The 72089-nt window shown below is 36.6% G+C and overlaps 1 protein-coding gene across 5 annotated transcripts; it reads left to right on the plus strand.

Moving 5' to 3' along the window:
• The first annotated feature begins 5905 nt into the window (after positions 1-5905).
• On the plus strand, positions 5906-37831 carry PDK1 (pyruvate dehydrogenase kinase 1). Of its 5 annotated transcripts, XM_039855926.1 has the most exons (12): positions 5913-6192; positions 8003-8144; positions 10596-10667; positions 12742-12926; positions 13217-13312; positions 14290-14367; positions 15553-15654; positions 15827-15903; positions 17661-17759; positions 27220-27330; positions 30596-30709; positions 32734-37831. In XM_039855926.1, exons 1-12 carry the CDS (start codon positions 5997-5999, stop codon positions 32872-32874), a joined length of 1413 nt encoding a protein of 470 aa, XP_039711860.1. In that variant the 5' UTR covers positions 5913-5996; the 3' UTR covers positions 32875-37831. The 5 variants fall into 5 exon arrangements, with proteins under 5 accessions (XP_039711865.1, XP_039711863.1, XP_039711862.1 ...); XM_039855929.1 differs by lacking the exon at positions 30596-30709 and having other exon boundaries at positions 5907-6192; XM_039855928.1 differs by lacking the exon at positions 27220-27330 and having other exon boundaries at positions 5910-6192.
• The last annotated feature ends 34258 nt before the right edge of the window (positions 37832-72089 follow it).

The following is a 72089-nucleotide window of genomic DNA, read 5'->3' on the forward strand; positions in this document are numbered from 1 at the left end:
TTACTAGATGGTAAGAATTTTTCAGCTCCATCATAATCTTATGGGACCACTGTCGTATATGCTGTCCATTGACTGAAACAGAACATCGTTATTCAGTGCATGACCAAAATCCTTTCTTTTGCTAACTTCTTTGCCATAGCCTTCTTCCTATGAAAACCGTTTTTATACAACCCCTTGAAGCACCCTTCTAGTTGCTAGATTGGATGCTTCCTGATTAATGAATCAATAAAGGCAAGTAGATCTTTAAATTTACTTGGTTGAATTTTGTTCTTTAACACACTTAATTATGAATAAATGAAGGCCAACAAGTTTAGGGATTTTGTTTTGTTTCTTGGAGGAGTGAAGGTTGTTTTTTTGAAGATCATGGTGGGAGGGGGCACAGTAACACCTTTTTCTCCGGCCTGTGCTGACCATCTCTAGCTTCTACACAAAACACATACATTATCACTCTGTTTTATTATCTTGATAGACTTAGCACTCTCTAAAATAATCCATATATTTACTTATCATCTGTTTCTTCTCCTTAGAAGTCCATGAGAGCAGAGACCTGGATATCTTGTTCACTGCTGTAACCCCAAAACCTAAAAGGTGCCTGTGCAGCACATTGCACGTTCTAAAAAGACACTTATTGAATGAATGAACCCCAGAAATAGGCAGCTAAGAACCTAATAAGCAATGAAATGGAATAAGTTAAGGGAAATTGGTGGTGAAAGTAGAAATTTATACTTCCCCACCCCAACAAAATTTTAAAAAGCACAACTCTGCCAATGGCATATATAATTCAGACATCAGTAGTAGTCTTCTCGACCCTCAGAGACCTAGGCTCAAATTGCTAATTCCAGTTTGTCTTAAGTTTAAAGTTCTCCCAGACCCAGTCTGTAAATTCGCAGGGGTTTGCACCCTCAGAGTGCCCCTCAGCCCTCCCTCCGCTTAAGCTCCACTTATACAATTGCTGTCCCCATTGGCTCCAATTCTCGTGCAAAATTCATTCTTTTCACCAATTTGCATAAAGGCATAAAAGATCCAGTCTCAACACTCTTTTTTTAGTAAACTTTAGTGAAGGTTACAGGAAGAGCTCCCATTGTGAAATAGCCTTTGCAATTTTCCCACACCTCCCCTTCTCCTTTGCTTTGCAAAGTGAATTCCTCCCTGGCTTCCTGCAGAGCTGTTCTGAGAGCTTTCCCTGGGGATTGGTCTCTTAACTCCGGCAGCATATCAAAAGTACTTACTCCAGATAAATACTGTGTTTTCCCTAAAACAAATCCTGGTGAATAGGATGGCCTCCACATCATTGCACGAGTAATAACTCAAATGGCAGTACTCCTTAAAGAAAGAAGGCAAATGTATGCAGGAGAAAATCTTCCTTCAGTGAAATATAATGCATTGTTTAAAGCTCAACTTTCCAGGGTATCTGATTCTGATTCATTGTCTTTGAGCTATCTATATCTCTAAATTGTAGATTATTGTGTTGTGACCGAAATAACCAGGCCCAACTCGAGTGCTCTAATCCAAGAGACAGTTTATTAGCCGGCGGCTGTCCTTGCCAAGGAGCAGCTCCGAGGCGCAGGGGCACAAAGGTTTTAAGCCCTCCGATTCCATCCCCCACATCCTTAATTTTTACACAAAAGACTATATCTCCTCCATTCATTAACTGATAACTAAGAGGTGGGTAAGCAAGCAGGGGTACAGAAGCAGAATGCGTCATTGTTAAAATATTTTGTACCTATAGGCAGTGATCCGGCCAGTAAATCCCTCTAGTTAATAAATTTTTAGCAGATAACTAACTAGAAGTGAGACATGGCGGTTAGCACTACCATGTCTTATCCTTAACCTATTGTTTCTAAAGGTGAGGTCACTACAATTGATAATGCAAATAATTTATGCCTATATCTATGCAAATTCTGTCAGGACGTTCCTGATTCCTAAGAGGAAAAAGCCAGTTTTACAGCTTTTTGAAAGACATTGCTGTACTCCTATTTTTTGACTTCTCCTTTGAATGGGTTGTAACATTGGTTCTGGTTTCCTCATTTAATTAATGTGTTAATTAAATTTTTGGTGTGTTCATTTAAATTTTTTTCAGCTTTACTGAGATATAATTGACATAAGTATAAGACACTTAAAGTGTACAATGCGATGATGTATTCATTTTATAGCTGCATGACAGTCATGATTGTACCACTTTTAAAAATTATATTTCTAATGTATCAGGGTTCTGGGACAGGAGATGGTAGCACAATTAAATGAAAAATTGAAGAGTGTTTGAAGGGACTATTTACAGAGATGTGGGCAGAGGTAAGCAGCCAGGGATGGTAAAGGACCCTAGTTAACAACAGAGAGAAACTGGTATCATCTCTAAGGCTCACTGGGCACAGGGAGGGAGCTGTGGTCACAATTAAAAGGGACACAGATCATGGCATGGCAGGAAGAGATCAGGGGAGTAAACATCACGACTTTCCTCTCCTTTGTCCTGAGCCCCAGGAAGCCAGGAGGTAATGGAGCCGGGGTGATAGTCTAGCTTGTTTTCCATTGTTTTTTCCATTTTTCAGTCAAATCAGCCCAACATGAATTATAAATTCTCAGTGAATTGAGAGGATCTGGCCCAAGTATGCAATATATAAAGATTTTTAATGAGCCTTGGAATATCATTATATTTTATAGCTACATAGTTAAATACTATAGCCCTTTAGTAAAGTTTATATAAAAGAGATACCACCCTTTGATTATTCTCTCTACATATCTCGTCTTATGTCCATATTTGCTCCCTATACGATATTTTTACCATTGTCTTAATAACCACTATGTTAACAGCTGAAAAAATCTAATGTTTCTCCAACTTCTGGGCTCTACGCCTTTGACCAACAAGCAAAAAGTTGCTGCCATTTATATGTGTTCTCATATATTCATTCTCTGTACATTGAGGGAAAGCTTGGTGAATATACTTTGTCTGGAGAAAAGAAAAAAACACATTATAAAACAGTTGGATTAGTTTCTGGGAGAATGAACCTCACTAAAATAAATCTCAAGGTTTCTGCTGAGCTTTTGTGATTCCACACAAGTTAGTGTTTAGCTGAGCACCTCAACAAGGTTAGTTGGAAAGCAGCAGAGTTGTAAAGAGATGTTGAAGGAGCTGAATAATCCTGTGCATGAGCAGGTGAGAATTTGGAGCTCTTTTGGAGTGAAAGGAAGAAGAAAAGGAGGAAGGCAACATGATAGGAGGTTGGAAAAGAGTTGTGAAAATGGTTGAAGGACTATTTTAAGGATGCCTAATATTTAATTTCGAATCGTTTTCCCCCAAATATTTGGTAAAGTTGGTTTCAGGACAAACATGGGTGAGTGGTTCTGATAAAATCCTAATAGGGAAATGATTTAAAAAAAAACAAAAACCCAGCAATAATGATAAAAAATAGATGCCATTTATTGAGTAGGTCTAGTATATGCAGGGCATTGTGCTAACACAGCTATACTACCTATGTCACAGTCCCTCAGTGAGACAGATATTATCCTCCCTTTTTAGGTAAGGAGACTGAGGCTCAGAGAGGTTAAGTAGCTCACTTCAGGCCACATAGTTGGTACTTGGCGGAGGCAGAATTTGAAACCAGAACTCAGGCTCTTTTCATTACACTACCCTGCTTTCCCATTCTCTTCTCTGCACACCATCCTTATTCAGCTGTTGTTTAGACTCTAATGATCATTGACAAGAATCCCCTCCTTCTCTAACGCTGCCCATCTCACAGTCCAATGGTTGTAACTGTCGAAAGTTTCCATCTGTGAGTCAGATCTGTCTCCCCAGTTTCCACTCACAAGTCCTCTCTATCTGCTGCCTGGGCCACTAAGAACTAACCTAATCATTCTTTCACAGAGCAGGCTCTCTAATATTTGAAGATAAGGTATCAAGTACTACCATGTCAGACTCTACAGTATATGCTTTGTGAGAACAAGCATATCTGAAAGGGATCCTATTGCATGTGGCTTTATTCTCAACCACATAGGCCATTACTTAGTATTTACTTAGTGCATTAGTCAGCATTTGACACATATTCATAGGATGGATGAAGGCCAGTCCAACTGGGAAGGTAGAGAGTATGGTTGGTGAGGCTGCAAACATATAAGAGACACTCCCCCCTCTTTCTCTACATATCATGGTCTTATGTTCATACTGCTTCCTCTAAGATATTTTATCTAAGTCTTAACAACCACTATGTTAACAGATCCCTAAAAAAAGTTAGAGACACCATTGTCAGAGACTATATTAAGTTCGCTTCCACCCCATCCCCCAACCACCTACCCTTGTTTCCACGTGGCCAATGTTCTCCTTCAAGCTAAACTTGTGGGGCTAATACATACTAAAAAGAGACTCTATCTCATTCTTTATACACAACCCAAGACCTGATCACCATAGAGGAATGAACTGTCATTCTATACCAGTAACTGCTGGATCTATCTATCTATATCTATATCTATCTATATCTATCAACAGGCATAAGTGGAGCTATTTTAAAATGGAGTCACAGAAGCCATTCTGGAGGACTGCATTGTCTTACTCCTTAGACCTTAGGCATGTTTGAAAAATATTCAAAATAACCTCTGGACTGGGCCAGAACAGCACTGTTTTCCAGATAACTGTTTGCAAAGATAACAGGAAAGCTACAGACCTCCTGACTATAAGGACTGATAAAGATATTCTTTAGAATCAGTGAAGAGCCATGTACGGCTAAAAAAATAACTTATAAGCACCAACAGAAATTCCTTCTATTCATGTATTTTCCTTACTTTTTTTTTTTTTCATAAACACCCCTTGCCATCACCCCATAATCAGAATGCTATTTGGGTTTCTGCCTGAATCAGTGCTTCACTAATAGCTATCTTTGTGATCTCAAATAAAAGCGTGTTGCCTCTCTGGCTTTTTTAGGTTAAAAAAATTATATATATATATATATATATATATATATATATATATGATAAATTTCACACCTAAGTAAGTCTGTTGCATCCAAGACATAACAAAGCACTGGGAGTGGATACATGTGGAAGTGCTAGTGGAGAAGGGACAGCAGTGATTTTCACTGTAGACTGCATCCTTCACAGCTCTGTCTAGGCGATTAAACCAGTATTAGAAATTGTCTAGTCTTATATTTACTGTTTATAAGTCTAGAAAGGGTGGAGCAGCTAAACTGTGACCCTAAGATCAGTTACAGAGATGGGCAGTAGGAACACAGGGACCCTTTAGATACATTGCTGACTATGCCAAAATACCTGCAGATAATGCTTCAAGTTGCCTGCCAATTATCTTCTCCTGGCACTGCTGTCACTGATATTACTTAGGGTCACACGCCTCAGTGTTCGCTATTCGTATTTAGGTGCCACTGTTTGGCAAGCGTGGGTTCCTGAAGCTCCCTGGGTCTCAGTTTCTTCACCTGTAAATGTGGGGCTTGCATTGCAGAGAAGAGTTTCTGAAACGCGCTCGCAGAAGGACACTGCGTTGTTTGGAAGCGGAACGCAGGCCCGTGATGCCTTTTGGCTGAGGCTGGGAGGGCAGAGGAAGCAGAAAGGTGGGATTCGTTCCAAAAGGGCGTGGGAAGGGGGATGCGCCACCCTGCCAGCGCGACCTCGCGGCCCGGAACGCCGCGGCCCCCTCGGGCTTTCCGGCCGGCGGCTGGGACCGGCCTGGGACTGGGGAGGTGGCCCCGCGGCCTGGCCGCCTCGCGCGCCCGGCGGCTTCCTGCCCGCGCGTCCGCCCGGCGTTCGCCCGGTTCCGCCCCTCCGCGCCGGGACCGACTTGGGCACCGCGGCCGCCCCCGCGCTCCCCGCCTCCCTTCCTCCCTCGATCCCGCCCTGCGGCGCCGGGGGCGGGCTCCCGCGACAGGGGCGGCGGCTACAGCGGTGACAGCCGCTGACGGATCCCCGCCCCGCGGCTCGCCACGTCCCTCACGTACTGCCCGGCCGCGCGCGGAGCGGCCACCTGGCGCGCGGGGCTCGGGCTCCTCGGCGGGCTCGGCATGAGGCTGGCACGACTGCTGCGCGGAGCCGCCTCGGCCGGCCCAGGACCGCGCACCTTCCGCTCCAGCGCCAGCAGAAGCCTCACCTCGGACTCTGGCTCCGGCCCGGCGCCTGAACGGGGCGTTCCGGGCCAAGTGGACTTCTATGCGCGCTTCTCGCCGTCCCCGCTCTCCATGAAGCAGTTCCTGGACTTCGGTGAGTGCGGCCCGGGCCTCGGGCCTTTGTGCGCCGCCCCTCTCGCCTCTGCGCACCCCTCTTCCTCAACGTTCTCCCTCCCCCTCCCCCAGCCTCTTGGGTGCTTCTTTTCTCCCTCGCAGGCAGATCCCTATGCTCAGGTGCAGGAGCCGGCAGGCCGGGTCAGTAACGGGATGTGTGTTGTTTTACTGTGTATTGTTGAAAACGAACCAGGTGGGCCTCGAGCGAAACGACTGCCTGCCTTGCAGCGCACGTGTGCGGATCCTCGCTGGCGGCCAGGCCCCCTCTGAACAACAGCGCCCCGGGGAGAGGCAGTGTGTGCACCCCTCCGGGAGTCTTGTTCAGATTGTGCAGAGTAATGATAAATGCCCCTTTTCGTATGATAATTGCATAAAATTGGCATGGAGATAGGGGAAGCAGGTTGTAACTGGCCTGATGTTTCATAGAATGTTTTTGTTGTCACTGGCTGGAGTGTTTCCACCAATAGCACACTCATTTCATCATCAGCAAATGTCTTGAGCACGTGTTAAGTGCATGAGTACAATATGCTGGGTTTTACCGCATTTCACCCCTGTAGAAGCGACTATCTACTTTCCTCATTCTTTAATGGATGCTAACTAGTTTTCTCTAGAAAGGATGCAACAAATTGCAGAGAAATTGCAAAGTTAGGCTTTTAAGTTTGACTTCTTATATGGGGGCGCTGAGGGGGAAAGGGAAGACTAATAGACTATAACAAAATCATAAACTTTGAGTGGAAGAAGTAATCCTTTGCACTGTGAGTGCTGTTAGGTCACTAACGGATGACTAGTGGGCTTAAGACATACCAGCATGGTTGGCAACTTTATCTTAAAATTGTGGTTTACAGTGCCAAATTTTTTTGGCTCAAAGCCCGCGGTTTTTGTTTTTACTTTAAAATAACTGGTGTGATTAAGGAGGGAATTCGGCCTTGTTCACAAGTATGACATTCAACTCTCACAAGAAAATGTTTTCCTTTATTACCGTAATTCCTGCTATTGATAGTCTAATTTTTACTAAAGTTGTCTTGTTGTAACAGCAAGATTAAATGAGTGAGTTTAAAATGCATTGCAGAAATAATATGACTCTTTAGTTTAACTTAAATGGAACTGCTTGCCAAAGAATGTTCTTCAATTATTCTGCTTAGCATCCTAAGGAGTGGAGGAAGGAGCAGGCTGATTTCCAGGAATCAGACAATTAAATAGGACCTCCTGGGGAAGACGCGGGAAGATGGTTGCTAAACAGGCATTGGTATTTTTTGTTTTCTGTTGCCTGAAAGCCTTTCTCTACATTTACTCTTTGCTTAACAGTAGTTAGTATACTGGTTCCTATGCACATGTTAAAATTTCTGTTTCTTAGACAAAGAACCTAGAGTTAGGAAACAAACCTAGAGTTAGGAAACAAATGTTCTAAATGATAATAGCAGCAACAGGTTGTATAGGTTTTACAGGTCGTACTGTTAAATAAACTCTGCACTTTGCTTAGATTTGCTCAGGTTGCCTTAGTTCTAAAACAGATCACAGTAAGGATGAAAGTAATGGAGACTACCGTAAAGTAGTTTTATTTCTCTGCAAAGCGATTGCAATGTCAGGAATTAGAAGGTCATTCAGGATGCCTCGCGGCCCTAAAGACTGGGTTATCTCATCCCTTTCCTCCTCTTCCTTACTTACCCTGTCATTATGGTGAAACTATCCCTCTGATGTTTCTGGCCAAATAACTCCTGTGTTTCTCCCTGCCTCTTGGCTTCTGCCTTATGGCTTCCACTTACTGCTGTTTCCACCGTGTCTGGTTTCAGGATCTGTGAATGCTTGTGAAAAGACCTCATTTATGTTTCTGCGGCAGGAGTTGCCTGTTAGATTGGCAAATATAATGAAAGAAATAAGTCTTCTTCCAGATAATCTTCTCAGGACACCATCAGTTCAATTGGTACAAAGCTGGTAAGATTCTCTTCTTGTGTTTGCAATTTTGATGGAGTTGTGGACTTTACTGAAGGTTAAAGCAAATACCTTTTTACTCTTTAGTGGAATCGTAAGGTAGTAGCAACATTCCTCCTCTCTTTTTGGGGTGTCTGGGTTTATCCTCTGAATCCTGGATTCTATAACTGCTTGGTTTTGGGGAAACAAACAAACAAACAACAACAACAACAACAAAAACCAACCAGAACTGCACAGAAATGCAGACACGAAATTTAAGATTTGTGTTATTAAAATCTGCAGATGTTATATTATAATAATATCTACCATTTGTTGAAGTGAGAGATTTATATATATTACCTTTAGTCCTTTCAACAGCCTTGCCCAATAGACATGATTATCTCTGTTTTACAGATGAGAAAACTGAGGTACCTACAGGTTAAGTTCTTTGCCTAAGGCAATACCACTCATAGTGGAATTAGGATTCAGACCTAGATTTGTTTGTTTCTACTATAGCATGCTGTAGTCAGAATGATGAAATGTTTTAAAGGCTGTATTTATTTTTATAAACTGAATTTATTTGAAGTAGATCTTTATGTCACAAAAGTTAAAATCTTTACCATTTTTTAAACAATTAGAAGTTATGGGAATCATGTAGAAACTGTGATCTCTCTTTCAAAAAGATGATAGTATAGGTATGAAGGGTATGTACACATATGTGGCCACCTACATACAGCCTTTCTTGTTAATTTAACAGTTATTCTCTTAATCACTATGCATTTCAAACAGAAGAGTTTGCCAGAGTTCAGTCTTAAATGGAAAAAATTTAGCTGCAAGACATTTCTCAGATATGATTCCTGGAGATACTTGCTTTCCTTTTGTAGGCATTATAATTTGTGCAAGAAGCTGATCAATTTTAAAAAGTAAGCGAAAGAAATATGACTGCTATATACAGTTGACCCTTGAACAGTGAGTGTCTAAACTGTGTGGGTCCACATACATGTGGATTTTTTTCAATAAATACAGTAGGTTATTTTCTCTTCCTTACGCTTTTCTTAATATTATTCTCTAGCAATAAACTTCCTTTATTGTAAGAATACAGCATAAAATGCATATAACATACAAAATATGTGTTAATCAACTGTCTATGTTATTGGTAAGGCTTCCAATCAACAGTGAGCTGTTAGTAGTTAAGTTTTTGGGGAATCATAAGTTACACGTGAATTTTTGACTGGGTTGGAGGGGCCGGGAGTCTGCGCCTCTAACCCGCGAGTTGTTCAAGAGCCAACTGTGTATGATAATCAGATGCTGTCTAGTCCAAGTATAGAACAATTGTAAATGAGGTTTAAGTAAGAGACATTTGTTTGGGAACTATGATGGAATATAAAGGAGAACATAGTTTTCTCTGGAGGCTTTTTCTTGTCGTTTTTAATACTTCATTAAAAATGACATATATTGCATTTTGAAACCTGATCTATTCCTAACACGTTATAAGTATTCATATCTCTCTTGGATAAAAGCATAGTTTTTCCTGCTAATGAAGAAAGAGTTAAGGGTTAAAGCAAAACAGCAAATATCAGAATCACTTGACTTTGGAACGCAAAGAGGCATATGGCTTATCAGGAATAGCTTTCCAAACCAGGGTATGGATTCACAGATTTTTTAAACACTTTCATTGCTCCTGGATGCCTGCTGAGTTAGGGCAGTTAAGCAGACCTTACACTCTTGAAGGTCAATAAATGGTAGCAAGATGTTTTTAGCTCTGGCCCTATAATACCATTGTGCTTGGTAGCATGACCTTGAGAAAGTCATTTGGCTTTCCTCGGTTTGATCCTTCCTTAACAGGTGATTTGCTACCTTAAATTGTTAGACAGATTTAAAAACCTACATTTTCATGACTGTTGTGTTTTCGTTCAGTTCTATTTAAAAGAACTATGTGGCATATTGTATGCTTTCAACGAATCTTTGTGGTTTGGACATAGACATTTAAAATTAAGGTTTTAAAGCACAGTCATTTAAGTTGGAATCTTAGACCAAGGTGGACTGGGCTCCACGTTTTACTAAGACAAGTTAAGTCACTTGCCCATGGTCACATAGTTACTGTTGACAGACTCAGTTCTTATGACAATCAGTTTTTATACTGAAATGTACAGTGGTAAATTTAAGGAATTTAAAAACTATTTTAGAGTATAGAAGTTTTAAAAAAATAAGGGCGGTAGGAAATCTTAAAATTCTTCAGTCAAATTTAACCTATGCTTTTAGGAGAAAATGTGCACTTTCTACTACTTTGTGTCAGGCACTGTGCTCAAATGTGAATGGGTATAAGAATCCTACTTCAACCATAATTTATAGCACTATTCTAAATTAAAAATTAAGAAGAGTTAGAAGTACCTTTTCAGCTTTTTCCCCGATATTGAGCTGTCAAAATGTAAAACAAACAAACAAACAAATTTACCCTGTTGATTTGCATTTTAGGTATATCCAGAGTCTTCAGGAGCTTCTTGATTTTAAGGACAAAAGTGCTGATGACGCTAAAACTATTTATGAGTAAGTATACTAGTTTGACCCTATTCTGAACACAATTTTGTGCCCTTTAAACATCATTTAAAAAATAGAAATGTATTGAACTTAAACCTGCTATTGAGTCACTTTAGGGAAATTAATTAAGTTATTATAAGTTTCCCACTACTCTAGAACATATGGTAGTATATTTATCTATATCAGCCCTTACAGGCAAGGCAGGTAGCATAAATCAATAAATTGGGCTGGGAATAAGAAACACTTCATGTTCCTCTGAACTCCAATGTAAGAAGGACATAGGTCTAATGTGATATCAGTGGAAATCTAGATGTGGCCTCAGTGCCACTGTGATGAAAGGGGACTGGTAAGGACTGTTCATTTGGAGAGTGCATGCATCTAAAGGACAGCCACCCTTAGCTCCAGCCAATCATTGCCATGCAGAAATGCGCCCAGATCAAATGATTATTTGGGTGTGTATTTAAAGAAAAGCTCAACTCCAGATTTTAAATGTAAAATCTCCCAATTTTGAATGATTGACAACTGATTAAAAAATTTTTTTAAATACTGAAGGTCTATAAAAACATGTAAAATCTTCCAAGTTCGAATGATTGACAACTAATTAAAATTTTTTTTAAATACTGAAGGTCTATAAAAGCATGTCTATGGGTCTCTAGTTTATAAGCTGTGGTCTGTAAGATAATGTAAGTAATACGATCAATTTAATAACCAGCATATCAGAACTGATAGACTCAAGTAGTACCCTCAGGCAGTTACCTGCTTATTCCAATGGATGTTGCTCAAAAGTTGAAGACTACCTCTTTTGTTGTCCTCAGTCTTTTATACATTTCGACTGTCTTTAAAGGTGATGGCAACACTTCATTTTTTAAACACGATTTTAGCCAGAAAAATAACATCACGAATTTACTCTGTGCCTAGGTATGGAGCACACTGTATACTAATGATGTTATTTAATTTTTAAAACAGCTCTATTGTGATAATGCTATCTGTGCACAAAGAAGTTAAGTAATTTAAGGACATAACTAGCAAATGGTAGGACCAGGATTCAAGCAGTCTTACTTAAAAGTAGACATTATGCTATAGAACCTCCTAGAAATGGTTAGTAATTCAGAGCTGTCAAGCAGAATAATGCTTTTTGGAGTTTTAAAAAAGAGAGAAAAGTGAAATAAACTAATAAAGGGGTAACTAGATATGATGAGTTGTTTGTTGTTTTTGAGGAGTTTTGTTGTTTGTACTTTGGATTAACAGTTTGATTTTGAAGCTAATCACAAACTAGGAATTCCAAAAATGTTTTTAGCAATGAGAGCATCATTGGAATAAGTCAATAATACTCAAGATGATGTCTTTGAATGGAAAAGCCTCATTTGAGAAAGTGTGAATTCTGATAGGTATGTTACATGTTGGATTTCCTCGCTTCATAATTGACTTATTTTCTCATTTATTTAGTTCTTTAAATTACTCATGCAAGAATATCTTCTAGATGACAGACATAGGAAGGCTGGAGGATTTGAAAATTTTTCTTTTAACACAACAGTTGACTTTTCCTTTCCCATTTTAAAACTTTTAGGATGAACAGAATTAGAATTCTTTCCCACTTTCCTGTTCTGAGTGGTTCTTGCTGTCTTCGAACCCTAGGCAATAATTCCAAAACAGACAGGCTTTATTGGCTCATTCATCTTCATTCCTTACGGAGCGGAGCCTGTGTTCCCTGCAAGCAAGTGCTCTGTCTTCTCTTATATTGAGTGTCCCTAGACTACCAAACTCATAGCAAGTGCTCAGATCTTAGCTGATAATGGATAAAGAAACTCGTTACATTCTTAGGATTTCGTTTTGTTGCAGCCTTTTAAGACTTCCAAGAAAATAATTAAATTTAAAAAGCTTTATTTTGGAGGTCCTTACAGCTTCACAGAGGTGATATATTTTATGATCCGAAATATATTTACGTAAGTGTAGGAAAACATGCGTTGATGCTCCTTTTGCTGAATTAGAGATTTCTTGCCTAGTATAGTTGATTAAACTTAGATTTTAGTGTTAAATTTACTTGTCAAAATATTTGGCTGTTTTGAGAGACAGGTTTCTTTAGCTTTACAGATACTGTGATACGGATCAGGAACCGACACAATGATGTAATTCCAACGATGGCTCAGGGTGTGATTGAATACAAGGAGAGCTTCGGGGTGGATCCTGTTACCAGCCAGAATGTTCAGTACTTTTTGGATCGTTTCTTCATGAGTCGCATTTCAATTAGAATGTTACTCAATCAGCACTGTAAGTGTCCGGAAGTCAAGAGAAGAAGCTAAATAAAACGTGTTGGTATATTTTATTTAAAAAACTTCCCTTTAAGGAGAACATTAATTTTACTTTTTTTGCATATTAAGAAAAGTAGTCTGCCATACAAAGGAAGTATTTATACTGAATGTTAAATACTATGTTTACATTTAAGGAAAACATTTGTTAATATGTTTGGTACCATATAGAGAAACAGTATTCAAATCTGGAAAAGGCATTGGATGTTTTAGCTAATTTTGTTTGTTTTTAAATATTTTATTTCTTGATAGCTTTATTGTTTGGTGGGAAAAACAAAGGAAGCCCATCTCATCGAAAACACATTGGAAGTATAAACCCAAATTGCAATGTAGTTGAAGTTATTCAAGGTAAAAACTTACGTTTTTCCTTTCAGAAAGGATGCAGAAATCATCGTGTTCTTGCTATTAAAATAACTATCATGAGATAAAAGGTTAGGAGCAAATGTATGGGTTTGCAAATAGCTTTATCATGTTAATTATTCCTTATGTATAGGGTGAATATTTTGTTGATACCACGCTTTATTAGGCAAAGTACAGTGATACTACACTTTTCTCTTCAAAAATTTCAAGTCCCGCCCCTTTCTAATTCCTTATACCAGGAGCCATAATTCATAATAGTTTTGTTTGCATCTTTTCACACTTTTCTGTTTCTACCATTCTCATACACATATACAATTATTGGTCTTAACGTTGTTTTTGAAAATGGGGTACTCTATGTTTATTTTAACACAAGTTTACAGACATTGTATGTTTTCAGTACCTTTGCTTATACTCCATGTTTTTGAATGGCTCTATGGATATATAAGAATGTATTAATTCATCCTCCTGTCGATGCATGTTTAGATTGTTTTAATTTTTTCTTTTATCAACAGTACTGCAGTGAACATCTTTAGATGGCTACTGACTTTTGCTAGTTTTTTAGAAGTCAAGGTTCCTAGAATTAAAGCATTTAATATACATTTAAAATTTTGCTACCCCCCAAAAAACATCAAATAATCAAACAATAACCCTTCACCAACTCTAAATGTTTGTTGTATATATTGTAAATAGTTTCCTTAGCCTGCTGTTTTTTCTTTCTTTTTCTTTTTAACTTTCTTTATGGTGTCTTTTTCTATACAGATGTTTTTAATTTTTGGTAATCATAGCTGTTATTTTTTTCTTTGTTGCTATTAGGCTTTGTCATGCCATACTTAAAAAGACCTTCCCTAAACTAAGATTGTTAAAGTGTATTTTCTTCTATAGAAAGTTTTAAAATCTCATTTGTCAATACTGCTGTCATCTTAATGCATGTAAACTTAATGCTTTTTTGTTTTGATTCATACTAGATGGCTATGAAAATGCTAGGCGTCTATGTGATTTGTATTATATTAACTCTCCCGAACTAGAACTCGAAGAACTAAATGGTAAGCCTGATGTTATCTTTTCCTCAATGATCAGTGTTATGATTACTTGAGAAAGAATTATAGAATTTAGACTTGTTTTAATATAAGAGGATTTTTCATCAACTACTTCATGAGATATGAAAGCTGAGGGAGAGCAATAATGTTAAAAAGTATGTGTGTGGGGGGAGGGTGGTGTGTATAGTTAGTTGGATTCTTTCTGAAAGACATTTTAGCTATTTCTTCCCCATTTCTCTTATTTTTAATTGACAATGTTGATTCCTTGCTTATCTTTGGTTTTCTAGTTAGTTATAGAAAAAAATGATGCCAAGAAAATTACATTTGACTTTTATATACACTTCAGTAATATAAGGTTTATCCTTTAAGATTTTTAATTCCTGAGTTGTAAATCACTTTTTATTGTTAAGGAAGTAAAAAGATTGGAGGCGTAAAGGAGAGAAGATGCTCATTTATTTAAGAATCCATTTATCTCTTATGGTTTTTTTCACCCTTGTTTAGTGCCTTTTGGACAAAAAAGGTTTAGATACCTTGGAAGATTGATGAGCCAGGGTAGTTTGGTGGAGGGAAAAAACATTTCCTAAGTTAACATGACCCTTTAATAAGAATAATATTAAACAGGCTTTAACTCAGTCATATTCTGGACCTTATAGTGAGAGAACAATGGAAGAAGTTACCCAGTTGAAAATAGATTTGCTTGGTGTTTTTTTAAAAGCTATATTAACTCTTTTGGTTCATAATGGCACCAGTCATTAAATAAGAATCACAGTGTATAAGCGATAGCTTGAGAACCTGAACTACTCTGGGCAGTTCCCAGATATCCCATCCATGTTCCCAAGGAACGGTTTATTCAGAGGAGAGTCCAATTTATTGGCTGCATTGGAATCCTAGGGTATGGTGAGTCTTAACTCCTTTGCTCTGCCAAAGGCTCTGTTTTACATACTATCTGCCCCCAAGCCCTACCGGGGCTCCTATTAAATGTTTGAGTGTAAAATTAGCATTCCTTGATAAATTGATACTAGCTTAAGTATCATGTTTTTCTAAAACAGAAGACGTTCTACCTGGGTGAAACATTTAAAGAATGGTTAAAAAAAAAAATGTATATGAGTTGACCCTTGGAATTTATAGACTGTAACACTTTTTTTTTTTGAAAGTAAAATTCTGACCTTAAGGTTCATGTCCTTTAAAAAGACCATCATAGAGAAGAATGTGAAGATGGGTTGGTTAGATTATTATGCAGGATTGCAAGAATGACTACGGGACTCATATTGTCACCATCAGTTATTAATCTAGGTGAGCATGGGGTTCAAACACTAATACAGTGAAGAACTGGTGTGGCAGTTCTCTCCCAAATGATACTATCCTCCATAGTAAATGTTTTCTTTTCATCGCTACACAGTATATTCTTTGAAATGCTTTAAGCACATCTCTCTGTACTTTTATATTTTTCTCTTCTGCTCTGTAGCAAAATCACCAGGACAGCCAATACAAGTGGTTTATGTACCATCCCATCTCTATCACATGGTGTTTGAACTTTTCAAGGTTTGTAAAATAGTATTACATAACCTTTATCAGTCCTTTCCTGAGGTTAGGAGTCTGTTCTGGAAGTTACATACTCTATTGTCGTTTCCTCAGTTTCATTAAAAGATGTCATTTCATGTTGAGTATCATGTCACATTGCAGGAGATCAGCCTTTTGTCAGCACTGATCGGAACCTCAGTGTGTTTGTAAGTTCAGACTTGGGAGTCAGAAAGACCTCGTTTGAATTCCAGTTCTGCCACTTAAAATGTGTGACCTTGGGCAAGTCATTCAACCTTTCTGAGCCTCAGTTTCCTCGTCTGTAAAATAAAGATAATATTATCCAGGTTATTATGACAATTGGGAATAATATACTTAATGTCCAGTACAATGGTAGCACATTATAGGTGCTTAATAAAGTTATGTTTATGTTTTTATGAAACAAAATATTTAGAAGAATGATTCTCAACTTTCTACCCTTAATGGACCACACTCCCACTGATGTATGCTTTTTTTTAGAAAGTCATTTATATTGACTTACAGGGCTTCTCATGTTACATTTACTCTTCACAACAATTTTTGAAAACTAAATTATGCTGGTAATGTTGAGAATACTTTTTTTCCCAACACACTTGCTGGTAGACAGGAAAGTGAGTGATGAGGAGTGGTATGATACTCTAAATCAAGCCCGTAGTCTCTCTTACTTTAGTTAACATGTCTTTACCCGGCAGCAAACTAGAAGAGGGAAGAGGTGGCTTTCAGCCTGATCACAAAAAAGAAAAACACACTGAAACAGAGAAAAACTGACTGAATGTCTTAGAACAGCAAGAGTTCAAGAATACTCTTTTGTTCTAAGATAGCAAGAACATATCTAATACCTTCCAAAAATCTAAAGTGGTTTAGCAATTGGCATGTAAATAATTAAAACTAATTTTTTCCTTGATATTTCAGTCACATAAAGTTCTTATTTTCCATGATACTCAATAAAAGAAACATTACCATATTACATAAGAGATTTTACATAATGTTGCTAATAATGGCTTCCATCTGGAACCTAGTCTTAAATGGCCTTTGGTAGAGAGGGTAGAATTTCCTCCTCAGGGATACTCGATTCTGATTGCTGTGCCAGGGCCACCGTTATTGCCAAATTCGGTCCTGTCTTTTGCCTTTTTAACTTCATCCAGTCTTATCAATTTCAACTCCAAAGCCACATGGCATGTTATCATTTAGTGCTTTTGATGTGTTGGCACGTATCCTTTGTCTTTTAGAAATTGATCACAACTGTTTTACAGTGTAATATCCTTAGTTTCAGACTAGTGGTAAATTGGATTCATTTCTACATAATTAGACCACTGCTGTTAATAATATATGAAAAAAATATTTTTTCTAAAAGCAATTTATGACAGTTAAAATGGGTCTTAAAAACAGATGAAATTTTCAAAAATAAGCTTGCCTGTTACCTACTAAATTATAAAGGTATTTGGATAGAATTTTCTGCTTTATTATAAACTAGTTAAAAATGTTGAGACATCTGGTTTTGCAAAATATGCAAAATTTGGTTGGAATCTTTAAATCAAAATATCTTACAAGTCCTCCAAAACCCCAAAACCGACTTAATTTTTTTTTTAAAGTAATTCTTTAAATATGGTTATAAGAATTATGATTCTTTGGCATATTTCCATCAAATTAAAATTTTTTAAATTAGTAGTGCATACATAGTTTAAAATTAGTTTCTCTTTTTTTTTAAGTTGTATTTTTAATGTATCCCTAATGTATTTCAGAATGCAATGAGAGCAACCATGGAATACCATGCTGACAAAGGTGTTTACCCACCTATTCAAGTCCATATCACACTGGGTAATGAGGATTTGACTGTGAAGGTAAATGTTCTTTGGGTTTTTTTAAATTGATGTGCAAGAATGCACATAATTTCTAGAAGACATAATCTTAGGAGAAAGAAATCTAATCCCTAATAGCTAATAAACACATTGTTTCATTTATCGGGCAGATGATGGAATTATCCTGAGTCTGTTTCTAGTCTGGTCCCTATTTCAGGTGATTCGAGTTAAAATAAAACCTGGACACAGACATTTTAGCAGTGATCATGAATAGCCACTTTGATATCTACTTTGATAAATAAAATCTAAAATATTTAGATATTTGCAGTGTTATGTAGATAGTACATAATTTTTCATTTTTAAACAGTGCTTTTCAATCTTTTAATTATTTTGATTCTCATAACTCTTTAGTTAGGAGCACAGGTAAGGAAACTAAGACAGTGATTAGGTCATGGTTACAAGGCGGATAAATGACCGCAGTGCCAGGCATTTTTCACTACATTGTCCAGATAGCCCAGTTTCTTAGAGTAGGTGATGTTTCTCTTTTTTAAATAATCATTTAAAATTTTGTTTTAAAGTAATAAGTGCAGAGGGCATAAAACGCTAATATGTCAGTTCCTGGCCGTTTGTGGGTTACTACTCAGTCCTTCAGTTATTTCTTCTTGGATTTATCGCTATATTTTTAAGTAGTATTTTGATATTGCTATTTCTGAAATTCAAAAATTTTAAATGGCAAATATTAGCTTTCTGTTACGGTAGCTGAGGAATTAGCTCTCTCAGAGCTAATTACCTTCTCTAATTACCTTCTCTCCCCGACCCAGCTTCAATTGCCATTTCTCAGTGTTTAAGTTCACACATGGAATTCTAGATTGAAAATAATTATCTTGCAGAATTTTAAAGTCATCTACTGTTCCTTTTTTATCTAAGTGTATAATTCAGTGTTTGTTTGTTTTTTTTTAGTCCATTCACAAGGTTGTGTGACCATACCACTGTCTAATTTCAGAACATTTTTGTCACTCCCAAGAAAAACCCCAGTACCCATTAGTAGTCACTCCCCATTTTCCCTTCTCCCCAGTCCTTGGTAATCAGTAATCTACTTTCTGTGTATGTATTTCTCTATTCAGCACATTTCAGAAAAATGCAGTCATACAGTATGTGGTCCTTTGTGACTAACTTCTTCCATTTAGTATAATGTTATAGCACGTATCCATACTTCATCTTTTTTATGGATGAAAAATACTCTCTTGTGTGGGTATAACACATTTCGTTTATCCATTCATCAAATTGATGGACATTGGGTTGTTTTCATTTTTCATTTATTATGAATAATGCTGCCATTCATGCAGAAATCTTTCTGTGAACATAGGTTTTCAATTCTCTTATTATGTACCTAGTTGTTGAATTGCTTATTGGTAACTATGTTTAACTTTTGAGGAACTGCCAAACTTTTCCAAAGTGACTGTACCATTTCACATTCCCACCAGCAATGTATGATGGTTCCAGTTTTTCCGCATCCTTTGCCAACACTTGTTATTATAAGTTTTTATAGCTGTTCTAGTGGGTATGAGTCATATCTCATTGTGGTTGACTTGCATTTCCCTGATGATGGATGACATGGAGCATCTTTTCATGTGCTAATTGGCCATTTGCGTAGCTAAAGAAATAATATCAATTAAGATCCTTTGCTCTGTTTTTAAATGGTATTTGTCTATTGTTGAGTTGCGAGAGTTCTATTTTCTGTTATAAATACTAGTCTTTGATGAGTTATATGATTTGCAGATATTCTATTCTGTGGCTTGATAGTGTCTTTTGAAACACAAAAGTTTTTAATTTTGAGGGATTTTAATTATTCTATTTTTTTCTTTTACTGCTTGCCCTTTCAGTGTCACATCTGATTCCAGTGTCACATGCTTAATCCAAAGTCATGAAAATTTGCACCTGTTTCCTTCTAAGAATTTTAGTTTTAGTTTTTACATTTAGGTCTTTGATCCATTTTGAGTTCATTTTTATAAAAAGTTTGAGATAGGTCTTTTTTTCTCATGTAGATATCCAGTTGTCCTAGTACCATTTGTGAAAAAACTATTCTCCATTGAATTTTCTTGTCAACCTTGTCAAAAATCAATTGCTCATAAATGTATGGGTTTATTTCTGAATTCTTAATTCTATTCCATTCTATTCTATATGTCTTATTTATGTCTGTCTTGATTACTAGAGTTTTGTTGTAAGTTTTGAACTTGACAAGTGTGAGTCTTCTAACTTTTTTCTTCTACTTGAAGATTGTGTTGTCTTATTTTGGGTTCCATGCATTTTTATAAGGAGTTTAGTATCAGTATGTCAATTTTTGCAAAAAACAGGAGGTTTTTTTTTGCAAAAAAAAAAAATAGTTTTGGTAGGGATTGCATGCAATGTGTATATCAATTAAGTCTTCTAATTGATGAACACAGGCTCTTTCCACTTATATCTTTAATTTCTTTCAACAATGTTTTGTGATTTTCAGTATATGTCTTGTACTTCTTTTGTTAAATTTTTTCCTAAATATTTTATTTTGGGGGCTATTATAAATGGAATTGTTCTTTTAATTTCATTTTTGGATGTATAATTATTGATCTATGCAGTTCATTGCTAGTGTATAGGCATATAACTGATTTTTTGTGTACTGATTTTGTATCCTGCAACCTTGCCAAACTCCTTTATTAGTTCTAATAATTTTTGTGGATTTCTTAGGATTTTCTATGTATAAGATCATGTCATCTGCAAATAGAGATAATTTTACTTCTTTCTTTCCATTCTGGGTTATTTGCCCTTGCTTAATTCGTATAGCTGGAACCTCCAGTACAATGCTGAATGGCAATGGAGACAGGAGACATCCTTGTCTTTTTCCTGATCTTGGGGAAGCAGTTAGTTTTTATCATTAAGTATAACGTTAGTTGATTTTTCATAGTATGTGTGTTGCTGAAGCAAGTACATTAGCTGATTTTTCATAGATACCATTTATTCGGTTGAGAAAGTTCCCTTTTACTCCTAGTTTGTTGAGTATTTTTATCATGAAAGGATTTGGATTTTGTCAGATTCTTTTTCTATATAAATCAAGGTGATCATGTAGTTTTTGTTCTTTATCCTGGACTTCACTTGGTATATTTTAGTGATTGATTTTTGTGTGTTGATCCAACCTTTTTTTTTTACCTTTTTTTTAGTTTATTGAGGATTTTTGCATTGATATTCAGAAAGAGTATTTATTGGTTTTAGCATCAGGGTAATGCTGTCCTTTTAGAATGCTCTGGGAACTGTTACCCTTTTCTATATTTTAGAAGTTTGTGAAGGATTGGTATTGATTCTTCTTTAAATATTTGCTAGAATCTACCATTGAAGCTATCTGGGCCCTAGCTTGTCATTGTGAGATTTTTGATTGCTAGTTCAATTGGTTTATTTGTTATGAGTCTATTCAAATTTTCTGTTTCTTACATTTATTGAGTCATGTATGATGGCCTAACATGTGGTCTATTCTGGAGAATGTTCCATGTTTGTTTGATAAGATGAGTGTGCTGCTATTCTTGCATGGAGTGTTCTATAGATAGATGTTAGGCTTCATTGGTTTATAGTGTTGCTCAAATCTTCTATTTCCTTGTTTGTCTGTCCAGTTGTCATATCCATTATTGAAAGTGGGGAATTGAAGTATCCAGCTATTCCTGTTGAGTTGTCTGTTTTCTTAATTGTTGTCCTTGGATTACAATTAATATCTTGATTTATAAAAATCTAGTTCAGATTAAACCAACTTAATTTCAATAGTATATACAGACTTTGTTCCTATATAGGTCCTTTTTCTTCCACTTCCCATCTTTTGTGCTGTTATCATCATAAAACATACATCTTTATATATTGTACGTTCATCTACACAGATTTATTATAATTATTGATCTATGCAGTTTTGTCTTTCAAACAAGATAGAAAAATATTACAAATAAAAAATACACTTATACTATCCTTTATATTTACTTATGTAGTTACATTTTCTGATGCTCTTTCTTTCTTCATGTGGATTTGATATATTGTCTAGTGTTCTTTCATTTCAGGCTGAAGGATCCCCTTTAATATTTCTTAATAGGACAGATCTACCAATGATGAACTCTTTCAATTTTTGCTTTTGAGAATGTCTTCATTTGTCCTTTGTTTTTGAAAAATTTTACTGGATATGGAATTCTTGATTGTTAGTCTTTGAGCCCTGTGAAAATGTTAATTCTATTTAACCTTTAGGCCCTGCTTATACAGAGCCTCAAGGTGAGTCAGAGGTGAAAACTTAGGACCCTCTCAGGTTTTTCTTAAACATGAGCATAGCACTGGGCATGAACATGATTTTCTGGATTCTCAGGATATCCCTGAGTTTTTCTAACCCCCTATAGACAACATCTCATTTCCCAGGCTTTTCCTATTAAGGTTTTTGGTTAGCCTATTGTTTGCCTTAGCTGTTGTATACTGCCTCAGGCAGCCCTCAGATTATACCTCCATTTTTGACAAATGTTTCTGATGATGGGGAGTAGATGCTGCAAGACGTTTTGCATTGGGAGCTCAGAATCAAGTCAGAAAAAAACAGCCTGCCTGTCCAGTGGTACCGGGCTGCAGATTTCACTCTGATTGCATATTATATATTGATGGAGATGGGAATAAACCAAGTTAAAACATCACAAATCTCACTGTTGTTTTTCTTGACTACGTGCTCCCAAGATTGCTGCAAGACTTCAGTTAATTTCCAGAGCTGAACAAAGTTGATTCTGACAGTTTTTGCTCTTTTTTGGTGCTTTGATGGAGGAGAGACTTTTTTGGAACTTTCGTAACTATTTTTGCTGACATCATTCCAGCTATTTCTTGTGAGAAGACTTATGCTTATTCCAATTCCCTTTCCTTTGTATGTGACCAGTTTTAATTGTGAAGTTTTGTTGTTTTCTTTGCTTTAACTGAAGCTTTTAATGTCTTCAGCTCTGTTCTGAAATTTCATAATGGTATAACTTTGCATGGGCCTTTTCTTACTCATTGGGCTAGGCCCATTAGAATTTAGAATTTCTACTGTTTCCTTGATACTTTCTTCCCTACTGTTTCTCTTTCTGGTAGTCATATTTGGAGGATGTTGGGCTTCATGAATTGATCCTCTATTTTTTTGTATCTTTTTTCTCCTGTCATCTCTAACTTTTTATTCTACTCTATGAGATTTCCTTGACTTTAAATTACTAGACCTTCTATTGAATTTTTAGGTTCTCTATCTTACAGACTTCCAAGAACTCCTTTTTTTTTCTTATCCTTTTTTTTTATGGTATTCTGCTCTAGTTTTATCTTATTTTTTGTTTTATCTTCTTTTATCACTGAGGATATTAATGACTGCTGTTTCTCAAAAATTAGTATATCTCTGCTATCTGCAGTGTTACCTCTGAATTTCTTTTTTCTGTTTATCTCTCTTGGCTGTTCGTTTAAAACAGTGAGGCACAAATAAATATATGGCAGTACCATCTGTTTGCTGAAAAAGTAATGTGATTGCATCACTTTTTTTAAGCCCAGATGCTAATGCGTGTCTATTTTTTGGTTAGTTATGTGTCAGCTACTTGCCCACTAAGTTTACTTGATTCAAAATAAGTCCCATATGTCTTCTGTTTTGGGGTTTAGTTATGCTACAGCATGATCTTTCTTGTACCTTTTTCTGCTTCTGTTCCTTGTGCTTAAGCATACTGATGCCAATGCTTTTCACTACTTGTGATCATCCATCTCTGCATGGGTCAGGGTTCACTGAGCTCCTAGACACTCAGCAGAGACTTGTTCTGTGCTCGTAGACAGGCTTTGCTCAGATAATTTGGTGTAAAGAAAGGTTCATAATGACCCAGCATTTCCACTTCTAGGTATGTATATACTCTAAAAACAGATTCAAGCAAAAACTTACATGTGGACGTTTATAACAGCATTATTCACAACAGCCAAAAACTGAAAACAGCCTAGATGTCCATCAGCTGATGAATAGATCACCAAAATGTGATGTATCCATCCAATGGAATGTTATTTGGCTATAAAAAAGAATGAAGTATTGGTCTATGCTACAACATGTACCATTACAAAAAGTCACGTATCATAAGATTCTATTTTTACGCAATATCCAGAATGGGCAAATATAAAGGAGCGAGAAGTAGATTAGTGATTGCTTAGGAGTGTAATCAATAAAGAATCCAAGAGTTTCTTTTTGAGGTCATGAAAATATGCTAAATTGACTGTGTAAATGATTGTACATGTCTGTGAATATATTAAAAAACATCGAGTTGTATACTTTAAATGGGTGAATTGTGTGATATGTGAATTGTATTTCAATAAAGCTGTTAAAGGTTCATAAGGATCTTGAACAGACTGTTCTGGAAGCCACTGTGAAACCCCTACCTACATATAGGGCTTTGCCTCTACCTATTGCTCTTCTTCCTCACATTCAAGATCACATGACTGCATCCGTTCTTGTTATGATGGGGTAAATGCTTGCTTTAACTATTTTCAGTAGAGCTTTCATCTCCATCACTTACCCTAGACATTCAAGATCAAGGCCTGGGTTTTTTCTCTGTTCTTTCAGTTCATATTATTGACATTTTTCACCTTGTATCTTTCTACTGAAAATCCTATGAAATATTTTAGAACTGTTTTAGAAGTCTAGCTGCTCTCAGATTTTGTTTGGTCTTTCTTCAGTAAATAATGTAAGTGTTGTAGCCACATGTCTTTTAAATTAAAATATGAATGTCTTGCTTGGTTTATTCTCTGTTGGTGATTTTATAAACTCGACATTGAAAAAGCTGTTGAGTAAGATACTTGAAGAGCTCTGGGTGAGTTAAGGGTTAGTAAATTTCCTGCCTTCAGAGCTGTCAACAGGTTAGCAGTAGTTCATTTCCCTTGGACCTGAAATTTACATAAATTAGCCCAGGGACCCCAGTGTTATGGGGCACAGGAAGTTAGGAATGGTAACTCTTGGTTAGATGACCAAGAGAAGTGGTAATTTCATGCATGGAAGAGAAAACTTTAAAAATAATTGGCAAAGTTCTCTTCTTTAGCCTTCCTGTTGACATTACTCCCCAACACCTACCTCTTTCAAAATCTCTTTCCTTTTCCTTGGCATAGGCTTATGTTCCCACGAGTCTAGATTTTTTTCTTCCCATTAACTTAATCAGAGATTTTTTGTTTAATTTTCATATCTCTTTCTCAATGTACTTATCATCAGAGTGCCATTCTTGTCTTAAATATATACAGACCAAATGTCTGTCTGTCTGTCTCCCTTCCTCCCTCCCTCCCATTATCTCCTTCCTCCTCCCTTTACCCAAAGAACTCAGATCCTCTGGTATAATATCTCATAACTCTCTTGGAAACTCTTTCGGCTACTTTGAAAATCTGGTGGTTCCAGTTTTTATTGTGTTTTTGGCTACAAAGCAAAGGAAGTTACTTTTTATCAGTTTTTAACTATATTCCTCTGGCTTAGTTTACCCTCTTCACCTGTAATAAGAAATCTCTCTGAGTCACCTCTGTCCTTCCTGCTCCACTCTCTGCTTTTCTCACACTAGCCTATGGCTAGAAATCGTTCTTGTTTTACACCTGCTGGATGCTATAGTATTTTTGGCCAGCAGGTTGAGGAAAACCAGAAAATATTTTTTAAATTCTACTATTTTATCTTAATATCTATTCCAATTTGTTGTCTACTTAGTTAATATTTACAGAACTCTAACACTTCTTACTCATGTTACCAGCGAATGTGCAGCAGAGCATTAAATTAAAGGATGAATAATTAACAAATTGATAGATCTCAGAAAATATCCAGAGCGCTTTATTCATCTTACTAAAATAAATCTCCGCACAGGGCTTTGAATTTATGGCCAAGAACAATTTCAAGCCTAATACTACACACAAGTTCTTAATAAGGTCCTTGTATATTTTTATACTGTAATTATCTAAATGTAGATATATCAGAGGCAAGTCTTCAAATGGTATTTCAAAGCAGATTTTTATTTTAAAAATTAAAATAGTTATGTAATTTCCATTATGAAAGTAATATACAGCAGGTCTTCGAATAACATTATTTAACATTGTTTAGTTATAATGTTGATGAGGTGCTGTAGGAACTTATGTCTTGTTTATATCAGTTAGCCTGCAGTAAAATTGGTTTCCTTATATGTCATTTCACCACAGTTCCAAGAACCTACTGACGACATTAAATGATGAGGATTTACTTTATATGCATTCTGTAAAGATTTTTGAAGACAATATAAAAATTCAACTATACGCCATCCAGCCTATTGACTTTTTAATGCATATCATTTCAGTACTGTTTTTTTTATCTCTGCATATCTATATGCCTATGTTAAAAACATACTTGTTTATATATAACAAGTCTGTTAATATTATAGATAGTTAGGAGAATCAATTCAGATTTTGTAACAAAGGAAAATGGCAATAATAGAGTAGAGTATAAGGTATACGATAACTAGGAAAATAAGTACGCGTTAACTGTGAAGGAAAACAAAATGAAGACAATCTCTAAATAAATTGTTAAATCTGGCCTACCATATGATTTGAGTTGGAAAATGATGTAAGAATAATAAGGTACATAAAAAACTTATGTACCTTTTAAACTCACCAAAAAGTTGTCTGGGAGTCTTTGCTGTAAAATGTCTGTGACTAAAACACAGTTAACTGGTTCTGTTTTTTTCTCCCTAGATATGAAAATTATACTTTTTTCCATAATAAAAGTAATTGTGAAAAAAATTCAGAAACCTAAAAATTCCAAAGAAAATCACTCATAATTCTGTAGACAATAAAATTATATATCACTAGACTTTTTAAATAAAATTTTTACAAAATTTGAATATAAGTGCTTCTTCATAACTTTTACTACCTAACAATATTTTGTGAACATCTCAAATGCCAAATACAGTTCTCCATAATATTTAATGGCTAAATAGTATCCTATTTTAGAATATACATTAATTTAAATAGTCCCCTGTTTAGGTTGTAATCCAGTTTTAGCTCTTCTCCATAGTGCTATGATGGATATTCTCACATATTCTTTGCATACCTTTCTGATTATTTTTTTAGGATTAAACATTGCTGGGGCAAAAGGTTTGTACATTTTTCATCTGGTCGCCAAACTGCCCCTTGGGAAGGAATAACAAATTTATTCTTACGTCTAGGGTAGGTTTAGTTTATGCCACATTCTGTCCTCATCACACTATCAGTATAACTTCAATAAATATACACAAAGTCACACACTGAATTTGCATTATGATGGAGTTTATTATGTGTTAGAATCCCTCACCATGAGGAGCTGTGTTAAGTCCAGCAGTGAGGGAAGTGTTTACATTCACAGCTCGGATTGTGGATTGTGTGGTATTCGTTTTGAAAAGCTGTGCTCTCCAGCCAGCTGCTAAACTGTGATGCCGAGTACGCATTGGTATTTTGCTGTTTCTGGGACTTGGTCATAGTGCACGGTCCTTTCTCATCATAGATGAGTGACCGAGGAGGTGGTGTTCCTTTGAGGAAAATTGACAGACTCTTCAACTACATGTACTCAACGGCACCCCGGCCTCGTGTCGAGACATCTCGAGCAGCACCCCTGGTATGTGATCAAGAATGAAGTGTGGTTTTGTGAATTGCCAAAAAGATAAATCAGTTACCAAATAAATCAATTGAGCCGTCATGTAGGCTACACCACATGCAAGAATGGAAGCTATTAGAAAAAAAAAATTCCTCTAAATTTCAACAGCCTTTGTTTTTTTTTTTTCCTTTTAATCAAAGTGCACAAAACAAAGTATTGTTTTAGAGGTTTCATTGCCAAGCTTGATAGTGACGTATGAGTAGTTTTCATGTGGTAAACCACATTTTGATATACTATTTCTAATGGGAAGACTAAATTAGCAGTTTTAGTGGTATTTGGTCCACACTGATTTATTGTCAGTGTTGATTTTTTCTCCTCAGGTACTCACAATTAGGAAGCTCTCATATCTAGACTCAGAAATAAAACTACGGTTCTGATCAGTTTAGTCACCAACCTGGAAATGGCTCAAATTATCATTGTTTTGCTGGTATTTTTTATTGATTGTGGTCACCTGTTTTCAGGTTTAATAAGATTAGCTTTTGAATTGACTCCATCCTTGTCCTCCAAACCCCAGAAAAGCGCTTTGCCAAATCTCTGAGCTGTAATTCTGGAAGAACTGTTCTTAGGCTTTGAAAGTTATCTGGCATGTACACAGTTATGCTGTAACATGATGAAACAAGATAATGTAAATCCTTTTTAGACTCTTTCTAGAAAGTTCCTAAAAGAACTTCATTCTAATAGTTTTACCTGTTAGGCAGATAAATTCTGTAGCTACAATTATAATATAGTTTTTAAATGCTCTGGCAATGTGCTTCTCACCTTGAGATACATGGCACTGAGGGTAGGCATCCATGTGCCAAGGGACAGACAAGGTCAATAATAAACATGAGCATCTTATTAGATTCTGATTTTATCCTAAGAAGTAAGGGGAGACATGGGATATACTGCTTCTGTAGTAAACAAATATTGTAGAATTTTTCTGGAGAGTGGCATGGCATACTAGTCTAGACTCAGTCCAGACTGGTTCTAGTTCTGACTCTACCACATCCTAGCTGTGTAGCTTTGGGCAAATTATTTACTCTTTAAAACCACAATTTTCCTAACTTTAAAAATCGAGTTATTGTGAGGATTAAGTAAGTTAACATATGTAAAAATATTTTGTATAGTACCTGGCACACAGTAAATGCCATGTGTTTGTTTAGGATGTAAAATTTAGGATGTGAATTTTCAAGAAAACGGGAGGCTTGCCATGGCACAGGCTCCCCTATGTATATACACAGCCTTACTGAGGGGAAGACTGTTGTTAAGCTCTTTCAGAGCCTCCTTCCTGGTGTCATGACCAGTTTGTAAGTGGACCCAGTAAGCAAGCACTGGGGCAGCTGGAGAAAGGCTGCCTAACACCCACAGGAGGGGTCGTCTTGCTGCCTGATTACTGAGCACTTCTTCTATGTGACTGCCTTTTGGTGGGTATCTGCATGGACGGAATATCTTCACACTGTAAGCCCATTCAGAGAAGACCGTCCATGTTCCTCTCTCTCGGACCTCCTCATCAGTTATGCAATTTTGTTCTTTGAAAGTCCCTGACCAGCCAGTCTGTTTGCCACTGCCTGCGAGTCCATGTAGGGGTTCTACCTCAAGTTTTGCCCACTGGTAGGATTTACTTTCACTCCTGCCCATGACAGAGATTGTAGTGAAAATGCAGTCCACTCTGGCTGGTGCTGGCATACAGTGTAGCTCCATCAGTAGACCAGGCTCATGCTGTTTTTCTTCACCGTGAACTATTCCTAGAGGAAGCCCCACAAGTCCATAGGAGTGGTTGAGGGAGAGGCAGTGATAAAGTAGATCAAGCACCGTGGGATCCTGAGTCACCTGCTTGTGCAGTTTGTTTGGAGCCATATCTGGAACAAATGAACATATTATTCAGGATCCCAACAGAAAAGAGCTCATTCAAATTATGATAACTAAGGAAGGCTTATTTAAAAAGAGACAAATTACAGAGCTACAAGTAGGGATAGTACAAGAATCCAGGGCTAGCAGCAGTAGAGCTGTCACCACCCAGAATCAAAGGGAAGAGGAGAAATTAGCAGAACCCAGAAGAAGGAAAGGTTGCGGAAGCAGCTGCTTACTATCAAGGGGCCCACCGTGCCCAAGGGAGGCCACGACCTCAGTGGGAAGGGAGTAGGGGAGTGAATGCCCTGACTTGACTCTCTGAACTCCTACTGGGTTTCCCATTGGCCCGACCCATGACCCACTGAAAGCAGAGCGCACTGGAATCCAGTGACATCATCCATTCAAGTCAGGCTCCCAGGGCAAGAAGTGTGGAGAATGCATAGTTGATTTAAAGGGGCAAAAGGAAACTCTAGTTAGAAAAATCAAGTAATAAATGGTGGAGGCAGGTAAAGCTAGAGCCCAGATTTGTTAATAGCACTCTGATTCCTGAGTCAGAGTAACTAAAGTGTAATGTAGAATGTCATTGAATATCTGACCTGGTGAAAAAAAAAAAAAAAACTTTCACATTTATCTAAATGTTTTGCTTTGTATTAAAGAATCAGTAGGATTTATGTAGGTAAAGAAGGCCATTCCTAATACTGGGAACAGGATGAACAAAGACAGAGAAGTGAAAAATAGCATGATATGTTTGAGGAACTTAAGAGCAGGAGATTTAGTTCAGCTGGACTGGAAAGTGGGAGGTGGAGACCTGATCTTACCTGATCTTGAAAGCTCTTTTTAGAAGCTTGGATTTTTATCTCAAGGCAACAGGTTGGAGGTGAAGGGTGGGGTGGGGGGATCTGCGCTTTAAAGAATTTTAAGCAGGGAAGTGACCTTTCAGTGAGAAAGGAGAAAGTAGACCTATTAAGGATCTCTCCAGGTTTGGAGCACAGGCTGGACATTCATGGTATGAAGTCATGAGACATATCTTTTAGGCTGCAGCAAGGCTTTTTCTACTCTTGCTTCTAAGAGAGAGAACATGTTTTATCTGATATTGCCCAAAGCAGTATTGGGATACTCTAGAGCAGGCCAGTGAAGAAAAGTAACATGCTTCTTCTAGACCCCCACGAGTCATTTATAGGAAATGAGGACTTCTGAATGATTGGAGGGGAGTCGTCTAATGGTCTCAGCTAGGCTTCAGCTGGATCATTATCAGTACTTAAGTATCAGCAGATCTCTCAGATGCAGGCTCTACTAGCCCTGGGTACTTCGTTGCATTTATTTTCATTAGAAAAGTATTTCTGTGTGGCTTTCTGAATAGAATTTCTTTCTTTCTTTTTTTTTTTTTATGCAACAGGCTGGTTTTGGGTATGGATTGCCCATCTCCCGTCTTTATGCACAATACTTCCAAGGAGACCTAAAGCTGTATTCCCTAGAGGGCTATGGGACAGACGCAGTGATCTACATTAAGGTAGTAACGATAGTCTTCTTGAGGGAATGAGACTACTTTTGATTAGAAGAAAAGATGCCAGTATTTAACTGTAATGAGGTTTTCCACTACCTCGTGTTGTTAAAAGTATATGGCTTTTTACATAGGACCTCATCTATTTTGACAAATGATCTTCTTGACTGTGGGAAAAGATCTGCTCTTATCTATAATGATCAAAACTATGGCTGTTAATAGAAAAAAAATTGGGTCAAAGTGGGGAATCATAAAAAGTTTATAACTTACAATTTTAATTTTTACATAAAACACATGAATGGACGTATATCCACCAGTCTTTTGATGTACTGCCAAGTCCTTTTCTTTGTATATGGATCTGGAGACTAAAGCTTTAGTTATCTTTCTTGCAGAAGCTGTACATCAGAATGCATATAATTTTTTTCTTTTTGGTTTCTGTAAAGAAACAACTAAGTACATAATTATTTTTGATTTTTATGCAGTCCTTTACAGATGTCTTCCGACTCTGATTTGACAGCACTTTTTATGTGACATTTCTCATAAATCTTTCCAAAGCATTCATCTTAGTTTTCAAAGAACCTTCTTCATTTATTTTGGCACTTTGTTTAAGTAATGCTTGATTAAATTTTGTATTTACAATGACAGATGGACTTGCATAAATAGATTTGAGAACAAGCGCAGGTGACTCTTGGTAAGCCTATAGCTCACCTGGTAGGAGCAGAAGCACTGAGCCTACTGGCCTAGGACGTTCCATGTGTTTATGCAGAGATCAGGATATTTTACAGGGATGGAGAGCCCTGAGCCTCAACTGTTCACTAGATTGGTTTAAGCTGTGGGCTGTTGGCACCTAATTTAATGACTCTAGTTTCTTGTCCTGGCCACTAGATGGCACCGATTTTATAAGAAATGCCAAAGACTTTATATTGGAAAAAATAAATTTAACTGAAAAGGTTAAATTCTTTCAAGATAATAGTTCTTTAAAAAAAAAAAAAAACTCAATTGTAAGGAACTTAAAAAGGGCAACATGAGGCAGTATTTTTATCATTAAATGTAACATCTTTGATCCAGCCAAAAATCAAGGGGTGCTGGCAGTTCTGGCATAGTTAAAAAGAATATGTAAGTGAAAGGATTTTAGTTCCATTTTGGAAGAAATAGATGGCAGGAAGTCTTATAGAATCATTAAAATCATCAACTTCAAAGACTTTCCTTAACATTATCAGAATGAAGTTTACAGTTCAATATTTTCTACATCTTGGGGAATGCCTGTGGCTTAAGGTTGGAATTCTACTGAAATATCCCAACTTGAAGAAGATAATGAGAACGATAGTTTATCTCAGGTTCCAGTGATTTACAGGAAGCTGAAATAGGATAGTGAATTAATGTAATGATATGTTGGAAATTGAAATTATGTGTGATATAGAAATCATATATGTTATAACTGAAATTGGTGGCTTTAATAGGAGGAGGAAAGGACACAGGATCAAACCCAGGGCCACAAATGGTTCATGAAAAAGCCAAGATGCCTTAGACATAGTTTTATATTTATTGATGATAATATGTTGAATTTTTTAAAGTACAGTGACTTTACTAAAAAAAAGTATTTCTTCTAATAAATAATTAAAATACAGTTCATTAAATAATTGTACCATTATGGAAATTAATGTACACACATCAGTTTTTATGCTTTTATACTTACAAGACTTTTTCAATTAACTAACTTCCATTCTGGGTCATGTTTTATAAGAAGTGTCTGTTACACCTGTGTAAAATTTTAATCCAGTGGCTTCCAGGTGGCTGGGGAATTACTGCAAGCAACACACTCAGTCAACATGCACCCCAGGCAGTGCCATAGACTTACTAACACATTTCAAATATATACATTATTTAAAAATGTATGGAGATGGTGTTATGATTAATAAAATACAAAGCAAATACAGTATTGTTTAACTTGTACAACCTTTTTGCCACTGTATAATTTTCTCAAGTAATGGATCCTAAAAACATGCCAGCCTTAGGTCTGTCTTTTCTTTCAGGCTCTGTCAACAGACTCAATAGAAAGACTCCCAGTGTATAACAAAGCTGCCTGGAAGCATTACAACACCAACCACGAGGCTGATGACTGGTGTGTCCCCAGCAGGGAACCAAAAGACATGACAACGTTCCGCAGTGCCTAGATACACTTGGGACACCTGAGAAATTCACCTGTGGCTTTTGTATTAAATTTGGAAGGGATGGTGTTCAGAACTACATTATACCAAATACTTCATGTGTTCTTTTCACAATTAACTATTTGGGTAGAATAAATGGAATCTGAATTCCATTTATGTCTGTTAAACCTCCTAAAGGATGAAATTGTACCTATCTGACACATTTTCACAGTTAATTGGACATATTTTTAAACAACTGTAATTTTAGTCAACTTTTGTCTTTATGGTAGACTTCAGAAGAGTAGAAATCTTTGAGTCTCTACAGGAAGCTGTGTGGTTTTTTAGAATACTGTTCATTTAAGTCTGCCGGAAACATTTTTTTAGTTATATTGATTAGCTAGTTAGCCATCTTTCTGTTGTTCGAGGGAGTTCTGCCATCTTTTATTTAGTAGTGGAAACTGTAATAAGACGGTCTTCATGTTTACCACCGACTAACTACAGGTAAAGCAGAAACAGTTGTCTTGTGAGGATAGAACCAGCCACCTTTCAGCAACTACATGCATTGTCTTAGCTCTGAAGTTGATTTATCATTTTAAAATTTTACTGCAGAAGATTGGAATGACTAGTTCCCTTTGGATCTAAGCCACGATCATGAGCAGTCCGGTTTGAATTTGCTTGTGATTAATGTGAGCGGAAATTTTTATACTAAAAACAAACTAGCAGCTGCTAACATTCTAGAGAAGAAATTGAGGGCAAAGCAATGAGGCCCAAAAACTCAGCTATCAATTGTTGAGATTACCTGGGGGACCTTTTGAGAAACAGCTTTTCTGGGTCCTACTCCAGACATGCTGAATTAGACTCTTTATGGCTAGAGCTCAGAATTCTCTTAAAAGACTTCCTAAGTGAGTCTGCTGCATCGCCTAGTTAGGGGGAAACCATTCTTTTACAGTAAATAATGATGTTATGACATTCACTAAAGTAACAGAAATTTTTAGGTTTTTATTTTCACCTATTGAAAGGTCAGACTTATAGACTCTAGGAGAGACAAGCCGAATCTCAAGCCTGGTGCAATTAGAAGCAGAAAACAAAATGAGTACTGGAGAATAGTAGTTAACTGAAGGATCAGAACTATAAATGCACAAGTCTTGACAAAGAGCATATATTCTATGAGAAATATCTAGATATCGCTAGCAGGAAAGAGTCAATTTGGGCTTATAACAATCCTTTGCATTTGTGTGGTACTGTGTAGTCTACAGATACTTCGGTATGTTATGATAACTGTGGGGCTTTAAAACAGAGAGATACAGAGCAGGAAGCATCATCCTTGTGTTGAGACTCAGAGTGTGGCCCAGAGTTGCACAGAATTGGAGCCAGGACCCAAATTTTATCTGCTGGTCACTCCGTCAGCTGCCAGATCTGGGAGACCATGAAGGTAGGAGACTGCGTTGATAGTCATGCCTAATCTTTTAAGGTGATAGGGAAATACATTGACAATAAATTTTAAAGGAAGATTTTAAATGTTTAAAGAACAGCTTTACTACTTAAATGGGAGATCTTTATTATTTATCTGGAAGATACATTGTATTGAAACACCTCATTCTCAAAAGGATTATATAAGCTTAACAACTCTGTATAAAGTTGTAGATTGGGAGGAATTTTGGAGGGCAGTTAGTCCAGGATCCTGATTTGAAAGATAATGATCTTGAGACTCAGGATAATTGGTTTGCCCAGGGCTTCTTAGCTAATCTGACCAAATATTGGAAAAAAAGATCTTTTACCTAACCTATTGTTCTTTAATTATGTATTTTGTGAAAAACAATAGGAGATGCTGATAGATGATTTTTATTCAATGTGTTACAATTTTTTAGTTTTAAATTACACTTCTTGTAATGATAAAATATTTTAGAATCCTTTGAATCAGAGTATCTACTTTTTTTCCTAAATGAGACATTTGTACAACTGACATAAACTTGATGTTTTTACTTAAGAAACACCTCCCCCCCCAATTAAAGTTTTCCCTTTTTATTTAATAGATAAGAAATGGTGTTATCTAAAGAACAGTGAAATCTTTTCCTCTAGCTTCTTTTTAGGTATAATGTTTCTTTACTCTGTTATTGTGGTAATGGACAGAAAATTACAGAAATATTTGGGGGGAAGCTTTTTCCTAGTTGGTTTTAAATCATTGTGCCACCCAAAAAATTTTTAGATTTTTACACTATTTTGTCCACCAGCATTTAATGTGATGTCATGTAGATATAAAAATATACTGAAGGATAAGAATTGATACTAAGTGATTTTTATAACCTAGGCATTTAATGAATGTGCCAACATTTTTTAAGAACCATAAAACTATTCTGCCCTATATTTAAAATACTGGTTGGCGTTATATATCTTCATACTCAATAGCAATCACTTTCTTGCACTGTGAAGTTTCTACATGAAGATGGCGAAGTGGAAGTCTACCATATTATTTTATAAAATGTTTTGTGAATGGCAATAAACTGAAAACATGGATCAACTCTTATTTTGAAAATTAAATTGGGTCAATTTAGATTTTGAAAATGTCCTTTTAAAAGAGTTTTTCATCATTAAGGGTCAATATTCTATAAACATTCAAAAATTTGTAGCTAAATGGCTTACACTAAATCTGGTTACCTTCAGCAGAGGAAGTATTTTGAGCTTAGATTTCCAATGTGTATATTCTAATGGAGAAAGGCAGAGGGGGAGTTTTGTATGATTTGAGTTATCCTAGACTTTTATTAACCAAACAACCACAGATGATTTATCACATAAATGAAGATCTGTTGTGTGATTTATGAAAGGTTGTATTTAACTGTTCTTTGAATAACTTTCACAATGTAATTGTAGAAAAGGTCTTAGTTGAACCTGCTTTACCCTTCTGCTTATACCAATTGAAAATCAGTTCTAAACTCCTTAGGTCAAAGATAGATTCTTATTCTATTTCTGATTGTTGGGATAGTACCACAATGTCCCTTCATTGTTAAAGCCAACAAATTCCATAACACAACACCACAGATAAAGAACTGGGGACACAAACTCTTAGTGTTATGGTTCCTTTTTTGCCTGTGGCTGATCAGAGAGGAAGCCAAAAATCAGCCATTTGCAAACATCGCTTTTGCTGGAGGAACTTTTCATCATATGATTAACTTCTGGCCCCAATAATTAATTTTCTTTACAGTGTAGCCCAATGTACTTGAAAAATATTTCTTACAGTGTAGCCCAATGTACTTGAAAAAAAACTATAAAAGGATTTTATGTGTCAAAAAAGAAGGCACCACTGGTTTGCTTAGTTCTGGCATTTTTAAGCTATTGCACCTTTTCTATTTACATGTTTGGAAAGAATTAGACATCATACCACCTACTTTTTTTCTAGAGTCTTCGCATTTCTTTAGCAATCACTAAACAGGCTTTTAACAGCAAAAGACAATTGCTAGTGTTTGCTACAAAACTTTAGTCTTTTTTTTCTTGTCTTGGAAAAGCTGTTATTTATATCAGGGAATAGTGACAGCTAACTTTTACTTGGTTAAATTAGAGATTTTTGAGCAAAAATATACAATTTTTATTGGTAAGATAAACCAAAGAAAGTCCCATTTGAGTGTTGTCTTCATTCAGGAGTTATTTTCTGAAAGTTTAGAACTGTACTTCTGTAGTTGTCACATAAAATATCAAAAATTTGTAGTTTTGAGTTGAAATGTTGATATCTATTTATAATAAACTAAAAATGGTGAAAAATTCCTTCAGGAAAGAGTTTATGAGGCCAGGGTATTTTAAAATTTAACTCAAATGTAAAAAGACACAGTATTCTTGCCATTGTTTTATACTTAGATGTCTTTCATTAAGGGATCCAAACACTAGAAATAAAAAGACAAACAGATAAGCACCATACTCAGATGGCTTTTCTAGGTCATGGAATTTCTCTGTATCATTTAAGAGCCACTCAGTTGATTGGATTCAATTTTTAGTGAGACAATTTGGAGGCTCAGAGATAATTGGACACTTTCATAAACCACATTAAATGTTATCATTTTGAATTTCTATAATGGAAAAACAGGTCATTCTCAAATCATGGAAGGTTATTGTGACTAGTAATAACAGGCAAAACAAAATTTTCTTGCCTCAGACCTATGTTCTCTAAAGAGATAAAGTTAATACTAGATATTTTTGAGATAGCACACTAATGCACTTTTAATTTCCAGTCAGCAGATAGCAGCACTTGATTTCAGTTCAGAGAGAAAGTTACAGTGGTGTTCTGTGTAATACTGTGACCTGTCCACTCAAGAGCTTCCAGAAAATGATTAAGTTAAAACTGAATACAGTCAAATGGAAGATTCTCTGGTTTTTCTTGGAAGGGGGAACATTGTGGTACTTTGGTTAAATACCTTTAATTTAACAAGGTAAAAGACAGTTTTTACTACTCTTCAGTGTAAACAACTGTTTTTTTTTCCTGTTATGTATCATATTAAACACAATATGAAATTTTATTTACTATAAAGGAAATAAGATTTTATGTTTTTCTCTAGCTTTTCTCAGAAATATTCCAAGTAAAGTGAATTTGATTTACTGTAATTGACAGTTTTATGGCTGTAGGCACTAAACTATCCACTGTACTCTTTAAAATAAAGACACAGAAAAATTCTTCAGACAACCCAAAGAAGTAAAAAAAAAAAAAAAATACATTCCTGGATACTAGGTTTATAAAATGGGTAATATGCATTTCCTTAAATCATCAATGTAAGGCACGATTATCCTGTTGTCTATGTTTGTAATATTGTCCCCAAAGTGACCTGAATTATCCATTCTACAAATGTGCTAGGCCCTGTGCTAAATCCGTAGATTTTTGATGATGAATACAAGTCGTCACAGGCATTCACTTTCAATTTGTAACTTTCCAGCTAAATTATCTCTTGCCCATCTATATCTTTGCTGTGAATTCTGTAATAAATTATTTCAGGTTTATGCCTTCCACAGTGGCTCTTCTTGATTTGCCTTCTCTGAAATGAGTTAACTGTGTCGCTAATTAGCTGTCCCTCTAGTTCTGGTTATCATTTGACAGACACATAGGTGTCCAGTGTATTTAGGCATCCCAGCCCCAGCCCCTAATGCCCCTTGGGGCCCTGAGCACCAGCTGCACAACACCTCCTTGGAGGTTCAGGAACCAGTCATATGAGCTCCTCGTGGCACTTAGGTTTTTGTAACATCATGTCTTCCCTTTTGTTCTACAGCCCTGGATGGGGCCGAGAAATTATTTTCTTGCAATTATTAATCTTTGAGTTATTTCACAATTGCTTTTTTGTTCTTTCAGTTTTCTGTCACCTGTATAATCGGTTCCCTGCAATAAGTGTCTTCTTTTTGAAATACTTAATTTCCATCTGCCATATTATTCCTGACCAATACAGCTGTTAAAATAGCAAAAACATACCTAAAGTAGTGTTTCAGCAGCAGAGAAAGGTTTTAATTTTCTAAACTCCATGTTTGAATTCAAGTAAAATGCTTGTTAGGATCTTAGGGTTTTGGTGGCATAAAAATCGAATCATTTGCTTGTAACAACCGGAAAATTGAACTAATAAAATCAGATTTAGGGTGGAAGAAGGAAAAACAAACCCTTCAATATGGCACTTAGCAATGATTTAGATTTATGATTGACAAGTCCATAGTATAAAATACTTTATAAACTTACAAAAGTACTAGTAAGATCTTCATATTATATATGACCTTCTGAGTGAATATTTTCCTCTTCCTTTCAAAACCAGAAGGAAAACCACAAAATACCAAAACTCAACCAGAATGAACTAGGTGATCTGCACAGTCCTATAACCATTAAATAAATTCGTTAATGTAAATGCTTTCGAAAAAGAATCTCCAGGCCCAAATGGTTTACTGAAGAATTTACCAAACATTTAAAGAAATTAATGTGAGTTTTACATAATCTCTTCCAGAAAAATAGAAGAGGAGGTGGCACTTCTCAACTCACTTTATAAGGCCAATATTACTCTGATACCAAAACCAGACAAAGACAGTACCAAAAGAAAAACAAAAAACAAAGAAACAGACCAACATCTTTTGAGGCTCCAGGTGCCACATTTAATAAAATATTGACAAATTGAATCAAACAATGTATAAAAAATGTATGCCATAACCAAGTGGAATTTATTCCATGTATGCAGGGCTGGTTCAACAATCAAATATCAATGTAAGCTAACAAAGAAAGGTAATAGTATCAATCGACACAGGAAAAGCATCAGAAAATTCAACCCCATTCATCTGATACTGTAGACCCCACTGTTAGGCAACTTTCCCATCCTCGACACTCCCCTTAATAAGAATAATTAATGCTTTTCACATCTAATTCTGTGAAAGAGTCAGATTTTAAAAGAAATACATGGATGGAAATAGGTATATTGAACAGATTTATTGTGCCATGATTTTCCAAGACAATTTAAAAATGTAATTTTTTTTTTTTTTACATAGAGAAAATAGTGTTTTTCTGGAGAAATAGTAGTTAGAAAGATCAGAATTCCTCGTATGATGTACGCTTTACGGCACTAAGCTAATGAGCATCATAGCATCTCTGTTCCCAAGATCTACCATTACACATTAACATTTAAGTGAATACGTTCATTATATAACCAAGATGGCAATTTCCAAAACCAAATTCAATTACTAACTACTCTATGAATCTGAGGTTTGATTAAAGATTGACCAGTAGATTTTTCCTATGGTGGACTTCAGCCATCTACGTGATTATATATATATACATATAGCATGTCAGTAAAAACAAATGCTGTTACCTTGTATTTTAATTAAAGCCCTTGCTACAGAAAAGTGTCAGTTGGGTACTTGGAAGCAGATACTGAGAGTAAGGGGAAAAAAGTGCTGATGGGTAACTAGAACAAAATTTAGAGATTATTGAGGAAATAGTATTGAGCCTTAGACCATGATGCGGGTCTGACACTCCTGGCCTACATAATGAGGATCGCAGGACAAAGATTGCCAGGAGGAGCGCCTTTTGAGTCAGAAATGGCCGATATACTCGCCATGCTGTCCCTGCCTGGAAGGGCATGGCTGGAAAGCTGAAGCAGAGCATGAAGTCACCAACAGATGGAGCTTCTCAGCTAATTCACTCTTCAGCTAACCAGTAAATTCTTTTCTGAAGGGAGATCTGAGCAGCATACCTCCATGGCTTCCTCAGAATTGCTGAAGAGGACTTATAGAAGTAAAATTCCTATTTGAGCTTTTTTTGCTGCCAATTTCTTCTTTCCATCACCTTTGAAAAGCTGATTTTAAAATCATGCTCCTGTGGAACAATTATCAGCTAAAACTATATAATAATCTATTTCTAATTTGGAAAGATAGAAAAAAATTCATAAAAATTAAGGTAATGTATAGAATCTCAATATTAATTTCTATTAACTTTTCATAAATTTGATGCCTCATAACATATCTGTTTACAGTATTAGTACACAACAGTGACAAGAATAGCTGTTTATACTTTTCTTATACTTAGTTTTGTGGATATAATTTTATACTATTATAGTAGCGATTTTCTGGTAGAAAAAAATACTTTCAATTATTAATCTTTGGGTTACTTTGCATATACATAGAGAATGTTAGGAATAATGCCTAGGTGTATCAACAGTAATTGTATCGGGGAATAGGTTTGTGCAAGGTGACAAGTGCAGAGGGGAAGAATTTGTTTTTATTTAATACTCATAAATATTGTTTTATTCCTGACATTCTCTATGCATATGTGAATTTATATATACACACCAAATGCATATCCTCTTAAAAATAAAAATACAAAACCTGTTTGCCTATAATATTCTTCAACAATTTATTCTTTTATTTAACAATAGCATTTTTCATGTCATGATTTTACCCATAAATCATCCTGCATAGTTTTAGAGGTTATATGATTTACCATTGTAATAGATATGTCAGAATTGAATTTAAACACTCATTTGATGACAGGTATTTAGGTTATTGCCAGTGTAACGTGTCAGTTTTAGCTGAGGCTTTCAAGTCTGCAAATAAAACTAAAGGTGCCAACTACCCCTATATTCTAAAGTGACATGCTAGACCACTTAGGTAGAACTAACTTGCAAAGGAGGTCTCTCTACACTGGCTTGGAACCCTGATGATTTCATGCATCATAAAATATAAAATTATTGAAGTTTTTAAGTTTGAAAAAGAAAAGTTAAAACCTTAGAATGAAATGAGATTTTGAAAACTGTTACAGACAAAGCAAGGGGTCCTGTTTAGTTTCCTCAGAAGATGGCCAAAAGGTACAAACTTCCAGTTATAAAATAAATAAGTCATGGGAATGTAAAGTACAGCATGGTAACTAAAGTTACTAATACTCTATAGCTTATTAGAAAGTTGCTAAGAGAGTAGATCATTTTCATAATCATTACCAGATAGAAGTAGAAGTAAACTTGGTATCAGAGAACTGAAGTCAAAGGTGAGTGAAGGAAGAAAGTTTTTCCAAGCCTGGAAAAACATGTTTGAAACAGAATGATAAATTCTAAAGTATGAGCTCAGGCATGCAGATGTCTTAGACTGGATTCCCTGGAAACAGAATGGAGTGGAGAACAGAGTTAAAAAAATTTAGTGAGGAGAGTTCTTAGTAGATAAATCTGGAAGGAAGTGAGGGAAGAAACACTGGGTGGAGCAGAACGCTTTCCTGCAATTTGGTTGCAACTGAGGTCCCAGCCAATCCTGGGAGTACTGAAATTGGGATGATTCTTCACAGAGTTGTCCCAACTTGAGGCAAGAGGGCTGGGTAATTCTATTCTTGCAGCAGTCAAGTGTTGGATACAGGTCACCCTTCTGGGAGGGACATAATCTTGGGTGAAGCAGTTATGATCGATAGCTGATATTCCCAACAGTGGGGGGTTGGATTAATTGACTGACCCTAAGGAGGGAATCTGGGTGAAGTACCACAGATCCACTACCACAAATAATGTAGGATTTTTCTTTTCTAGTTCTCCTTAATTTCCGTTTTCAGGCTCCATTGTTAGCATGACTTTCACTACCTCGGTGTTACTTTCAGGCTCATGGGAAATCGTGTCATACCTCAAGATGCACTGGGGAGAGCAGGGATATCCGAGGTTGTATTGGGGCGTCTGGATACATCATTTAGACACTTTACTCATTCTGCTCCTAGGCATGAGAAAACCTAAGCTTAAGCTTTGCCTCTTTCCCAGGGCATGCCTATGTTTGCTTCTGTTCTTGGATTTCCAAACATACTGGGTATTTATTTGGCCTCTCTATTTTTTCAGTCTGAAGAAATGTATGTAGCTCAATAGACCACTGGTGGAGATGAAGGAAAGCAGGGGGTGTGACAGGATTGGGAAAAGCGGATTCTGACTGCAGATAACACAATTTCTCCCCAACTAACTTTTATGACTTGAGTTCCCTCTGGACCTAGGTTTCTTTTTCTTTTCCCCCCAAAGGAACAAATTTCAGAAATTTAAAAGCCTTTTCTTTACTTTTCTGCTCTACCAACCTTTCCATGAGGCAACGAATACATAGACTAAATGAATAAAGGGCGAAGAGTAAAAGAAATTCAGAAAAGAAAATATTCGGTAACATCTCAAAATATTATCCTGCCACATTTACATCCAAGGATCCTAATAGGACCTGTGGATGAGATCAATGAAACTTTATAATAGTCTTTGATGGTTCAGGGAGAAGGAAAAAAAATCAATGATCAAAGTCAGAAAAAAGTCTCCATTTCTTTTTTAGTAGGAAGAAAGGGGATGCTGCAGACCATAGACTGGTAACCTTAATGTTCCACATAGGGAAAATTCCAGACAAAACTCATCTCGGTTTTTTTTTTTTCCTTAGTTGGTCTTTGTTAGGCAAAGGGATTGAAATTAGGTACCACGTTTGGACTCCAGAAAATAACAGTCTCCTGAGATATCACCATGCATAAGATGCAGAAATGGGGGTCAGAAAACAGGACTGGCCAATACGTAGTATGATGAGCATCTATCCCCAGTGAGAACAGGAACATGGCCAAAGTCAAAAGGTCAAGATAGGGGTGGCTATGAAAATTATGACACGTGAAGAGAGTTGGAGAGAACTGAGGTTGCGAAGCCTGCACAAGAGGAGTCCCAGGGAACCTGTGGCGATCTGAAAGTGAGTTTCGCACCTGTCATGTGTAGGCTAATTCTGTCATGTGGGGCTCAAAGGCAAAGAGAACTAGGACAAATTTCTGATAATTAGAATTTGTCTCAAAAGCAAACAAAAACAAACAACTGCAAACAAACAAACCTGATATGTTGTGAGGTAATAAGTTTGCCAGCAACATGACATCACGGAGGAGATTTGTCCGTTCCATTCGTTCACTAAATGTACAGATCGCATACACTCCACTCACAGAGACAGAGACCAGATGACTTCTAAGAGCTCCTGAGCAGCTCTAATTTCACACTTAAAAAATATGAGTGCTTAACCAAAACCAAGTGAATTGCCACTTTTTTACAAAAGTGTTTTATATGATTTACAGAAAAACTGGTGATTCAGAGAGAGTTTTATCAAAGCCCATGGATACACTCAGGGTCGAATTTATGGCTCATGACTGGCAATATTAATGGAAGCGCTAATAAAAGTTATGATACATAGTAATAAAACACCGAAGCATGGACTCATAAATCATTCCAGCAAGATGAGGCAGGTAGTTTTTCCTTTGTGATTTAATGCAGAGTAGATTTTACACTAACCTTAGCTTTTCACAGGAGACCTATAAACCTCAGTATAGGCTAAAGACTAAAGTTAAACTACGCTGTTTTAAAGATGAAATACCAACAAATGTAGAGATATGAAAAAAACGTGACATTCTAGCCTTACAACGTGGAAATGGTTCAGTCACCCCCATGATACGTAAGAGCATAGGAGATTGCTCGTTGGGGACTCCTAACTTAAGATCCAATAGGGTGACTTTCTCCCTTTCGGCTTTACCAAGATTCTAGACCAAAGTTTGCTGAGGAATTAAAATTTTACTGGCTTTGGTGACAGCTGTTGCTTTTGCCCCTCAGCTTCTTACTTCTGCCTTCTGGTTTTAGAGCTGCTCTGTTCCTTCACACTCAGTGGAGCTGCCAATCACAAGACTGCGTTTCTCTGCCACTGGAGTGTGGCTTAGGCTGGCCAGTGTTCCCCATCCACTTTGTGATGGTTAATTTCATGTGCAAACTTGACTGGTCTAGGATTGCCCAGGTAGCTGGAAAACCATTATTTTGGTTGTGTCTGTGAGTGTCTCTGAAACACATTAGCATTTAAATGGGAAGACTGAGTAAAGATCATCCTCGCCAATGAGGGTAGGCAGTCATCCAATCTGCTGAGGGCCCTAATAGATTACAGAGATGGAAGAAGGGCACATTTTGTCTCTCTGCTTGAGCTAAGGCATCCATCTTCTCCTGCCCTTGGACATCAGTGCTCCTGGTTCTTGGGCTTTTGGGCTCATACAGGGACTTACATCATCAGCTCCCCGTTCTCAGGCCTTTGGAGTTGAACTGAATTATACTACCAGCTTTCCTGGCTCTGCAGCTTGCAGATGGCGGAACGTGGGACTTCTCAGCTTCCATAACCCTGTGAGCCATTTCCTATAATTCTCCCTGTCCCTGTCCCTCTCCCTGTCCCTGTCCCTGTCCCTGTCCCTCTCCCTCTCCCTCTTCCTCCCTCTCTATAAGACCAAATAACTTCTAAGAGCTTTTGTGCTCTTGTTTCCATAAGACTTATCTGGCTCATTTTTCAGAACTTTGTCTATCTATCCACTTATCGAGTAAGCCTGACTTGAATCTCTAGTCTAGTCTACTCAAGTGCCTGTGCTATGAGCTCCTACAGAGCTCTTTATTTATTTTAGAAAAGCACTTATGACTTCTTATTTAAATTGCTTAATTGTCTGTTTTCTCCTTCTGAATTATAAGTACTATAAAGGCTCCTGGGTACTGCATTCCCAGGGCTTAGAGCAACACCTAGCACATAGTAGGACATATACAAATATATGTCATATGTGTGTGTGTTCTCTGAAATGTAAATTCTTAAAAGTTTTCAATAGCCTAAGTCAGATACATGCTAAATTTCAGAAGTTTTTTTGGAGATAGGGTGATAATTGATAACCATGAGGGTGATGAATGAAAATAAATTTACATACCTAAAATTTCTACTAACATATTATTGTCAGTTTTCAAGAGGCATGCTTATTTTGCAGAAGAGGAAAGCTTTCTAAGAAATGAAGTAATTGCTCTTCTGCCCATAGTTTGGAAATTCATATAGACATTCATTTCCATTCTTTTAAGATACAGTTTTGAGATTGAAGTGTCAAACATTATTTTGGGGGAGGTCATTCATTTAAGAAATCAATTTAACAAAAACCAAGAAGGTAACCTCATTTACAGAGATTGTGATAAGTGCCTTAGGGAAGGTACAGTAAAATACAACAGCGTTTACTTTCTTTTGCAGCTCTAAACACTTTTCAGTTTATAAAAGATTTACAAGATCGACTTCTACATAAAGAAAAAAACCCCACTAATCCATTCCTTCAAAATTCCAAAAGAGAGCGGAAAGGAGAAAAAAGAGATAGAGAGGAAATCTGAAAAAAAAAACTTCAAAGTTGCAATAAGAATCAAATCCCAGGCCCAGCCACATGATTATGCAAATCATTTCAGGTGCAGAGGATTAACTGATACACTTGGCTGGGAACTTTGTCTGAAAGAATAGTATCTAAGCACCCACGGTAGCCCCTGTGAGCACCTGTGAACTGCCGCGGTGGGCTCTGTTCTCCTTGGCCCTTTCGCTCTTCAGTTCCTACAGTTCAATTCAATATTCAGATATTTTCTGCAATACCGGTTTCCCAAAGCCTCACGTTCTTTAGGGAAATACTGGAGTGGGACACAAATAGTCCGTTGTGCTAAAGCAATAGCAGCTGGTGGAGTTCGCAGAAGCCAGAAGAGCCCAGTGTAATGAATTATAAGCATGTTTGTGTTTAAAGCAAGCACTGACATAAATGAGGCAAGAGATGCATCTAGTTCGCCTGTAAAATATGCAGTATCAATAAAACTATAGATTGTGATTAGAAGATTCAGGAAATCCAGATACTAGACCACATTTTGCTCTCACCTCCTTTGGACATCAAGTGCAGAGCGTTAAGATAATCATATTCTTTCACTGATGGCATACTGTCCTCACTTTTCTTTTCCCCCCTTCATCCCCACTGCCCAATTCCCTTCCACTCTCCCTATCGTAGCTACCAAGAGTAATATACTTGGTATTTGTCCTTGGATATATGAGCATCTTTGAAAAATATAATACTGTATCTGTATGAGTTGGTGTCGAAAACATATTAATAGGATTACACTACACATCTCAATATATTTCTTGCCTTTTTTTGTTTTTCTTAACCAAACACTAGGTTTTTGAGCTCTGTCCTTGTTGCTTTATGTAGTTCTGGTTCACTATTTCTGATTGCAGCAGAGCATTGCATAGTATGCCTCCAGTGCATTTTAATTCTCCATTTCCACCATGATGAATCTGTGCTGTCCTGATGGACACCTTTGTGCATGCACCTTCTTGATGATCTCTGTGTACATTGTTTTAGGGAAAGTGAGGTGGATCAACTGGTTATTTGATGTACACATAATTTCACCAGATTGTTTTCCAAAATAACCACACAAGTCTAACCCCAACTTTCAGGAATAAATAAGGTCTGCTTTTCCTCACATCCTCACCAATATTTGGTGTTATAAAACTTTCTAAGGTTTAGCAATACTATCTTAAGGTTTTAATTTGCATTTCTCTACTTGTGATTTTGAATCTTTTCATATTATTGCTGTTTAATTTTTCTATTGGACAATGTTGTATTTTTCTTGTTGATTTCCTAGAAGTCTTTAAATACTGAAGTTCTGCACTGTCGAATAAGGTAGCCACTAGCCACATGTGTCTACTTAAAATTAAAATTAAAACCTAGTCCCCAGTTACACTAGCCCCATTTTAAGTGTTCGATAGCCTGATGTGGGTAGTGGCTATTATATAGGAGAGCACAAGTACAGAACATTTCATCATCACAGGAAGCTCTGTTGGACAGTACTGTTAAATATTAACCCCTCGTCAATTTTTAACATCGCAAATATGTCCTCCCAAATGGTCAACCAACTATAAATCTTATTATTGTGTCCTTCATTGAATAAAAACCCTTAATATTCATGTAGTCATATACATATATGACTATATGAAAAAAGTATATATTTTATGCTCTCATGGGATCTTAAGAAGTCCCATCCCACATAGTCTATTATTCATTTTATAGCTTTATCTTGCACATGTAGGTCTTTTTTTTGTTTGCTTTTTGTTTTGTAAATCTTTTATCCATTTGGAAGTCATCATTATATATAAAGTTTCAACTTTACTTTTCTCTTTACAATGGGCCAATTTTCCAAATACCATCTATTAAACAATCTATCTCTTTCCTACTGATTCGTGGAGCCATTTCTATTCAATAACGAGTTCCCATACATACATGGGTCTATTTTAAGCATTCTATTCTATTTCATTCCATTCCATTCCATTCCATCCCATCACATCCTGTTCTATTCTATGGTCAATTTGTTTGACTTATGTCAGAAGTACACTGATGGTTTGTTTGGTTGATTTTTTATTACTAGAAAACTAAGTTTTCTTTTAAAGCAGACTCTCTTAAATGTGTATGCAGTATCCATCCTCTCTTGCTTTTTTACAAATGGAACTCCAATTTTGATTGGAACAGCATTATGTCCAGCCACAAATATTTGCTTTCTCAGCAGCAGGGATGGCCACGTGGTACAGTTATAAATGATGAGATGCAGGCAAAATTCCCTAAGGAAAGTTTCTTTTCCCAAGTAGAAAGGATAACTGTAAGAAAGCCATTTATCTCCCTCGCTCCTTCTTTTTTTGCCTCAAATGTAGTTATGAGGCCTATAATACTCTGAGGTGACAAGCATGGGGACAAATGTCTACATATGAAGAATGACAGGACAGGAAAACTTTTAGTTTAGAGCCCGGGTCACTGATGGCATTGCTTAGCTGTCCATATCAATTCTAAATTGTCGCTGGGCTTGATGCATGAGTCAAATCTTTGTCTGTGTAAGCTGCTCCAGTAGGGTTTTCTGATAAATCTCTTACTGATACAGGCTTCCTTTCCCCTTCTTTTCCAAATTTGCTTTACTTACACTTATTTATTTCATATCAACTTTAGAATAAGTTTTTCAAGTTTTTTAAAAACCTTCCCTGGAATTTTTATTGGAATTGCATTAAACTTACAGTGTAATATGGAGAGAAGTGGTGTATCTCTCCACTTATTGAGGTGTTCTCTTATGAAACCGTTTTAACTAGTTTTAATAAGTTTTCCCAGTAAAGGTCCTGTGCATTTTTTACCAGGTTAATTTGTGATGAGAGATTCAAGACATTAGCTTATTGCATTTTGCCAATTCTAAGAAGCACTTTGTTTTGTCTTGCTTTACATTTGAAAACTTGTTTTACATTTATATAATTGCCATCTGGATTTATCTTTAGATTGATGACATCTAACAGCCATAATCTGCAATGTTTCCTTCCACCTTGCCCCCTTATTGGTACATAAAATAATAGTACATTGAACCATGGTTGGTTTCTCAAAGAAATATAGTATATATTTTTATTTACAATTTTTTATTTGGTGTTTTTCTTTCACTTTGGTTTCTTTTGTCCACTCCCTTGGAACTTCCAATTGATCAAAATCAAAACTGAGCACCGTTTAGGAATACTCATTAACTTTCCAAATTATTACATGCACTAGTTATTCTAAAAATTTATAATACTAAAGGCATGTTTATATTTTTTGTAGGCTGAACCAATCTATTTTCTTGTTTTGCTTGTATTATTTTTAATGAGAAAATTTGGACAAGTATAATAGATAATATAACAAACTTCCATAAGCCAGCCTCTTAAATGAACAAATGCTGACATTTTATATTTGCTTCAATTCTTTTCTTTTTAATAATAAAATTAATTTTATTTGTTAATTTAACTCATTTTATTTAATAATAAAATTGTTATTACAGACAAAGTTAAAAGTTCCCCGTTTTTTCCTTTTCATGCTCATTTCTCACCCTCCTCTGAGGCAACCACTCTCTTGAATTTGGAGTGCAGCCCATCCATATTTTGGGTACTTTTATTACATACAACTGGATCAGTAGGTGATACATAGTATTGTTTTAGAGATTTAAAAATTTTCCTGTGTAACATCTGTGGTACACATGCTGTATCTATAATTTTCATTCGACATTGTATTTTAGTTCCTGCTTTGTTAGTACCTATAGATTTAATCTATTTTAAGTACTGGGTAGAATTTTATTTTATAGATTCCTTTATTGAGAGACATTTGGGTTGTTTCCATTAATTCGTTATGCTAATCAGCACTGCAGTGAACTTTGAACATATTTATTTCCTTGTTCATGTTCAGGTACAAAGAATTCCTTAACCACAACTTCTATTTCTTCAATAAAGGCAATCTGTATTTTAAAAGAAAAAAGTGTCATTTTATTCTTTTCAAAAAGAAAATGTAATTGACAAGAGCTCTAAGGATGTCTTTCCTCCTTTTTGTATGATGTATCCACAGAGTGTTAGTGTATTGTAATGAAAAGGTAGTCATTATGATTACATTCCATGAAAGAATTCTTATCAGAATGTTGACTTTATTCCATTGGAAATTATTATTTTTTTTAATTTTCGGTGTGTTTTTTCTCTAAAAATCAAGTATAACCTAGTCATTTTCCATACACTTATTCTGGCAAATATAGACTTGCATTAACCATTTCATCAGAAATATTGAAATTCTTGTTATATGTGCTTAAGTTGACAACATGACTGCATTGTTCAGTATGTAAATCTAGTGCATATCTGAGCATTTATATTATACTCATTTCCATAGCAAAAGGGTAGATTTACAAAATTGTAACATATTTTATAGTAACTTGTACACAAAATTATCACATTTCTATCATCTATAAGAGGCATACTGTAGTATCCCCCAACCATATTCTTTATTTTTTTAATTTAAAAGTAAATGCATATAGGAAAAAAATCAAATTGTGCCAAAAGGTAGACAGTGAAAAGTAAGTCTCCTTCCCACTTCTGACCTTAAGTTTTCCAGAATCGATGGTTCAGTTTATAATATGTAAGCTGTTTATATAACAGATTATGATATTCAATAGCAGGAATTAAATAATGGCTATAATTTAAACACTGGTTATTTAAATTATGGTTATTTGTATCCACTCGGGAGCACGCTATCTCAAGGATTCCTCACCACCTCATTGGAGCATGCCTAGTCTCATCTCTGTACATCCACTCAGTTCATTTATTCTGCCAACTTCTCTTCATTGGATGTTCTTTTGTCTTAAGATGACAATCAATAGCAGATTGTAAAACTCATGACAAATTGAGAGAGAGACTGTGGAAGAAAGAACAAAGCTTTTTATAGAACCTATAATGGTACTTTTTACCTGTTTTTTGAACAAAAGTCTCCACATTTTCAGTTTGCACTGGGCCCTGTAAATTATGCAGTCAGTTGTGGAGGGCGCTGCACAGTTATATGGACCCACAAGCCCCCTGCCTATTTTGAATGTCCTGAGTGTCTAGTCCCCACAAGGCCTGGCTGATAAAGTCTTGTTCTTCCTGAAGTTTCAGTACTTGATTTTCCTGGGTCCCCCTGTGTCCTAGCTGTGTGCCTGAGGTCCCTGTTTCCTTGTTTGGGCAAGAAGGTTTACAATAGATTTCCCTAATCTGAGACAACCAGAGTTCTCTATTCTTTGCAATTAAAAGCATCTAATGCCAAAAAGTATAAAATATACTATGATTTTTATTTAGTAAATCATATGTAATCATTTTTATTCACAAAATAAATGATGCTAATTTAAACATGCTGTACTGTTAAAAAATATTTTTATTTAAAATAAGTGATTTAGCTTGAAAGCTCTGCAAGAAAAACTGTACAAGTGAAATGTTTTTGGGCTAAAATCCTCTAAAAATCAGCAAAATGCATGAGAAATTTGGTCCTTTCATCAGACTTTTGCCCTGAGGGACTCCAACCCTTATGTATGTGTTAGGGATGACATGTCAGGTGTCGCATGATCACTAGGCTTTGCTCTACATAAACAAGGCATACCCAGCAACGCCGTGACGACATTTGCCTTAGCAACAGACCATTAAGTAGAAGGAGAAACAAATGTGCAGGATATGATCAAGGAGGCTAGGAGTGGATTGTGGAAATTGGTGGGCACACCCAAAAGCTTAAGAATTATTGAAAGTGTGCAATGTGACAGAGGCCATGAACTATCACAGAAAAATTATTTTACTTAAAAATTTTATTTTTTAGATGTTTTTCTTTTCCCTTGAAGAGGGGTAGAAAAATATTACTGGGGGAATTTAAACATTTTAGTAAAATTAAAGTTATGGGCTATATCTTGCTAATGCCTAGTGTACAGAAATTGAGAGTAACTGGAAAAGACGTCTTTGATTTATTTGTAAGTGTATATTCAGGGTTGATGTGAGTATAAACACTATGTCTCACTCTGAGCTTTGCTTCCCTGTCCTGCAGGGAAACATTCCAACCAAAACTGCCTGAGAAACTCAGGCTGCCCATTGGCAGATGTGGTCAAGAAGGCAAACGGCTATAAAGGAGCCTCAACCATAGACTGGGGGCAGGAAAAATAATGTGGTTAGATCGATAATGTGGTTCCAGAGCTTAACAATCCATTAGAGATTTAGAGGTGGAAGCTCTTTGCTCCACTCTGCTTGTTTGGGCTGCTTTGCTTAAATACCCTGGGTCTGTGCTTGTAGCATGTGGCCTTCTGCTTGAGGCCAATCACATAGGTGCTAGTTAGTCTTTTACACTGAGAGGTAAGCTGTTTTTGTTAGAGGTAATAATATGCTGAAAATAGAATCAGGAAGGTTCTGTGCAGACATGAGTATCTACACAGAACCTAGAACAGTGGTTCTCCAAGTGGGGTCCCCAGACTAGCAACATCAGGACCCCTCCGGGAACTTGTTAGAAATGCAGACTCTTGGGCCCCACCCAGACCTCCTGAATCAGAAACTCTCAGGGTGGGGCTTAGCTCTTTGCTGCATTTTGACGAGACTTCCAGGTGAGTCAGATTCGCAAGAAAGTTTGAGAACTTCCAGGCTAGTGAGCAATGTAAGCTGGTGTGGTTCAGTGAGACCTCCCAACACAGCAACGCGGCCCAGCCTCAGGCGTGTCCGTGCTCTTGGCTCCCAACCACAGGCATTCCATGTCTGTGTCAAGGTACTGGCTTTGTTCAGTTGCTTTGCTGCTGAGATTTAGAAAATTTAAGTGTCAAACCTTTAATCTTAAGAGATCATTTGCTTTTACACTCAAGTGAACTAAAAATATTATTCAAATAATTTACATATTTAAGAGAGGAGCTTTAGAAGGAGGCAACATTAAGTGCAGTTGTATGTAAGAAAGCATTGGGGAGCTTTTCATTCATTTAAAATGCAGGGTGTTTTTCTTTTTTGGAATGTCATAATGTTTATTATAAGTAACTAGTCAAATCGTGTTAAGTTGCATTAACTTTCACATGGGTCTTGTTGACATCAGGGGCTGAAAGATGACTTTTAGTCATTGGCACGAAACGTATAATGATGGCCATTTTTAAAATATTAGATTTCTCCTTCACCTCATTGCATCCCTTTGGCAAATAATAGAATCATTCAGAATTAATACCCCAAGAGTCAAAGTTTGTGCCCCAGGAAGTGCATACTCAAGGGTTCCTACCACCAGTGCCAACTCTAGATCTGTGTAAAAGGGGCCTTGATCATGAGCCCCGTGCTGTTGAGGGCTGTGCTCTCCTCCCTCAGGGCCTCTTTTCTAGCCCGTGTGTGCTGTAATTTCTTGCCTGATGGCTCTGAGCTCTCATCCAAGGCCTAAGCAGTCCTCTTCCTTTTGTCTGCCTTCCTGCGGGATGGGCCACGGCTCCAATGTGTGTACCCCTAGAGCCAAAGGGTAGTTAAAGGGCACCTCTTTGCTGGGGAGGGAAATCTAGCTGGGATGTGTGGGGCTCGAGTGGGTCCACATTCATGGGTGCAAGGGCAGAGCTGGGGGTGAGGAAAAAATGGACAGCCGTTGAGTTAGGGGCCAACTTGGAGGAGTTCAATAATTCTAAATTAAAACCTGAACTTCTAAGCCACTATGAAGAACAGAGTGTACTTTAACAGTTTACTAGCTTGATTTATAAATTTAAATATTTAGACAAATGGTATGTAGGTCCTCCATTAGGATTCTCACCCAAGGCTAGCCACCCACAGTGACTAATGTCCCACCCCATTATATAAAACTCTAACCTTCGGTTCCCGTTATTGAGTTCTATGAGTGCCAACTGTACAGAATGGTTAATTTCAAAGAGCATGACAGGTTTATAGCAAGGTGAACTCAGGGTGCAGCCTTGGTAAAGAGGAGGCCCCCCAGCCCCTTTGTTGACAGTGAGCCCCTGCCTTAGGTAAGACAAAGGGAGCTAACCATGGATGGCCAGGGAGAGAGACTTGAAAAATGAACCAGAAAGAATTTCAAGGAATGTAACATGGGGTTGGGTTGTTGGGTTATAAAATCTGCCAGCATCTTAGCATGGAGCATTTAGGGACTAAATAGGATAACATAGCATTTAAGAGTTCAGACTCAAAAAACACATGCCTATGGCTTGAATCTTAGATCTGGTAGTTATTAGCTGTGTGATCTTGGGGAAAGATTTTTTTTAACCTCCTCTGTGCCTTAGTTTCCTTACATGTAAAATGGGAGTAAGAATAGTGCCTATCTTATAGAGTGGCTGTGAGGATGAAATAAAATGAAACACATAGAATGTAGAGTGCCTGGCATTCGATAAATGATAGCAGCCATTTTTATTACCGTTATTAACACAATTTGTCCTTAGGGAAATATTTGCCTATAGGAATAATAGGCCAAGTTTCAAGTGGAAAGCAAAGTCTTCAATGAATGGACTGAGCTCTGAGTCAAAGGATAAACATAACATGAACCCAAAAAGAAAATGGCTTTAGGTTTCACGGACAAGGGAGCAATGGCTTTACGTTCCAGTGTGAAGAAACTCAAAACCCAGAATGATTTTGGTTCATCTGGAAAGATTAAAATGGCAATTTTAACAACTCTTCGTCTTACTCCACATTTATTCATGGACTCTAATGTCAGTCAGTTTAAAGTATTATTAGCTTTAGCCTCACGGAGCCCCCACGTTTGCATCCTAGCTTTGTCGTTTACTGCCTGACTCTGAACAAGTTATTTAACTTCCTTATGCCCATGTTTTTTTTTAATCTGCAAAATGGAGATAATGATAGAGCAACCATTCTAATACTACTACATAGTCCTGCTATGAAGATTACGTGCAGTCATGTACAGGAGTCACCTCATACCAACTTGATTGAGTCAATCATTGAATAAATTTTCAGGATTTTACAAGCCAATTGATAAGCCCTTAAGTAGCTTGAGAGTAGCCATGGTGAGAGTATTTCTGCCACAAGTTTGGCAAATGCTAGAAATCAGGCCCTTTTCCCCCTGGAGCGGCATTTACCAGCACAATACTGATTATATTCGATAAACGTTAAAAAGGCTTAGCACTGTACACAGTGCAAAATTAAAACTAAAATTCAGTTAAATATTTTTAATTGCTTACTGAGCTCTTAATATATGACTACATCTATTTTAGGCACTATATCATGTTCTACTAGAAGAGGATAGGTTGTGCACCTTTGCTGAAAGAGAGAACAATTTAAACTGTGTCTAGGACAGGCAAGGAAAGCACGTGCTACCACAGGTGTCAAAACTGGAGCAGTGGTTACTGCGACCTTCTCTGTCTATATCAGACTTTCTTATTCATCTTTATTTCCCCATATTTTACACAATTCCTGGCAGAATGGATGTTTATTGCTAAATGACTGAATAAATCAGTTGGATCATGCAGTAAGAAAACAATGTGTATGATTGGTTATAGATCACATAAAAAAACTGATTTTTAAAGTATTAAACTGACTGGTTGAGTCAGGCTATTGTGGATAAACTTGGCCAAATACCTGTTATTATCCTTTCCTTTCTAAGTGTATACCTTTAACAATGAGTAAATAACACCTAATCATAAAATACTAAATAAAATACCATAATTGTACAGTGTGTATTGCCTTGACTGGATTACTATAATTTACTACAGAGTTTGCCATGGATAGATAATAATGTACACAATTAATAAATTAAGACACAACAGGATAGAAGACTTCTTATATATGATTCTACTTGTGCAAAAAGAGTTTAAATGAAAATTTAATTCCCATATACACTATGTTTTTCTTTTTGGGCATTATTTCTTCTGTGAGAAGGACACTGGGAATCAAAAGAAAAAGCAAACAAGAATCCACTTTTCCCCTCTAGTTTGACAGCTTTATAGTGGCACGGAGGAGTCATATGTTTAGAATAGTTTGGATGATACCCAAGAAAAAGACAGTGTTGGTTTATGGGAGTCTTCAGGTAAATACATCCTGGAGGGGAAAAAACAATCAACTTGGAGCAGTTGTTTTAGGTAGGGTTTAGACCAGAAGGTTGAATTGTGTTTGCCTGCCTGTGATTTTTACCATCTACAATATAGTACATTTGCAGTGCTTCTCTATACTTTGGCGTGCGTAAGAATGCCTCCGAGAGCTCATTAAAATGCTGATGCCCAGGCCACCAAAAATTTGGCCACCACCAAAAATTAAGTCTGAGAGGGCCCAAGAACTTGCATTCCTAACATGCTTCCAGGTGATGCCAATGCTACTGGTCTGTGGACCACACTTTGAGTAGCACAGTTAGAAGCTAATAGCTAAATAATGTGCCTTTTTCTATAGGAGGAACTTCAGGAAGAAAGGCATGCACATTAGTTCGCTTTTAAAACATCTCCCCTGATAAACTGGAAGCACTATGGGGGTAGGACTATGACTGCAAGTTTATCTCTGTAGCCTCAATCCTCGGCCCAGTGCCTTACATGGGTACATATTCAATGCATATTTGCTGAATTTGAGAAGGAAAGAGGAGGGGTTGGTATATTAGTTTGCTAGGGCTGTCATAACACAGTACCACAGACTGGGTGGCTTAAACAACAGATAATTTTTTTTTCACAGTTCTGGCGTCTGGAAGTCTGAGATCAAGGTGTCAGCAGGATTGGTTTCTTCTGAAGAGTCTCTCCTTGGCTTGTAGATGGCCATTTCTCTGTCCAAATTTCCTCTTCTTGAAAGAACATTAGTCGTATTGGAGTAGAGCTCACCCTAATGACTTCGTTTTAATATAATTACCTCTTTAAAAGGCCCTATCACCAAATATAGTCACATTCTGAAGTGCTGGGGATCAGCATTTCAATATATAATTTTTGGGGGACGCAATCCATCTCATCACAGTTGAGTTGATTGACATGTGGGCTGGTGGTAAGTTAGAGCCAAAATGGATGGTTGTCTTTGGAGGTTAAAATAATAGATATTTAAAGAAAGGTGCGGATAATGGGTTGGTTAGAGTGGAGGTTAGTGCAGGAACAGAACAGCTATACCTTTATCTCTGAGTGGAGAATTAATTCTTTAAGTCAGGGTATAGTTTAATTAAAAAGAAAAACTCCGCTTTCCAACAGAAAGCACAGTCTTGGGCTTATAATGTCCAGGATTGATCTCAGCTCTACTGTTTATTTGTCAAGTTTCTAAGGGCAAGCAAAGCGCTTTACTTTTATATGTCTTCCTCAACTCTAAAATAGAAATGGTAATGCCTGCCCTACTTCCCTCACGGGGTTTTTATAAATCAAAATGAAATAATTAATGTGGAAATGCATTATAAAATGCCATAAAGCTTCACAATTTTATAGACTTTGTAAAATCTGTGTTTATTTCTAACATAAGAGACTTTTTTCCTTTAACAACAAAAACAAAACAAAAACAACACCCATGCAATATAACATTAACACTCATTTTATGCATGATTTTGTTTGATTTTATATTTATAGAAATCTAATATCTTTGACCATGCTTGTTATACACATTTACATGGTTTATAACTGAAATAGTGTTTTGTAATTTGAATAATGGGCAAGAAGCTATCTGTATCGAACAGATGATAAACCAGGAGTTCTGTTAGTATAGTAGCAGCAATTGAAAACTTAAACAAAGGCTTTTTTTTTTTTTTCCCTTGCTGGAAATACAAATAAATTAGCCTGAACAGTTGCCAGTCAATGAAACAATCTTCACTGTGGTTGATTGACATCTGTTTGCAGCCTACAGAGAGAACAATCATCCAATGAGGCCATAATTTCCAAGGAGGAGAGACTAAGATGAGAAACTAAAATAATTATGTAGGCAAGATTTTAGATACATTAATATCCAAGCTTCTATCTGTATCTAAGTAGCAAGAGTAGGCCACTTGAGTTCAAAATTAAATCATGAAGGGTGCACACAGTTTATTTAGTTAGAGAAAAACTAATCACAGAACTGAATCACAAGGTTTATGACTTACAGATAATTATTGTTTCATTGTCATTCTAGGAAGAAGAGATATAAGTGACACATCTGGGGACTAATAGGGATATGACCTTGAGATTTCCCTAATTGCTCTAGCAGCAGCTGGCTTGCAGTTATTGTTAATGCTTAGGAGACTACCAAGTGTCTAGATTTCAATCAGGCTTGCCATGATTCATCTCTGGGAAGGAATTCAATGGGACACTGCAAGTCCAGAAAGCAGAAGTGGAGAAATCTCTTCCTGGAACTTCCCTCAGATGCCCCAGAGTCAGTTCTTTTGAATAGATTCCAGATTTCTAACCAGAAGTAAGATGATTTTTATCAAAGTTTATTATTTAGATTTCTCAAGAGCAGCTGCATAGACTTTTGCTCTGGTTGAATGATCTCATTCGAGCATTTGGGGAAATTGTTGCTTATGCATTTCACAACTCTGCTAAAGCATATGGGGAAAATTAAAAATAAACAAAACAAACACATTTCAAAAAGAGACAGTTATTAACTCCAGAGAACAGAAAAAAGTTATACAAGAAAGAAAACAACATCATGGCGAAGTACTAGGCTTAGTAATGAATAATGCTTAGATTGTCAAAATAGGGTAAATATTGACTATGGATTTAACCAAAAATTGTATAGCTAAATTGTGAGGATAAATTAAAGAGAAAGTGGAGGGTGGAAAAAGGCTCAACTACCATAAGTTGAGAAGAAAGTCTATTGACCCTGTGTTAAGGCGACAGATCATGATGATTCACTGTAAGTATTGAAATCATGTAATTCACTATATAGAGACACTTTTGAGAGTAAAGGAGACACTGGTAATAATTATGCCAGACAATGGATGTAAACTGGAACTGATGAGCAAACTGGCATATTATAGGCATATTATTTTAAATGTAGAGATAAATGCCAGACAAGACAGCTAACCTAGTTGAAAGTGGCTGTCTCTAGGGAGAGAGTAGGACAGGAGACTGCTGATTTTTATTATGTCTTTTAGTAATATTTGGTTTAAAACAGTGATTTTCTGTTATATCAATATACTTAAAAATGAAATTTTAGAACAGAATAGATTAATCTTGCCTAATTCATTTTCATATGAATTAAAATGTTTCTTACTGTCACTAAGAGGCCATATCTGAGTTCTGTAATACTTATTACATGTGCTATCCATTTGATGCTCTCCTGCTCTAAGAAAGGTTCAGTTGGGGTAGTAAGCACAAAGTTATGCTTATCTCTGAAATATGACATTGGTACAAAGTAGGTACCTATCAAAAATTGGTTAGTGAATAAAAGCAAAATTTGGTAATATTTTCAAAGAAAAAAGAATCTTCTAAAAACCAGGCTTATCAAATGATATTTCCAAGCACAGGTGCAATGGCTAGCCAGGCTGATCCTGGGTGTCTGGTTCACCAGAAAGGAGTTCTGTAGGCAATTTTAGGGAGGGACATCTCCTTACAAAATTTAGCTCTAGAGTGTAGAATGTAAAATTTTGACACTGAGATATTTTTAAGACAATGATGCTTAAAATAATAATTAAACTCTCAGAAATCATTACCTGTAAGGTGTGCCTTTATGGATAAAGGGTTTTTTCCCCCCTGCTGAATTGATGTCTGTCAGTTTGTCATTTCCCCAAATTTTCCTACCCAAAGAGTCTTTTTTTTTCTCTTGTCATTTGAACAACAAGATGAAATCATGGAGAAAGCGAGGACTGAAAACATTTTCATAACCTAATATACTATATTTACTAGGAGGGTTTGGATCAGTGAGAGGGTGAACAACCAGGTCAGAGTATTTGCAGGAGAAATAGGACCAATAGGCTGTGAAATTTTTGTTCATTATTTCTCAACTTATTTGTCCTCTCAATTAAAATTATTGTGGAAAAAATGGGGAGAATAAAAAAATTGAGACCGGAGGCAAAACAGAGGCCAAAAGGAAAAGACGGCAATAACGCAAATGCATCTATTGGAAACCAGGTTGAACTCAGCATACTTCATCTGATCTTATTTTTTTTTAAGGAGAATTCTCTGCCCAAACCAAACACAACAAATACCAAAACGACCCTCTTTAATCTAAAACCATTTTTCTCAATGCTCAAGAAAGCATTTATATCTGGTCCTTTCTACCAGTAGAATTATTTTGTTGACGTTTTCCTTGACCCCCAACCTTCACTCCTAATAAATCAAATTCTGCCCAGGGACTTCTCTCATAGCACTCTTGGTCATAACCTTTACCAATTGTTTGTTTACTTGTATCTTTCACTAAATCGCATACTCTGGGAAGGGGCCATTCTATGTTGTAATGCACTGAATGCATTTCACTCAGTACTTGGCACAAAGTGGATGCTCAACCAATTTTTGCTGAATGAATGAATTGTGCCTTTTTTATTTACTTTGTATCTATAGGAGCCACTGTCTCTGGAAACAAACAAGGGCTCACTGAAGCCTTGACTCTGACAATAAATCTGTGAATTTGGCAATCATCAAAGCTCTCCAGCCAGAGAAAATAAGACACTGAGTAGTTTAACAGCTTGCAGGCACTTTTAGCTTTGGAGTTTAAAGCAAGTCTCAGGAGCAATTGCAGAGAACCCCGGGCCATTTAGACAAAGGAAAAACCTAGGATTAACTTCAAGCATTGACAGGTCTCTTTCTTTTCAGTAATCGTTAGCTCATTGCCTAAACTGTGAAGCAACTCAGAGAAAATACATATTATGGCAAGAAACTATATCCACTATATCCTTGACCTGGCAACAGGCTTGGTAAGTCTGGCTTATTTCTAAACTGGTACCTACTGCCTGGATATTGTGGTCTTTATTGTTTCAAACTGTAATAATTGTGAGACTTTTTCATTCTCTATGGTAAGAATTTGGTAGCAAACATTTAGATTAGCCACTGTTTAATAAATTTAGGAGAAGAAGTGGTGGCTACAAAGGAAAAGAACCAAAAGAAGGGTTAAGTGATGCTCTGAACCAGGGACAATATCCTTATTTATCACATAATGTGCCCCAATCCCAATGAAGGTGTCACTTCTGGTCACCAGCTGCAGACACATATATTATTTAATTTTGATTATTTTTGTTGTAATGGCAAATATGCTTATATATTGTTTTGGAACAGTAGTACATACATTACTTTCCTCATGAAAAATTAGCTTTGATTGAAAAGCCACTGAAATTTCAAAGATAAGCCTCCAATTTTAAAGACGAGAGCTTAAGACGCTATATGATCATCATGTCTATTTTAGCTGTTTTGCGATTGCAATCTCCTTTGGATCATGATAAACAGACAGACACACAGACAAATAAATTTAGATCAAAAGACATTGATGAAGTTACCCCTTGGTTTATTCTTAAATGGATAGCTAGATTTCTCTCCTCATAGCATGCATGCTCACATGCATGTGTGTACACACACACACACACACACACACACACTTTGGCAAGAATTCTACATTGGAACACTGAAAGGAGTCACTTCATAACTAATAACCGGTCCATCCATGCTTGGAGGTAATTGATACAGAATTATGTGGCCTTTGGTGGGATGGGGAGGGATGTGCCTGGGAATAAGCATACAGAGGCTCCAAGGCACTGGAAATATTCTGTCCTTAATCTGTATGAAGAGATAGGAAAGTTGATTTTATTATTCTTTATACATATGTGTTATATATTTTTATATTTATGAATTAACCAGAAAATAAATTTTGAAAAAGACTCAGCTACAAAGCACGAGTAACTCTGGAATCTTAATAGTAATCCACAAGCTCTTTGTCACACACTTTCAAAACTTAAGAAATTTTTGCTGTATACTTGAAGGCTGATCAAGACATTAACCAAGTCTGCGAGACTCAAAACACAGTCACTACTTTAGTGTGACAGTCTCACAGGGTGTGCAAAGCATCCACAGTTGTCCCTCTATTCTCTGGGTCATCCTTCAGCACCTACTGGGTGGTATTTGACAGAGCTGCCTACTGTCCTGAGGATCATTGCCTCAGGCAACCCAGGACCTTCCATGAGGGCCAGCTCACACCACAGTGAGCCTCTTAACTTCCACCAAGTTCTACTCTGCCCTCCTTTAGCCCCATCTGACATATCACTGTGGTGGTAGGAAAAATATACTTTACACTTGAGTCAGAATGTGGATACACCCTGGAAAGTGTTGACGGCACACTGGCTGAAAGCCATTGTCTTATAAACTTGTGACTCATTGCAGGAGTGTCTGCAGAAAAGGCTGTGGAGTGGAATGGTTAGGACTATCTGCTTTGAAAGGCACTACCTAAGTTTAAACTCTGGCTTTGCCATTTACTGGTCGGTGACCTTGGGCAAGATACTTGATTGTGCCTCAGTTTTCTTCTCTGTAAAGTGAGAACGACATCAGTATACCTGCCTCATAGCACTATGAGAATTAAATGAATCAGTATATGCAAAATGCTTAAAAGGTACCTGGCACATGCTCTGAGTGTTAGGTCTTTTACGTTTCTATAGCATTAGAGCAGCTGTTCTCACATATGTCTCATATAGCCCAAATGGGACAGAGTCAGTGCTGGGGAAGAGCACAGAGCTGTTTTTTCTTTTCTATGTTTTGATGATGGTGTAATAGAGTCTGACTCTATTTTGATTGCTGACACCTATCAATTTTCTTCGTCTTTCATCTCACATCTGGGCAAACTATTAGAGAAGTATGAGACCAGGAGACAGGGGAGTCCAGAGAGGTCTGGCTAGCTGCTCTTTCTCTTTCCTTAACTCCCTTTGCCCTCAACAATAGGAAGTGAATTCCCTGGTCTTCAGAGTAAAATGTGTTCCTGATCCATACCACCGAATTAAGATAATTATGTTCTGTGCTACCTTAAAGTAAGTATCCTTCGCTAAACAAAATCAATAGTCTCAGAGTAGTAAGACCAAAGGAGACTCCCCAAGAATTTAAGCATTCAGCATCCTGATGTTTTTTTTTGACAGAGGCCATTATGATCCTGTTTCTTCAAGGAACTATTTTTTTTTTTTAAATGCAAATATAGGAAAATAAAAATTCTAGCCTTGTGGGGGAAAGGGAGGGAAGTGAGTGAGACAAAGGAGTTAACTGTTGCGTATGGAGGACGTATTATTTGTCAGGCCCTGTGTTCTATTCATTTAAGATCCTGCTTTCTAGCATTCAAGCTTTTGTGTAATCCCCTTTCCTTGAATGTGGACAGTTATCTGGGACTTGCTTATAACTAACAGAATATGGCAAAAGTGTTGGATGCTACTCTTGTAATTATGTTCAATAAGACTCTGCCTTGTTAGCCAGCTTGCTGTTACAGACTCCTTGCTGGCTCTATGAAGTAAGCAGTGATATTGGAAAAGCCCAGGTGGCAATGAACTGCAGGCAGGTCCAGGAACTACTGGTGGCTTGTAGGAACTCTGAGCATCAAGAAGAAGCCGGAGTCCTCAGTTCTACAGCTGCAAGGACATGAATTTTGTCAGTAATCTGAGTAAGCTTGGAAGAATATTCTTCCCCAGTTGAGCCTTCAGATGAGAGCACAGCTTGGTTGACACTTCGATTGCACACATATGAGACCCTCTGCAGAAAACTCAGCTAAGCTGTACTTGGACTCCTGATCCAAGAAACTGTGAGATAATAAATGGTGTTGCTTTAGGCTGCTATTTTTGTGGTAATTTGTTATGCATCAATAGATAACTAATACATTACGCAACTATCAAATAGATATTTAGCACCTTCTAATTCTCATTTTTTAGTGATGTAGAACTCCACATAAGAACCTACAAAATGTTGACAAAAGGCATTACTACAGAATATCTTTGACTGTGGTCCATTTTGATTTAGTTGCTCTAATAATTTGCTTGAGAGGTTGATTGTTGAGGAAAGCACACAATGATCGTATTATGCTTAGTGTGATCACATGGCATCATTCACGTGTTAGGATTTAACAATATTCTTATTGATTTATTTTATTCCCATTCATACACTTCAACTCTCTGTAACATTTCTTCAATTTCTGTACAAAAGTAAATTTAATATTTTTTGTGTGTGTGTGCTGTTAAAATTCTTCCAATCAACATCTTTTATAAGGAGTCCTATGGAGTTGCTCAATATCCTCCCCAAGACTACTTATTCATGACATTTAAATATTGTCATATGTCTGGAATTATTCTCAAGTACCACACACCTTCGAATATAAATAATGTATAAAGGAGAGAAAGAGTGTGACATTTTTACCAAGCAACCAAAAATTCACAAGTTATATAATATATTCTAATTTATTCCTATACCTCTATACCAATTAGTATTGTTTTCTAACTTTCTTTACTAAAAGCACTAATTTAGTAATATAGATCCATTTATCATAAGTTTGTTAAACTGGTAAAATTGTTACCGAGGAGGTTTAAGGGCACATCTCTCAATTTATCCTGGCAGTGACATTACCCTGAATAAAGAGGGCTTCTTTGTGTTTACTGCCACTCATTTTCTGATCTAAGGAAATCTAGTTCTCTCATTTGCAAATATCAGCAGGGAAAATGCACTGGGCCAAAATCATTAAGCCAACAAATGGTTATGTGTCCAGTTCTCCAAGATCAGTGACTGGCCCTGTCTGCATAGTCCCAGAGAAACATCGCAGGATTAAATACCCCATTTAGTTTTAAATTTACTGGCAAACTATTCAGGTAGATTCCTGCGATTTTCTCTTGCGATATCCAGCTCTAATGAGCCGGTGTCATTTCAATAATATTTCTTCTGTGGATTTTGATTATACCAAGTATAGTACTCAGCATATTAATCATGGTGGATGAAGTAACTGTCCTTATCGTTAGAATATACTGGGCACTGATACTCTAGATTCAAAACTCAACTCTAAATGTCTCTGCTAATTTAAATAGTCTTATTTAAGTCTCTTATTAACTGAGATAGAGATGTTAATTAAGTTAGTTTCTCCCTAAGATTGAGGATCCACTTAAAAACAAGTAGTGTGAACTTCATCTTCCAATAAATATGTACAGTCCTTGTCTTGAGACCAGATGGTGGAAGAACCGTCCCCATTTCCAGAGAACCGGCTCCACGCAACAGGAGCTGAACTGCCTGAATCTCATTCCTATTGCAAGTTGCCACCTTTATTATTTTAGCAAAACCTGGGTAGTGGAAACTCACCATGTGCTACTTGCTAATGAGGAGAATTTAAAATACTGTCCAAAGGGACTTACCATGGCAACTATCAGAGTGCCTCATTGGAAAGCTGGAAACCCTATAAAATGATCAGAATTTCAGCTTTTGTTCATTTTGAAGTATAGTTTAAGCATGAGAATGAACCCATCTCCACCACTAGATTACTATGTAATTTTTATGGTAGAGAAAAGAAGTCATCAAGATCTCCCTTAAAGAGCTAGATGAACTACTTCCTAAAACCAGCCAATTTAATTCTGCGTTCTGTTTATATGTAACTACATGCAAGTGTGCATGAATACTCCCCACTTTGTTCTACCAAATATTTAGAGCTCCCAAGTTTTATGCTTACCAGACTTCTGATCATGTTCCTGCTCCTTCCTTTTCTCTCTCCCAAGAATTTCCTCCTCTAAAATTACACACACCCCACACACACACACACACACACACACACAAACTAGTCTGCGTTCAGACTAGTTTGCTAGTGTAAGTAATTTCACCAAGGGATGGTCAATCCCGGACAAACTTAGTTTAAAAAAGCATCTTCATCAGCAAGGCCTGCTCTTGCACTCAAACTACCATAGAGCTTCCTCCGCTCCAGGAAGAGAGCCCACCTGGCTCTATTTTCTCTCATTCCTTAACTCCACACTCCTGACAATTCTTGTTTTCACATTCTTTTAAGTCAATTGTTCCAACTTTAGTGTGCACCAGAGTCACATGGAGGGCTTGTTAAAATGCAGATTACTGGGCTCTATCCACAAAATTTTGGGTTCCTGAGAGTGGGCTGGGCCTGAGGATTTGCATCGGTAACAAGTTCCCAGGTGATGCTGATGCTGCTGGTCCAGGGACCACACTTTGAAAACTACTGTTTTAGGCACTTGTTCTCAACCCTGCCTGCACATTGGAACCACCTGTAGACATATTAAATAACACAAGGCTCCTCCCACAGCCATGTAAATCTGAATCTTTTAGGGGTGGGTCTCAGGTACTGTTTTTTTCAGAAGCTCCTAGGTAATTCTAATCTGATACCTGCAAGGGTGAGAACCAACACAATAAGAGGAGTTGGTGTTAATCAGAGATGCAAGTTGAAGAGAATGCCTTGACTCCAAACCTCCTCTAGAGAGTTCATCTTTTATGTGAGTAATGCATATTTTAATATTTAAGGAACATTTAAAATATTTCAGAAGCCATTACACATTAAGATCTATTTCACATCCCCAGATTTGTTGGTATTCAAATATTAAAGATTTATAGTAGTTATAAAAACAGAAACATTTCATTTCTGGTTGCTACAATTGGGGGGCTAGACATTTAAATATGCAATTTTATGGCAAGATAAATGTACCATTTTCTATGAGAGAGTAAAAATTAGCAGGATATGAGTACAGCAGGAACTTAATAAATGGCATGGAAAACTTACTCATTATCAAGAGTAATTATCAGGAGATTCAGCTGAGTAAAACTCTCAGTGAATCTGAGCTATAAATAAATTTGGGCATGGAAACACATTTCTCAATTCCTGCAAATAGTCACCTGAATCTTTCATATTTTTTCTAAGACTCTTGCTTTTGAATGCAGACCTTGCCTAAAGTTATATTTTTTAACATTCTGATTGCAAAAGTTAAAAGCAGTGCAATGGATTCTCATACTACCAGACCACTCTGATTCTCTGGGAAAGATTCAGTGACTGTCACCTGTTCACGAGCAGGACTTCATTCTTCTCAGGTTTCTTTCCCTGGTACCTAGCATAGCACTTGGCATATAATAAGTGCTCCACAAATATTTACCAAATTTAACTGAATATCTTTGCCCTATTTCAGATTAAATAAATATGCATTTTGCTTTTCCTTTTTAATTTAATTTTTATTTGTAACAAAGTAATAGGTATACATAGTTTAAAAAGTATTGGCTTATAATAAAAAATTAGCCATTTGTTTCACCCCCAATTTCTGCTCTCCAGACACATTCTTCCTCAGAGCATTTTCTACTCTGCCAGTTATTTTTCCCGATATTTCTATCCATATCTGTGTGCCAAATTCCTTACAAAAAACTGTCTTGATAGAAAATTTAATCTATTTTGATCTAAAAAATTAAAAAGCTGAGTTTGATAGAAACTCATCAGTAAGGTGGCAGCTGTCCAAATGAATTCTGTCAAATGAGTACTTGAGGTTGTACAGCAGGTCCTCGAGTAACATCATTTTGTTCAATATTGTTTGGTTATAATGTCGATGAGAAAAAGTATCAGTTTCAGCTGGGGCCACTGTCTGTGTGGAGTCTACGCATTCTCTCCGGGTCTGAGTAAGTTTTCTCTGAGGACTCCAGTTTTTTCCCATATCCCAAAGATGTGCATGTGAGGAGAATGGGCATGTCTACACTGTCCCAGTCTGAGAGTAGGGGTGTGTATGAGTGCACCCTGCAATGGAAGGGCATCCTGTTTAGGATCGGTTCTCATCTTGTACTCTGAGCTGCTGGGAAGGAATTTGGCCATCTGTGACCCTGAACTGGGATAAGCAGGTTAGAAAGTAATAATCTTACTTGCTTTTATTCATCTTTCTTAAATGTATGCATAGTTCACATTTATTTCAATATTAGAAGTGTTTTGGGTCTTTATTTAGAAGTTTGGTGATGTTTTTGTGACCTAGAATATGCCATAGGAACTTAACTCTTGTTTATATCAATTAGTCTATGATAATATTGGTTTTCCTATGTTGGTTCATTTAAAGTCAGTTTCAAAGAATCTACCAGAGACCTTAAGTGAGGGCTCATTGTATAAGGTCGTGGAGGAGGAGTTAGTCATGGGGGGTTTAAGTGAGAGCAGGTGGAGCCAGGGCAGGGATTGGTGGAGATTTGTAAACCCATGTATATCTGGGGGTAATTGCTTTGATACTGGAGGAGAGGTCAATTGTTCAAACAGTATGTGGTGTATTCTTCCAGGGCACAAGTCCCAAAGAGGTGCTGTTTGGAGAACTCTTGGAGATATTGACTCTGAAAGTACAAAGGATAACACGTTGGAAGCTGATCTAAATTTAGAAATTAGCCAAGGCATAGAAAAGATGCTCGTTTCCTATTGCAAGTTCAACCAGGAGAAGAAGGTAAGCACAGTTTAAAGTACTCTTTTTTTTTTTTAACAGAGAAATAGAACACTTTAACTCTCAATGTTTCTAATGTTTTAAATTACAGTGTACTAAATAAATTCAAATTTCTATTATTTCATTTCCCCATACATTAATAACTGACGGTAAAAGAGTTTTAGTATTTTGACAAAACATTTTAAAGGTCATGGAACAATTATAATTTTCCCACCAATTATTAAGATCGTTTTGCAGTCCCAGCTTGCATGGCCATGGTTATGGTCCTGCACTACTGTGCAGAGTGTGGACTGCCTGTAAATGAAATTGAGAAATACATGTTTTCTCTCTGTTCCCTATACCAGCCTGCCCTCTGCTGGAGGTACCAAAGATTAGTGAAATTGTCCAAAGACTGTCACGCTACACAAAGGTGATTCTCAACCTTCAATTATATCCTGCTCTACCCTTCACTGCCACCCTTGAGGGATGAAAAGCATTCCCATCAGAAGCAGGAATGTTTTAATTCTCAGTTGGATTAGTTGTGATAACCACATTATGGAGGACACTCTGGTGCCATTAAGCAATTACCATCATGTAACTAAATTCTCTTAATTTAATTCTGTGCTTGGAGTGTTACCTTCTGATACAGGCCTATTGTTGGAGAAGATGCTGGAAGTTATTTAGACCAATTGCTGGCTAATGCCAGCATAACTAAAATTTTTACTTTTGCTGGATAAGTAAAAATTTTTCCTGCATTTAAAATGTGATCAGCTCAGAGATCATCATCTTTAAGCATAGACTAGATTTTTTACTTATGCCAAATATGATTTAATGTTTTCTTGTTCAGTTTCTGCAATTGACTTCACTGCTTGGACAATGACTCTTAGAAATATTTGGTGCTAATAGACACTTAAAGATATCTCTTATGACTGACATAAAAAATTATATAGTCTTTTGGTTTCTTTCCAGAACTTCCAGACCTGCTTCCAGACTATTTAGTTCCAAGATACTGCATTAATCTCATCTTTTACCTCCATCCCTATACCCCACCTCCAAAGTTTACATTCCCACATAAGGCAATACGGCTTCTCTGCTCAATGGTTTAGCACAGGCTAGGTCCACAGAAAATGCTGAATAATTTTTTGTTGTTGCTAAATGTGTGGCTAAACTAATATATCTCATTTTCTTAATAAAGAAATCTAAATTACTGTCACATGGTAATAGAATAAGAATTGAGGTTCAGGCATATTATGTATCTATAAATTTATAGAAGGCTGTTAAGAACTCTGCTCAGAAGGAAGGGCAGAGATTATAGAAGATTTAGAAAAATAAACTTAAAAAATTCTTCACTGCCTATCATATTTATGTTGTTACAAGAATATCTATGTGTTTGTTTATGTAAAATATAGGCATTTTAAGACAGTGACAGGAATAGATTTAAAAGATAATTTAGAAGCTCTGAGATTCTGAATGATCTCTGAAATGTCTTAAAGCTCTGAGATTCTGAATGATCTCTTGTTAAAACCTTTGGACAGGTCATTTATTTTCAGACTTGTCTCTAACAAATTCTAACAAATATAAAAAGAACAAGGTAAGTGTATGTTTTTATTTATTTAACCAGTCAGTAGTTTACATGTAACTTAACACATAATGTGGCTTACTATTACACAGAGTTGGTTTTTAATTGTGGAAAATTTTAATCTCTTCTCTCTTGAAATCATACATCTGAGACACAAACCAGTGCTTTGATCAAAGCAGGTTCCCTGCAGGCACTTCCACCATGGGCCTAGGCCCCATAGCAGGATTCCACATGGGTGAGAGGTTTGCCTTTATATTATAAAGTACAGAAAAAGTGACTGGGAATGAGGAGCCGGAAAAGAAACCAGGCTCATGCCTCAATTGAGCACATGTTCTCAGGCAGATCAGATCCATATTTGAGGACCTGGAAATTAATCCTCTTTAAACTAACACATTCCACAACTCCCACATCGACCCCAGTTCGAAGACCACTATAGAGACCTCTGAGATCCACAACGTATTTTAAGTTTATCTAAACTTTTTAAGAAGCCCAGGCATGCAAAGCCTGGCTAGGAAGTTCACTATGCTGTTTTGTGAGAGACCTTCATATAAGCTTGAATCATTATGAGATAACCGCTTTCTTCACAGAACTGATGGATACTGAATTAGTAGGGTAGGACAAAGTATAAACAAAACATGATAGAAGACTATTTGGTCTTTTGATACTTTTCCATCTCTGAGTGAAAATTTATTTCCATAAGGAAAGATAAAAGAAGAAAGTTGCTATATGTGAGCAGGCTGCCCATCAAGTAGTGTAATTAAACCAGATTGTAATGGGAAAATTCAGACAAGATCATAATTATCTTAAAATTGTATCTAAGATCCATTGAAGGGCTGGATTTCAATTGTTAAATGAGCATTTTTTTAGAGTGATCTGGGGTAAAATAAAGAAAACTATCATGCTGTTTTTCTAAGGTATTTAATAAATGTGTATATTATAATCTAGAGTATCATAATTGCGATTAATAATTTTTAAAGCACTAGAGAACATTTCATTATATTATGATTTTTAGCCTCTAGTTTAAAATTGCCCCAAATTTATGAGACATTTATACATTTTTTTGAAAAAATTCAATCCAGCAGCAAAATGAACAAAATAGACAACTTGCCCTTGAGATTTAGGAAATATAAAAAGATGGATGGGTAGATAGCTCACTCATTAATAAGGTGAAATTATGTTACAAATAGGACTTTGATTTTTAAAAGTGTTTCCTTGGTCTATACATTCACTTTCATTTTTCTCAGTCTACACAATTTCTTTATGCTCGGCTAAAATATATGCTTATTACTGAAATATCTGATTAAGTTGGCTTATCTTCTGATTTAATAAACAACTTATTTTCATTAGAATGAACATATATGATGTGTTCAAAGTGTGTACTTATCACCTATAATAATGTAAAATAAGCCTTTATTCGCATTCATCAATTGAATAAATCTAAAATACAGAGGTAAAAATAGACATTGGATAAACTGTGATTCTGAGTCCAGAAAACTAAATTGATATTTTCTTCTTGCTAAAAAACAGTTTCTATTTGGTTGAAACAAAACTTCATCAATGTTTTCTGTTTTTTCTTGGTTCTATGAAATAATCCTTTACAATTCAATGAAATTACAACCTGAATATGGGCTGGAGTACTTGTATTTATTCACGAATGCAGAGATCCCTTCCTGTGATAACCAGCCTCTAATATGGCACCCAGTAATCAGCAGTATGCAATTCTGGTTTCTCTCCTTAGCATTACGCACACAAGATTTATCCAAATTGCTGGGCATATCAATACTTTGTCTTTTACTGCTGAGTAGTATTCCACTGTGTGGATATCACACACTTTGTTTATCTATTCACCAATGGATGCATTGACAACTGGTTGTTTCCAGCTGTGGGGGATTATGAGTAAAGTTACTATAAATGTTCATATATAGGTTTTGAGTAAACATAAATTTTTATTTCTCTTGGGTAAGCACCTAGGAAATAATGGTTAGATCATACTGCAAGTATACATTTAACTTTACAAAAAACTCAATTATATTCTAAAGTGGTTGTATCATTTTGTATTCTCATCAGCAATGTATAAGAGTTCCAGTTGCTCAAAATTCTGGCCAGTATGTGGTATAGTCAGTCTTTTAAAGTTTATACATTCTGATAGATAAGTAGTATTTTGGTGGGTTTTAATTTGGTATTGTATATAAGAAATTTTTCTTTGTTTCATCTTGCTTTATTTCCAGAATTTCCATTAGATGTTTTCTTATAGTTTCCATCTTGCCTCTGAAATTTCATGTTGGTTCATACATATTGTCTACCTTTTCCACTAAAGCCTTTTGCATATTAATAATAGTTATTTTAAATTACCTGTCTGATAGTTCTAGCATCTGAATCATCTCCGGGTCTAGTTTTGTTGATTATTTTATCTCACGACAGTGGGATTTTTTTCCTTCTTATTTGTCTTATCATTTTTTATTAACTACCAGATATTGTGTGTAGGACACTAGGGACTGAGGTAATTGGCATATGTGCTGGGAAATAGGCATATCTCTTTTTCTGCTAGGCTCTGTGTATGGGATTGACTTAATTTAGTTAGCAGTTGAGCTGGTTTTGTTGATGCCATGGTTAGCTTTAGTAGACCACTGGCTTCAAGTCCTATAGTATTAACTTGCACTTAGGTTGGGGCTTGAATACCAGATTTTTTCTCAATGTTACTGCTCTACCCTCAGTTTTCAACCTTTCCTATGTACTTAACCACAGATGGGATCTCTTTCCCTACTCTTGCCTATTCTCCAAGGAGTAGACTGCTATTGCTTGTTACTCAGTGTTGCTGAAGGTTGTCCTGTCACAATCTCAGTCTTCTCATATTTCTGAGTCTCAGGGTAAGGTTCC

Source organism: Pteropus medius, unplaced genomic scaffold (genome assembly GCF_902729225.1).
Source record: "Pteropus medius unplaced genomic scaffold, Ma_sr-lr_union100, whole genome shotgun sequence".
Classification (NCBI taxonomy): Eukaryota; Metazoa; Chordata; class Mammalia; order Chiroptera; family Pteropodidae; genus Pteropus; species Pteropus medius.

Bases quoted from the DNA above. Each gene is read 5' to 3' on its own strand.
- PDK1 (XM_039855926.1), top strand. From the start codon at position 5,997: ATGAGGCTGGCACGACTGCTGCGCGGAGCCGCCTCGGCCGGCCCAGGA. The intron at 8,145-10,595 runs GTAAGATTCTCT...TTTGCATTTTAG, and splicing joins GTTCAATTGGTACAAAGCTG to GTATATCCAGAGTCTTCAGG. The intron at 12,927-13,216 runs GTAAGTGTCCGG...ATTTCTTGATAG, and splicing joins AATGTTACTCAATCAGCACT to CTTTATTGTTTGGTGGGAAA.